The 55,284-nt window shown below is 42.4% G+C and overlaps 4 protein-coding genes across 4 annotated transcripts in view; all 4 read right to left on the reverse strand.

Moving 5' to 3' along the window:
* Nucleotides 1-1,468: 1,468 nt before the first annotated feature.
* Nucleotides 1,469-11,364, reverse strand: LOC107112343 (vomeronasal type-2 receptor 26-like). Its single transcript, XM_015413465.1, has 5 exons — nt 11,074-11,364; nt 8,673-9,536; nt 8,211-8,441; nt 4,623-4,752; nt 1,469-2,370 (listed from the first exon to the last, which is right to left on the reverse strand). The coding sequence occupies exons 1-5, from the start codon at nt 11,362-11,364 to the stop codon at nt 1,469-1,471; spliced, it is 2,418 nt and encodes an 805-aa protein (XP_015268951.1).
* Nucleotides 11,365-16,247: 4,883 nt separating this feature from the next.
* LOC107112344 (vomeronasal type-2 receptor 26-like) lies at nt 16,248-31,015 on the reverse strand. The gene is made up of 6 exons (XM_015413466.1): nt 30,804-31,015; nt 28,668-28,959; nt 26,872-27,735; nt 26,483-26,617; nt 18,357-18,483; nt 16,248-17,149 (listed from the first exon to the last, which is right to left on the reverse strand). The coding sequence occupies exons 1-6, from the start codon at nt 31,013-31,015 to the stop codon at nt 16,248-16,250; spliced, it is 2,532 nt and encodes an 843-aa protein (XP_015268952.1).
* Nucleotides 31,016-37,031: 6,016 nt separating this feature from the next.
* Nucleotides 37,032-44,916, reverse strand: LOC107112345 (vomeronasal type-2 receptor 26-like). Its single transcript, XM_015413468.1, has 5 exons — nt 44,626-44,916; nt 42,150-43,013; nt 41,211-41,438; nt 39,475-39,601; nt 37,032-37,933 (listed from the first exon to the last, which is right to left on the reverse strand). The coding sequence occupies exons 1-5, from the start codon at nt 44,914-44,916 to the stop codon at nt 37,032-37,034; spliced, it is 2,412 nt and encodes an 803-aa protein (XP_015268954.1).
* Nucleotides 44,917-50,008: 5,092 nt separating this feature from the next.
* The window catches only part of LOC107112346 (vomeronasal type-2 receptor 26-like), a 15,768-nt gene continuing 10,492 nt past the window's right edge, over nt 50,009-55,284 (reverse strand). The window contains exons 6-8 of the mRNA XM_015413469.1: nt 53,010-53,892; nt 50,742-50,887; nt 50,009-50,304 (exon numbers count right to left, since the gene is read on the reverse strand). Of these exons, the coding sequence (XP_015268955.1) occupies nt 50,009-50,304; nt 50,742-50,887; nt 53,010-53,892 (1,325 nt within the window). The remainder of the gene's footprint in view (nt 50,305-50,741; nt 50,888-53,009; nt 53,893-55,284) is intronic.

Genomic DNA, 55,284 nt, shown 5'->3' on the forward strand with positions numbered 1-55,284 from the left:
CCTACTACAGGGCCCCCCACCCGGCCGGCTAGCCATGGCAGGACAACCCTGTAGCCCCATCCCCCAAACCGCAAGGTTCAAAGAGAGGATCTAAACAGGGCCGTCCTGAAGGCAGTCCGTTTTCCCCGCCCCATGCCGCAAGGCACAAAGACTGTACTCACAGGACCCCTTTAAACCCCAAATGAGGGGTGTCAGCTGGTGCTCACTGAACTGCAATCTGTATACCGCATAGCATCCTGCCTAACGAAAGTGACCAACCTGGCTAACACAGCTCACCCCCATAAAAACCTGCATCACTGCCGCTGTGGAGCCAGGCTTTAAGCCTCCACTGCTCCGCCCCCTCCTAAGTCTCTGCCTCTTCTGGCTGGGAGGCAAAGGCGCTCTCCCTGCCCTAACGGCCGGAACGGCCCCGGGCTGTAAAATCGTGTTTTTTTTAAAAAGGTCAGTCAGTCACTGTAAGAGTATGGACATGAAATGATTGCAGACAGCCCCCTTCCCCATAACTCCAGGGTCTGGCACCATTTTCTGTCAACAGAGAGAACTGCTCCTGCTTTGAGAGGGATCTATTTTGGGCATCTGTATAATTGAACCCCTCAGTCCAATTCACTTGAAACTTGGGGAGTGCATAGAATAGAGGAAAGAGCATCTTATGAGCAATTTTGGTGCCATTATCTGTACAAAAGGCTGCTCCAAATTCTCCAGTAGATCCCTCATTGAAAATCATTATTTTCCTCATTTTCCTCCAGTAGATTCCTCATTCCACAGTAGATTCCTATTTTCCTCCAGTAGATTCCTCATTGAAAATCACTAGGTCCAAATGTATTGGAACCCCCAAAACCATACTAATTTAAATCCTGAACCAGCAGTGTCCTATATGAACTTAAGAAATTAGGGTGAGATACCCCCCTGAGCCCTATATATGGAAGTATTAAAAAAATCTTCGTGTACACCCCTACTGAGTATGGAAGATGATGTACCTCAGATTTCAACATCAAGTTCCTGTCTGGAATCTTTATTAATGTCTTACACAAGTGCAGGGCAGCGAGTGCTTTTGTATGTGATAAATATCCCAGAAATGCCATGACTTTTTTTTCTCATTTGCAACATTTTCTAATACAGCTGGAGAAGTGCTTCATGAACTGAGTCATTCACCCATTTACTTACCAGCATTTATCAATATAAGAATGATTGATGGGAGGGGGGGGGAAAGAATCTGTTGTATGACTAGATAGAGCAATACTGGTGAAAATGCAAAATTGTTAACAAAACTATGCACATGACTGAAGAATAGTCATAAAATGACATGTATGAGTTTTGTTCTCTTATTCATTTTCATATATTACTTATTTATTTGTATTGTATTGTATTGTATTGAACATTTGAGTTCTAGAATGCTGGGTCAAAGTGTGTGATGTTCCTCCCGTAGGTCAACAGACTCTCCATATATATGATAGGAGTCATAAAAACTTTAATTCTTTCTCCTAATTATCTGGTCTCTGCTATTCAGATCAGGTCTCAGAAGAATGATGTAGCATTTAACAGAAAAGATCCAAGCCAGTAACGCAGCACTGGAGGCCAAAATAGAGAAGATCTCAACAGCTACCATATATTTCCCTTTGGTGCTCAGATAGGTTGGGACAAAAGACATCCAAACACTGCAAAAGACCAGCATGCTGAAGGTGATGAACTTGGCTTCATTAAAACTGTTGGGCAGCTTCCTGGCAAAGAAAGCCACAATCAAGCTTATGAGAGACAATAGTCCCAAGTAACCCAGGACAATATAAAACATGACCACAGACCCTTCATTACATTCTGCTACAATCTGGTCAGCCATGGAATGCATGTCTAAATCTGGAAACGGGGGAGTGGTCGCTAGCCACACCATACAGATGCCTGCTTGCACAAGGGAGCAGGAAAGGACAATAGAGTTCGCCAGTGTCTTCCCAACCCACTTCCTCAGGCCAGATCCTGGTTTGGTGGCCATAAAAGCTAGAACCACAGTGATGGTTTTGGCCAGCACACAAGAAACAACCACTGAAAAGACAATACCAAAAGCAGATTGTCGGATGAAACAGGTCACATTGCTTGGTTTTCCAAGAAAAAGCAAAGAACAGAGGAAGCAGAGCAGAAGGGAGACGAGGAGCATGTAGGTGATATCTCGGTTGTTGGCCTTGACTATGGGGGTATCTTTGTTCTTAATAAAAACTCCTAGCACGAAGGCTGTGATCAGGAAACAAGAAACAGCAAGGAAAGCTAAACCGATCCCTAAAGGTTCTTCAAATGACAAGAAGGTTATCACTTTGTTGATGCATCCATCTTTGTCCTTACTTGAATGTTGATCTTCTGGGCATTCAATGCATTCAACCATGTCTAAGGGGGATGAACAGAAGGAGTGATCATCGCTGTACACATCAACCTGCATTATCCCAGGTCAGGCCATTGGTTTTCTCAAAGACAGCACTGTACTCTGACCAGAGGCACTTCTTCATTTAGAGAAGTCATTCATGTCACCTTCTACCTTTCATCTGGAGATTTGAGAGTCTGAATCTGGGACCTTATTCATGCAAGGCAAATGGTGTACCATGGAAGCATTGACACTTCCAACAAACCTTGTGGTTGAGCTGGGGATCTTTATATTTTCATTCTATCAATGTACTACTGTGACCTATTTTCTTGCCAGCCTGTTTGTGAGATCCAAACATGTCTCCCATTTGTTACATGGTTGTCTTTCTCCCATCCATTTATATGTATGACAAGTGGGTTTGAAGCTGACCTTTCATAGAATCATAGAATGTTAGAGTTGGAAGGGACCTTGCAGGTCATCTAGTCCAACCCCCTGTACTCTGCAGGAGCAGAGCCGAAAGACAGCCCTACAACATACCTGAAAGATGGTTGTCCAGCCTCCACTTGAAAACGTCCAGCAAAGGAGCATCCACCACCTCCCGAGGCAGTTTGTTTCACTGTTCAACCACTCTTAGGCTGTGTTCAGATGGGGCGTTTCAGCCGGCATAAACTGTATCGGTTGGAATCGTTGCAGTTTATGCCGGCTGAAATGTGATCACACCTCCTGTCTGCGGAGCCCATCACTGTATGCCCATTCACACACAGTGGGCATCGGCGGTTGTTGTTGTTTTTAACTCAGTTTGCGCATGTGCATAGGCAGCCATCCACAGAATGGCGATCTTCACGCATGCGCAAAACACCCCGTCCCGAAAAGCATGCCCTGAAGAGAGGACTTACCTTTAAAGTTTAAAGAGCAAACTGGCCTCCCTGAGGTCCCGGACTCCTCTAAAACGTTAAACTAAGGACCTTTTCTTTTTTTAAAAAAAAACAAACACCGGGGCGAAGCTTTGCCCAAGCGCATATCGCTGACCTAAAAAAAAAATGGTGGGCGAAAATCAGAAGCCTCGGGCTTCCGAACGGAAGTGGCTCTACAACGGTGGAGACTGATCAGATGGGGTAAAGTGATTACAACTGCTGCACTCAGGATACCACCACTTGGGGACTTAGTTTAAAGCCCTTTGCAACGGTTAGGGACGGAAAGCAGATGTTCGCCGTGTGAACGCCGGTAAGTACACCGATTCCAACTGGCACCTATACCATTGCAAATGCCCCGTCTGAACGCACCCTTACAGTTAGGAAGTTTCTCCTGATATTTAGCTGGTAATGACTCCTTTGTAATTTCCACCCATTAGATCTAGTTTTGCAATCTAGGCATTAGATCTAGTCTTGATTTAGGGGTGACCTGGCATGGTTTTCATGGCATTTCAACTTTTGTTTCTGTATGTAAAGGAATGTGGAGTGGTATAGTATAGCCCAATTTCAGATCTTGGAAGCTAAACAGGATTGGTATTTTGATGGGAGATTACAAATGAATACTCTACAGAGGCCCCGGGCACATAGAGAATTTGCCCCGTGAGAGAGATGGCTTGCCTGCGGATTAAAGCAGCGCGATCATACCATAACATCTGGGAATCGTTGCACTCCCGTCTCTAACCCGCAGCTTCGGTCCAAAGATGTGGATTTAAAAGCTACCAGGAACCATGTACTATTTTCCTCATAATGCGCAGCACGAGCGGGCATCTGATCAGGAAGCGCTGGTAGCCCATTGCAGCCAGCACCCTTCGGCATCCCATGCATGCACACAAACACCTTGCTGCTGTGTTGCCTCACATGGTGTGATCGGCTGCTGGAGGCTTGGGCTCGGAGCCACGGGGGAAGGTGAGATCACGCTACTGTGCATCTTGTTGCTCTGGCTCTAAAAGCCTCCCGTCCCCTGAGGATTATCCCGCTCGTGTGACCAAGGTCATAGTCAATGGCAAACCATCTCTACTACTCATTTGCCTTGCATGTCCATTGCTGGTGTCATCACCATAAATCAGTTGTGACTTGGCAGCATGTACATACATGTATTCAACAAGGAAAGTGGGTTGAGGAGATTGCCTGGGAATCTTGCGACCCCTTAGGATGGAGGTGTAAAAGGAAGACAATGAAAGTATCTACTTTGATGCTGCTGTATTTCCAGTTACATTCTATGCAGATATAGTCCATTAAAAGCCCATTGATTTCTACTGGCATAGACTCCTGGGAGTCTGCATAGGATTGCATCATACCTCACCTACCTTGCTGGCTTGAAATCTTCCCTTCTGGGCAAGGAACACAATCATAGCAACAAAACGTCTCCCCTTCTTTCTTTTTCTTCCATGAACCAGGGTGGCAGTAGTCATTACACACAGAAATGGGCCAACGTTCCTGAAAAACAATAAAAAACTGTAGTGGGAGAAGCAAGACATTATTTACTGCTCATGTGATCAGGGAAAAGGTAATAGTAACAAACATTGAATTTTAACAATCAGGCAGCATTTCTTTATTGGTGGCTCAAAGTGTTTTTGCAACTTCTAACCTCCAGGTGGGCCTGGGAATTGTCCTGAAATTACAGATGATTTCCAGACTACAAAACACATGAACCCAAGAAGCTGCTTTATTGACTGAGCCCCTTGTTCCATTGACGTCTGTATTGTCTACTCAGACTAGCAGTTGCTCTTTGGGGTTTTAGCTTTAGGTCTCTCACTTCACCTTCTGCCAGATCAGTTGAGATGCATGCCAAGCAGATACTCTACCACTGAGCCACAACCTGTCCCCAAAAGAGATTGGTTCTCCATAAGAAAATGGCTACCTTGGAGGGTGGGCTCTATGGCATCACAGCCCTGTTGTGGTCAGACCTCCCCAGGATCCACAACCAAATCTCCAGGAAATCCCCAGCTTTGGCAACACCACTGCTTTGGTGGAATGAAACTTGGGGACTACCAAAAACTGCCTGAATACTCAACCCAGATCCTAATCCCAGGGGGGGGGAGGTGTGATTCTTTTAAAACCTAGTAAATTGTGATGAAGGCATGGGAGAGACCACCTTATTGGATTTATATGTAAAATATACAATTGTTTTCAAATGATTTAGGAAACAGGGGTAGTCAATGGTACATCTCACTTTAGCAGGGTGTCCCAGAAGTATGAGGTAACTGGGGCAATTTGCTCACACCCAAAGGTCAATTTGCTCACCACCCAGCCCCGATGCCTTGTTCACCAGAATTCTTCATGTTTTGTCTACAGTGATTATTAAAAAATAGGGATGGTTTGTTACAGTGTAAGAACAGTAAACCTCAACATACCAGTGTGATGTAATAGGAAGTGTTCATAACCACAACAAAATTAAGTATTAACACCAGAGGCCATTTCGGGGGGGATCGTGGGGGATCGCAGTTCCCCCGGGTGAGGTGTGGGGGGGCACACAACGAAGCCACACCCCCTGCTTCTGGCTGACCCGCTTCTGGCCCTCATTCAGCAAGGAGGAGGCAGGAGAAGAGGGAGGGTAACTTGCTTCCTCACCGCCTCTCCCCACCCCTGCCTGACTGGGGCCAGGGAGGGCCTTGGTGGGGCTTCCTCGGACTCCCGCCGGCCTTGCAGGTCCACCGCCAAGCCCCTGATGTCAGAGGGTGTGGCATATGCTAATGAGTTATGCTAATGAGTTCCCCTAGCTCTTTTTCTACGAAATGACCCCTGATTAACACAGAACTGAGCATAGCACAGAATGAATGCCAATGAGAGGCAGGGGGTGGAGGACCTTTCCTGTGAGGAAAGGCTGGAGACCCTGGGATTGTCCAGTTTAGAGAAGGGACAACTGAAGGGGAACATGAAAGAGGTTTATAAAATTATGCATGGGGTAAAGAGACTGGAGAGACAGAACTCCCCCCTTCCCAAAATACAGGAACATGAGGGCATCCAATAATACCGATGGGCAGTAGATTCAGGATGGACAAAAGGAAAGTCTTCTTTACGCAATGAGTCATTAAAATTTGGAGTTCACTGCCACAGGATGTAATGATGGCCACAGGCACTGATAGCTTTCAAAGGGGATTATACAGATTCATGGAGAACAGGTCTGTCATGGCTACTAGCCATGATGACTCGAGGGAGCATCCATGTTCAGATGCAGTAAACCTCTGACTCCCAGTGCCAGGAGGCAATACCAAAATGGGGGGGGGGGACAATAACCATAGAACAATAACTATTTAACTCTTTAACAAGTTTCTTGTTTAATATGCCAATTTACTAAGTACATAAATATCAAATAATAAAAATAACACCTCCGTGTCCATTGAACAAAATAATTTCTACAGTGCTAGTCTACTGGTTAACAAATACCTTTAAATCACTGAGTTCTTACAGATATATAGAAGACCTAATAAATACTAATAAACAGCACAATAAAGCTAAGAAATACCCTTTAAAAATATAATGCTGTACACTTTTTGAATACTTTTATTCATATAAGCTTTCTGAGAAATGAATTATAAAGACAAAACTTGACTCAGATTATGTTGAGAGGGTTCCCCCCCCCCATACAAAGGCAGTCCCCAGTCTGACAGGGGACTGGCTGGAGGATTCGTTTCATAGAACTTCCTCAAAGACATATTTGCTTGTTAGTAGTTAAGTAAAAAAAAAAAAGGCTTCAATCTCTTATCCCTATAATCACCGGAATTTGCCTTACAATCTTTCCAGAATTAAAAACATCTTCACTCCCTCACACCGGGCAAAAAGCGTTCAGTCTTATCTCCCTACAGATAAGACCGTAAGGCTTTTTGTCAGGCATGAGAGAGTGAAGACATTATGAATTCTGGAAAGATTGCATTGCTTAGTGGCAGAGCTTTCAGCCTTTCCTTAAACCTCAGGATTCCTGTCTTTGGCCTCAGCCACATGGGCAGGAAAATGCGGGGGGGGGAGGTGTGGCTGTTTGCCCTGGAGCAAACTAACGCGCAACTGCGCAATCAGGCTTCGGGCTGAGGTCCCGTGGAGCTCCCGTGGTGTTTTGTTTTTAAAACTTAAATGTGTGCATGCTCTGTTGTGTGCTTGTGCACATCCGTGGAGACTTGGGGAAAAAAACCCTTTTTGCGAGGGGACATGGGCGAGCGCCGGAACTACCACCGGAAACGTGATCAGACGTCCGCCCTTGCCCCGTGGTTTCTGGAAACTAGTACCTCCGAGGTACTAGTTTTTTACCCCACATCTTCGGTGGGAAGCCTCGGGAGCGCCACGGGAGCTCTACGCTCCCCAGATGTGGCGGTGAGATCACGCCCAGAAAATCTGCCTATCTTCCGTCTCTCTAGCATGCCTAATGCTCTGTGTGACCAGGGCCATAATTACGAAGCTGATCACAAATGAAAGGATGAGGACATAAAGGGTGCATTCAGTTGGCTCTATAGATCCGCGTGAGGCACGGGTGCCTCATGGATTTAAATGTAATGTCCAGACATTAACATCTGGGAAACGTCCGTCTTCCATGAGCATCCTGTTTTGCCGTGCCTTGGAGCCGTACTAAAAAGATACCACGTTAAATCTAGAGTTTTCAGTTCTGATGGGCCACTCGCAGACTTTCCCCCATCTGATTGTTCCAGCATGCAATTAAAAATGGCACCCGTTTGGAATGGTCTTTTGGTGGATGCCGTCTAGACAATCCACAGTGGAAGCAGCGCATGGTAAGGCGATTCCCCCCGGGGATGTCTGGTCGTGCAAGGATGGATTAAAAACACTGGGATCAAATTTGAGCCGACGTAATGGTGAGATTAGCTGTTTGTCTGAACACACCCAAAGAGGATAATAGCGTTCCTGAGCCTGAGAATGGAAAGTCCCTGAGAAGACCCTATGGTCTGTACCTGGTTGAAACTCGTCTGCCACACAATTCTGTCCTCGTGAAGGATGAATCCTTGTCCTTCTGGAGCTTTGGAATTCACACTTCCAACTTTCACTCTAACAAAAGTCTTGTTCCGGAATGTGACCACGTTCATGATATCAAAGCCATCTCCCATTCCCCTGTTGTCTTTAAACGACACAGATTCACCTGCTGAGTTGTTAAATGAAATGCCTTGAAGAAATGGGTGCAGCTGCTTGAAAGAAAAAGGAAGAAAGAAGATATTGTAGTCATAAGGCTGAGATTACAAACATCTTTGGGAAATGGAACAGTTGTGCAATGCAGCTATTTTGTAGTGTAAGAAGAATAAAAATATAAGGCTAATCTTTCTTCAGCACCACCCAAATTTTGTCACTGAATCATATGTACATCTGTCCACTAATAATATGTGTTTCTGTATTTTGTGCCAGGGTGTTCATGACCTTACCTTCCAAGCCTGGAGATGGTGAAATTCAAGTCTTTTGCTCCATAATATTTCTCTATACTTGGACATAGAGGTGTGCATGGCATGCAAAGCATGTGCTGTGGCATGGACAGCATTGTAGATGCTGTAGCTGTGGCCAGTCATACTCATTTCAAAAACATGCCCTGGAAGGCTGTCCAAGCGCTCCTCTCCAGTACATGATGCATCATCCTTCTCCGGATCCCATAGATTTAGTAATGAACAAGCAAATGCTTGTTCCCAAAACTCCTTGAAAAAACCATCTTTGTATTCCCAATATGGTTTAATTTTGTTTAAGAAGTCATGGAACCCCAAAGGCTCTTTCAAGTGAATTCTGAAGGAAAGCGCCCCTTGGAAGAACTGGATATCCGAGGCTCGCTGTAGGCCTGTTAAGGCAAAATCCACTTGGGCTGTCATAATCCATACCTTTCTCAATGACATATTTTCTTTGTAGCCATAATCTGCTAGAAATATGGCATAGTTCAAAGTTATGACTGTCCTTGATTCTCCATAGAAGATAAATGTATGGGCTTTGGTATCACCAAAAGGCAAATATATATTTGACGCCACATTAGTAAGGTCGTATAAGTTATCCCAATTCACTTGGTTTGGGATTCTCTCTGTGAAGGCCCAACATATTCTATGCTGGGAAAATAAGGGCTGAAGGGATTGCAAGAAACGGTCTCCGCTGTCGTCATCCACAGCAAAGAGCCCGACCCAGGTCCATCCGAAATGCTGAAGTAATTTGACAATTCCTGTGCATTGCTGGGCTTCATTTGGGACCATGTGGTAAAAGGAAGGGGACTGTCTTGTACTTCTCTCCTCTTGGGCAAATGAGCCATAGGTGAGCTATGAGGAAATGCACATATATTTGAAGAAATTTAGAGAGAAGAATGTCTGTATGTTCTTGTGCGCATTTATGCTGTGACTATTCGCTGCAGGAAGTTTCAGAATTGCTTGGAGGTAAACTCAAAATCCAAGTCAACTCTCCTGTCACTGTGGTTTGTTCCTTCAATGTTTTCAACCTCCCACTCAACAGGAAATGTCCATGCAGCTGCTTCTATGACCTTTATTTCATGTTGCTTCATATTCTATGGATCATGGACAGGCAGTGCCTCAGTAAATAAATTACATTTCAATCATCTGAGCAGCTCTTCATCATAACAGAGGAATATGATTGCATAGGGAAGGCTAGTTTTTCCTCTCACTTTAATTCCCATGCAGATTGAGCAGGAAAACTGCATATTTTGTCAAATTGCTGAAGTATACATGCACACCATGAGGGAATGAACTGTCAACATTAGATATAATGTACCACCACACATTTCTATATGTGATCATGAAAATCGTGGGACAATATCCATGATCCTAATTATGTCATCAATTGTCTAGAGTATAAAATGTGAATCAATCAACACCAGGTTATGCTTATTATACCAACAATTGTTTTTGGTGTGTATGTATATCTGAAGAAGGCTCACTGGGCCAAAACACGTCTGGTCCTGTGTATGGTGATTGTGATCTTATTTGGATGTCATCAACATGTTGATTTTTATTTGTATTATTTAATGTATTTCAGGACTACTTAGTGATTGCAATCTAGAAGCAAACTTCATGGCCTATGTTTGTAATTTGTGTTTTAAGTGCACTGTGCAATAAATTGATATATTTTGTTTACTTCATTTTTAACACTGTTCCTGCATAACCTTCATGGTGCCTAAATCAATTTTTGGGTTGAGTTTGTATTCCTTTGGGATGGGGGTGTAAGTTTTCCTCTCCCAACATAACTTCAGTTCCCATGAGGTAATGTCTGAAGATGGATGTATGAGGATTCTTTTTTCTTTTTTCCAAAATTCAAAGGCTAACCTGTCCTTGGCAGCATTAGATACCAAGCCAGGCACCACAAAGTGCATCAGGAGACACCTCACAAAATCATTATTGTTGAAATATTAATTTTCAGGACCTTTTATAATGAAGCAATGGCAGTGGATTGTGGGGGACTATATGAGAATTCTCAAACTCTCGTGCCTGAGACACAAATGGTTCAAACACAAGGATATGTTTTGCTGAATGTTTGACTTTACAAACCAAAATGAGTAACCAAAGAACCACATCAAAGAGTGCTCTCATTGAATTGTCTCAGGGTATGGCAATAGAGTGCAATCTAATGCTCATGACCACAACATTTCTAACAAGACCTTACAAAAGATTCAGTACTGGCTGTTCCTCCTGGACCAGTGAAGTAACTCTTCCATGTCTTTCCTCCCTTTCTTATACATCACACTATATTTTTTCCCTGTCTACATACCTCTCCCTCCTTCAAAACCTCAAAATGACTCCCAGACAAGGAAGTGTAATTTTAAAATACTCCATGCACAAATCTTACCTGTGGTATCTTGTAAAGACCCAAGATGTCTGCCATATGGAAGGAGATGTCTGAGCTAAGTCCCCCAATGACAGCCATCATGTTTTTCTGAATGCCACATTCATAGTTGGGAAAATATCTGTGAGACTTAAACAGGAGATCCAGCAATGTACGATAGGTCATTCGGATGCTGTAGTAGCTGTCACAGATGTGGAACCCAAGAGTGACATTCGGCAAGATCTTGGGGTTCTGGTTGACCTCATCTACAGCAAACACCAAAGCCAGGACATGCTGGTAGAACTTTGTCAGCATACTGTAAACATAATTTCATGCTCCTTAATGGTAACATTCTACAATGGTTTGCTACAACTCTGCCTGTGTTTTTATTACCTCTGTGTAAGGTAATTAGTATTGCTATTCTTTTCTAAGCTAATATATTGTTCTTCAGCCCAAATAACATTTTGCATACACAAGAAGATCAATATTGTGTAACACAATAACCTACAATATGTCATCAAGGGTTTAAAATGTACCTAAGCAGCTACAGCACAATGTGCTATGCATGGTGACTTAGGGTTCATGCATGGGCAATGGGCAAGATGCAGACATTTCCTTCTCAGAGGTTATGCTTCCATGAGCCTTAGGACATAGAATCATTAACACAGAAGAACATAAGAAGAGCCCTTCTGGAAGAGAACAGTGGTCCACATATCCTACCTTACACAGCTGCTGGTTCAGTTGCTCTGAAGACCTGAAAACAGGGCACAGAGACCAAGGCGTTCTACTGCTCTTGAATCCTAACAGTAGCATTTCAAATCTTACTGTCTTTGACTGTGGAGGTTCCCTTTAGTCACCATGGCCATTATCTGCAAATCTGTGTCATCCTTTTGAAGCTATCTTTGCTTGTGATCATCACTATGTCCACTGGTACTGAATTCCAGCCGTTAATTACTGGTTGAGTGAAATTCTCCATCCTGTTCTTACTGTCTTTGAATGTGGAGGTTCCCTTTAGTCACCATGGCCATTCTCTGCAAATCTGTGTCATCCTTTTGAAGCTATCTTTGCTTGTGATCATCACTATGTCCACTGGTACTGAATTCCAGCAGTTAATTACTGGTTGAGTGAAATTCTCCATCCTTTTCTCATATCTTCAGGGGTCATTTCCTGCAGGAGCGCACAGGAGCGGAGCTCCGGCAGTAAAGAGCCCAGGGGGCGGGCACATGCAACAAGCCCCACCCCTTGCTCCCAGCAGTCCTCAGTCAGAGCAAGAAGCAGCCAGGTAAATTGCAGACCCCCATCCAAAACAGTCTAGTGGCACCTTTAAGACCAAGTTTTATTCAGGTACAAGCTCTCCCTCCTCTGCCAGGAGAGATCTGTAGGTCCCCCCCCCAATAGCTAGCAATCCAAAACAGTCCAGTGGAGCCTGAGCAGTGGGTGTTGCCTTCTGACACATGTCCGGTGATGTCAGGGGGTGTGGTATATGCAAATAAGTTATGCTAATGAGTGATACTAATGAGCTCCTGCACCTCTTTTTCTACTAAATGACCCCTGTATCTAATGTATTGCCCATCAACTTCATTGGGTGCTCATAATTTGGAGTATTATGGGAGAAATGGGGGGGGGCTGGTTTCTGTACCCCATGCCTAATCTTATAAACTTTTGAGGACTCCAGCATTACACCATAACATTATTATTATTTTCTTTTTTTTCTTTAAAGTATGCATATCTGCTAAAACAGGGATGTGATAAAGAGTATTCAATTGGCTTAAAGCCCAATGTACAGGAAATTTCTTTTTGGGAAAAGATTTTCCCATACCATTATGTTTTGCAATGTGTAATATAGTTTGTATTTTAAAAGAGTTTCCCATTCCCTTTAATTTATACAGTCTTCTACACTCTTTTAAATTGGCATTCTCTCATACCTGCATACATCTAATTGATTCCAGATTTGGTGCAATAAATGCATGACCACTAAAATCCTGCAGACACCTGAGTCTAAGCCTATTGAAATATCTCTCTCTCTCTCTCTCTCTCTCATGCCTGCTTCTTCCCAGCCTTAAAAATACTAAGAGTTCTTATTCTAGGAAAAGGAACACCATATATACTGTCAGCATAGCAAACACAATTGCTGGGGTTTACTTTCTGGTCAAGTTCATATAGAAGCTGTGGTGGCTCAAGTGGTTAAGATTCTGAACTGCAGGCTGTGGAAGATTGGTAGTTCAGCAGTTCGAGACTCGAATACGCTGCATGACGGAGTGAGCTCCCATGTCTAGTTCCAGTTCCTGCCAACCTAGCAGTTCGAAAGCAAGAAATTGAAAGTAGATAAATAAGTAGCACTTCAGTGGGAAGGTAACAGCGTTCTGTGTGCCTTGGTGTTTAGTCATGCCGGCCACATGACCACGGAAATGTCTTCGGACAGCGCTGGCTCTTCAGCTTTGAAACGGAGATGAGCACCCCAACCCTGGCTTTCAAGCGAGGGAACCTTTACCTTTACAAGTTCATATGATTCAAGTGAGGCACAGGAATCCTTACTCTGGAAAGTAAAACAAGCCATCTGAGGGATTCTCTTGGAAAAGAAATGTGTGAAGAGGGTAAACAATCTGAGAAACCATCCCACCAACAAGGACATCCCCAGACTGATGGAAGTCATGTGGAACTGGGAGGGGATCACTCATGAGACACTTCCAAGTATGGACTTTACATGCCATGGGAGGGAACAGAATAAGCAAGATCACCAGCTTCACCATCCTATCAGCAGTCGAGACACAGACTCTCTTGTGCCCCTTTTGCCCGGAGCGTTGGCTCCCCAGATCAGCCTGATTTCTACCAGCAATACTGGAGCAAAAGCACATGCTTTTAAAGAGAGGGCATGTATCAATCTCAAGGATAATTCAAACCAAGTATGAAAGACAGAACTAACAGCTCCCTCTGTCTGTCTCTTCTGCCCATTTAAACAACACAGGGATGAGAGCATTTATCTTCTCTTTCCAACTTGCTCAATAACACGGATCCTGTCTTGGCTATGAGGAAAAAATTGCAGTAGTGTGGGTAATTGTGGAGGAAGATAATTACATCTGATGAGTCTGAGCTCTAAATGGATACCATGGTGGCAAACATGTTTAGTGACCTGTCTGAAAGACATCAGAAAGAAATACTCTGTTTATTCAAATACAATAACATTTTCCACGTGTACCATAAAAACTATGGGGTCGTCTCACATTCCCATCCGAATTATGCTTATGCCTTGGAATAATGTTTTTTTTAAAAAACAACACCGAACAACCCTGTGTATAACTTCTTTAAGGTGGCATGTCTTTCTTTCAGGGTCATCTTCCTTTTAAGTAGATGTAGCTTCCTAAGCTATTTAGTGGGACCAAGAGCAGGAGAGGACTTCTAGTTCCTTATCATAAATCAGCAACAAGAGGAAAAGCTGGCAGCAAGCAAAGCCAGTGGCTTGATTGGGACCCTGAGGCAGTGTTAGCTTTAGGCAGGGGTCATTTCCTGCAGGAGCGCGCAGGAGCGGAGCTCCGGCAGTAAAGAGCCCAGGGGGTGGGCACATGCAACAAGCCCCACCCCCTGCTCCCAGCAGCCCTCAGTCAGAGCAAGAAGCAGCCAGGTAAGTTGCAGAGCTCCCCCCCGGACCAAAACAGTCCAGTGGCACCTTTAAGGCCAAGGTTTATTCAGGTACAAGCTCTCCCTCCTCTGCGAGGACAGATTTGCACGTTCCCCTCCCCCCAATAACTAGCAATCCAAAACAGTCCAGTGGAGCGGTGGGTGTTGCCTTCTGACACACTTCCAGTGATGTCAGGGTGTGTGGTATATGCAAACGAGTTATGCTAATGAGTTATGCTAATGAGCTCCTGCACCTCTTTTTCTATGAAATGACCCCTGGCTTTAGGTCTGGTGTACTATTAATCATGTCTCCTCAAGTCCAATTGAGACCAATATAGCTTCACCCTGGTAAACATACAGAGGACTGCAGCCTTTGTAGCAGGCACTCCTTTGCATATTAGGTGACATACCCCTAATGTAGCCAATCCTCCAAGAGTTTACAGAGCTCTTCTTACAGGGGCTATTGTAAGCTCTTGGAGGATTGGCTACATTAGGGGTTTGTTGCCTGATATGCAAAGGAGTTCCTGCTACAAAAAGAGCCCTGGAACCAAGGTATCCCACTGTTCTACAGATGCTTCAGGAGTCTCATATTGATCTGCCTCGATCCAGTTCTGTCAAGAGGATGGGAGTCAGTATTTCTCACTAAGATAAATTTCATTTATTTTACATCAAGTTCTTGTTTAGAATCTTTATTAGCACCTCATACGATTGCAGGGCAGCAAATCCTTTTGTGTGTGATAAATGTCCCCCAAATCCCATGATTCTTTCATTCCCAGCAGTCTCTGGTGCAGCTGGAGAAATGTTTCATGAACTGAGTCATTCACCCTGTTACTAGTAACTTTAACCCCCCCACCCCCCAAAAAAAAGATTGATGCGGGCGGGATCTGTAATATGAATAGGTGATGAGCAATGCTGGCAAAAAGGTAAAACCATTGCCTAAACTATGCACACAACTGAAGAATAGTCATAAAAGGACAGATATAAGTTTTCCTTCCCTTATTCATTTGCATGTATTACTTATTTATTCTGTTTTTATAGAGCACTTAAGTTCTAGAATGTTGGTTTAAAGTAATTAAATCAGAAGAGGTTTTGACTAAACATTAGGAAGAACTTCCTGACAGAGCAATCCCTCATTTGAACAGGTTTCCTTGGGAGGTGGTGGGCTCTCCTTCTTTGGAGGTTTTCAAACAGAGACTAGATGGCCATCTGACAGCAATGCTGATTCTGTGAACTTAGGCAGCTCATGAGAGGGAGGGCAGGAAGGTTTGCCTCACTGCTTATTTCTTGCGGCCTTTTCTTACACACCCAGGAAAATGCTGATTACCACTTTGGGGTCAGGAAGTCATTTTTCTCCAGGCTGGTTTGGCCAGGGATCCTAGAGGTTTTTTTGTTATCTTCTGGGCATGGAATAGTGGTCACTGTGGGTATGGAGGGGGAGGTATTTGTGAATTTCCTGCCTAGACCAAAGCAGGGGGTTGGTCTAGATGACCCCATAGGTACCTTCCTACTCTATGATTCTATGATTTGATGTGATATTCCTCCATCAGGCTGTCTCTCCATATATACAATGTGTCAAACATCCTTTAATCCTTTCTTCTAATTATCTGATCTCTGGTATTCAAATCAGGCCTCAGCACAATAATGTAGCATTTAGGGGAAAAAATGCAACCCAGCAATGCAGCACTGGAGGCCAAGATAGAGAATATCTGTACTGCGACCATGGATTTCCCCTTGGTGCTCAGGTAGGCTGGAACAAAAGACATCCAAACACTACAAAAGATGAGCATGCTGAAAGTGATAAACTTGGCCTCATTAAAACTGTCCGGCAACTTCCTGGCAAAGAAAGCCACAGTCAAGCTTATGAGAGACAATAGTCCCAAGTAACCCAGGGCAATATAGAACATGACTGCAGATCCTTCATTACATTCTGCTACAATCTTCTCAGCCATGGAATGCATGTCTAAATCTGGGAAGGGGGGAGATGTTCCCAGCCACACCATACAGATGCCTGCTTGCACAAGGGAGCAGGAAAGGACAATGGAGTTGGCCAGTCTTTTCCCAACCCACTTTCTCAGGCCAGATCCTGGTTTGGTGGCCATAAAAGCTAGCACTACAGTGATGGTTTTGGCCAACACACAAGAAACAGACACTGAAAAGATTATCCCAAAAGCAGATTGTCGGATGAAGCAGGTCACAGTGCTTGGTTTTCCAAGAAACAGCAAAGAACAGAGGAAGCAGAGCAGAAAGGAGATGAGGAGAGTGTAGGTGATATCCTGGTTGTTGGCTTTGACTATGGGGGTGTCTTTGTTCTTAATGAAAACTCCAAACACAAATGCTGTGATGAGGAAACAAGAAACTGCAAGGATAGCTAAGCTGATTCCTAAAGGTTCTTCAAATGACAAGAAGGTTGTCACTTTGCTGATACATCCATCTTTGTTCTTGCTTGAATACTGATCTTCTGGGCATTTGATACAATCAACCATGTCTAAGGAAAACAAAACAAAAAAACAGGAAGAGGGATTGTTACTGTGCACATGAGCCTGCCTTACACTGAGTTAGGGAACTGGTTTTTCCATGTCAGTATTGTGCTCTTTGATTGGAGGCACCTCTCCATGTAGAGAGGTCTTTTATGTCTCTTGTCTGGAAACACTGAGTTTTGAAGCTGGGACCTTCTCCATGCAAGACAGATGCTCTGTCGTTGAGAAACAGTCTCTTCCATCAAAGCTTGTAGTTGAGCTGGGGACCATTATATCTTCATGTTGTCACTCTACGAAATGACCTAATGTTATTGTTTTTTCCAGCATCCCCTGTTTGTGGGGTCTGAACCTGTGCCTTCTATTTGTCCCATGGTCAACTTTCTCCTGTCCATTTATGGTCCTACTGGTATAACAAGTGGCTTTGAAGTTGATCTTAGATTTAGTGGTAATATGGTATTTTATTCACTGCATTTTAACTTTTGGTTCTTTGTGTAAGGGGTTTTTAAATGGTATGGTATAGCCTGATCTTGTCAGATCTCGGAAGCTAACATGGTTGGTACATGGATGGGAGACAACCCAAGAAGACTCTTCAGAGGAGGACAATTACAAGCCACCTCTGCTTCTCACTTCCCTTTCAAAGCTCCTTGCTGGGGTCATCACCTTAAGACAATTGTGACTTGAAGTCCATATACATGTATCTTTGTGTCAAAGGTTTATTCAATTTCTTTCAATTTTTCAACATTTCATCCTTTAAAATGTCTAACTCACGGTCATATCCTTTCCCCCCTTGAAATTATGTTTATTGTTTAATTATATATTTCCAGTTATGCATTACATTATATGGGGGGGGGAACAGTGTTCTGAGTTCTCAGAAGTCTTTGAGCCTCTTAATGATGACTGCTTGGGATTTCCAATGGGGGAACAACCTCATTTTCATTTTCACTGTCGTGCCCTCCTCCATCCTGCCCACCTAAAACCTGTTGTCATCACAGAAAAAGCTTTCAGTAGGTAAGTGGGTTTGGCAGATTGGGTATCTTAAGGTCTCTAGGAACGGAGGAAGAAAACCCCACTCTGTTCCCTGTGACAATGAAAACGTCCATCTTGATGCTATGGCCTTTCCAGTTGCATTCTATGTAGAGCTCATCCATTCAAAGACCACTGCTTTCTACTTAGATCACTGTGAGGGTGCACAAGATTGCACTTTAAACCATGTACCTTGGTGGTTTGAAATCTTCCCTTCTGGGCAAGGAACACAATCATAGCAGCAAAATTTCTCCCCTTCCTTCTTTTTCTTCTGATAACCAGGGAGGCAGTAGTCATTGCACACAGAAACAGGCACACCCTGTTTAAAAATAACAGGACCATATGATGGGTGAAACTAAGACACTATGTTACTGTTCATATGTGCAGTAAAATTGGAATGCTTGCAAACACGGTTTTGATCTTGATTTTAAACATACTCCCTTGGCTGAATTTGACACTGAGCTTCTCATTCCCATTGTGTGACTGAGTGAGCTAGTTTGACAGAGTTTGCTCATTTGAGGGATAGTTATATTCCTCCCACATGCTTACTTCCAAGCTTCTAAGTTTTATATTCTTCAATTATAAGTTTATATTATGTTTTAAGTTTAAATCTCTCTGCAGCTGCTTCTGCTGTTGACTTTCTAGCTGATTAACATTTAACCAAGGAGCAGGTCTGAGTGGGGCATTACCCCTCTTTTTTCTTCTTCTTCTTCCTCTTTTTTTTTTTTTTTTTGGGGGGGGAGATGCTGAGCTATTTTCCATTTGATGTTGCCCTGAAGGGGATTTTTAAGGAGAGAAGTGTGCCAAGTTGCTTTTTAGCTTTAACTTTTTTTAGTTACGGCTTTTTAGCCTCTAAATTTGTAATTATTTTATATTAGGAGTATGGCCCATTGTGGGAAGAAATACGAGTTCTAGAAGGAAGCTCCTGGTGAGTGTCCCTGCTGTGGCTGGTGGGATGGCAGGGGGAAGGGGGGAAATAGAGGGAGGAGAGCCATGTTTATTTCCTTCTGCTTAGCTATAAGGCAGAGCTATCTCAAGTCATTTTGCTGCCCCAAGTGGGTAGTATGGGAGGACAGCCTCATGGTAACAGGTATGGTTCCCTCCACCCCTGACTTACATTGATTTGGGGTTATGCAGTGACAGCTAAGGTAGAAAAGCACCTCCTCCTATGCCATGTCTTCTGGGTTCCAAGGGTCTGGAAAGCAGTTCCATAGCCAGTTACAGGATTGCCAACTCTGGGTTGGGAAATACCTGTAGATTTGAGGGATAGTGCCTGGGGAGGGCAGGGTTTGGGGTGTGGAGGGACCTCAGCAGGGTATAATGCCATAGAGTCCACTGCCCAAAGCAGCCATTTTCTCCAGGAGAACTGACCTTGGAGATCTCCAGGTGCTGCCTGGAGTCTAGCAATACTAAGGGGAGGGCCATACCTGTAGATTTGCGGGGTAGCGCCTGGGGAGGGCAGGGTTTGGGGTGCAGAGAGACTTCAGCAAGGTATAATGTCATAGAGTCCATTGCCCAAAGCTGCCATTGTAATAGTTGGGAAATTTTCTTTAGGGGAAAGAATGTCCTGTGGCTGGGGAACATGGTGATTTCTGGAAGATCTCCAGGCCCCACAGGAAGATTGACAACTCCAATGATTATTTAAAGGAAGATTGGGATATGTATTTTGGCCAACTGTTTAGAATGTTAGAGGCAAAGACCAACCAGGTCACATATGCAAATCACTTCTGTGTTACTGGCTATTAGGGGGAGAGGAGCAGCAAACTGTTTAGAACATTGGAGGCGAGACTCAGGCAACGGAACCATTGGATAGGGGCAGCTTCTGAGTGACAGATCAGAGAGCCAACTGATTTGGGAGTGTATGGAATGTTCAGGAGACTGCCACTACCAAAACAGAATTATTTTATAGAGAATGAATGAATTTTATTGTTACAGCGCATAGCCAGCAATAGAGAGATAAATATATAGAGAGATAAATAGTAGCTTTTTAGCCATAGTTTTAACCTGCAGATTTACAATAATTTTATAACAATTTTATAGCAAATATTATAACAATTTTGCAACATTATTTTATCTTTTCCCCTTTTTATCCTTTTGAGGTTTTCCCTATCTGTCTTTGTTCCCTTTCCAGTGGTCATCCTCAGTCTAAATTGTCTCTGTCTCATATTGAAGTGATTGAGGTTAAAATAATAGTCTTATTACTGGGCCATTTTTGATTTATCTAGCCTTATTTACATTAATCTTCTTAATATTTATTAAATATTACAACCCTCTTTAACACTGAGATGAGGATTAAATGAGGGTATCCTCTTGAAGAGGAAAAGCAACGTGCGACTAAGCAATGCAGGCTAGGTTATTTCTTTTGAGGTAGAAAAAAAATCGCTTTGAAGCTTTGGATAACGCTGACATCTTTGACAAGGGTCTACAGCAAGAGAATGATTTTGAGGTACAGGAGGGAGCAGAATCCAGGGGAGAAATAAAAGGAAGCAGTGAGTGGCTGGTACAGGACTCTCTGCTAGGAGGTGCTGGTGTTAAAACAAGGGCTGAGGACAGACTGGCAGTATGAAGCACGAGGAAGGTGGGGCAAAAAGACCCAGACCAAGTTGTGCCGGGGATTCCAGGTTGCACTGCACCTACTGATGTGGGAGCATACTGGGGAGGAGGCGCAAGGGAGTGTTTGCAGTGTTTGCCCCCACTGTAAGCAGCTTTTTTCCCTCCGGCGACATGTGCCTATAGGCACATAGGCGCAGCAATGCAGCTTTCTGTGGCTTTTAATGTGCACACTTCTGGGAAGCGGGATCAACACGGTCTCCAGGGCTTGCTACCGCTTTCACCTGGTACTTTTTTAACTTGGAAGGGAATAGTCATAGGACGGGTTGAGTACAGCTGGGGAATGCCTGACAGCTGTGGCTGTGTGAACTGGCCCCTTTAATCCTTTTGTGTCGTGCGTATATTGGGCCAAACTGTCAGTCTGAACTCAGCCAAGGGATGATAATCTTTGTTGGCAACTCACTTTTTTTAAAAAAATTGACCTATTACAATCAAATATAGATATGAAAGCCTTCCCATAGAATTTTCTCTTTAATAGGTCAAGTGAGATCAAGGGGTAAATGTAGCTGGTAAGCAATTAACAAAGTTTGTTTTATCCCATAATTTGGTGATAGTGAATGCAATTAGGTTTCCCAGCCTCCAGGTGGGGCCTTGGGATCTCCCACTTTTACAACTGATCTCCAGCTGACAGAGATCAGCTTCCCTGGGGAAAATGGCTGCTTTGAAGGGTGGACGCTATGGCATTGTACCATGCTGAGGCCCCTCTCCTCCCCTAACCCTGCCCTCTTCTGGATCCACCCTCAAAGTCTACAGGTATTTTCCAACACAGACCTGGCAACCCTAAATAGAAATAACTTGATAGGCCCAGAAGGGGCCTTTACTTCCTTTCCTCACAGAGGCACCTGCAGAGTTGATTATTGTCTGATCCCTAAAGAGGTGCTAGGAAGCATCTATAAGTTTAAAGCAGGAGACTAAACTTTCTTCAAATACATTAGAAACAGGAAACCAGCCAGGGACACAGTGGGGCCCTTGGATGACCAAGGGGTAAAAGGAGTACTGAAGGGTGATAGGGAAATGGCTGAGAAGCTAAATGCATTTTTTGTGGAAGATGAGAAGTGCTTGCCCACTCCAGAACCGCTGATTTCAGGAGGGGTGTTGAAAGACCTGAGTCAGATTGAGGTGATGAGAGAGGAGATCCTAAAACTGATAGAGAACATAAAAAGTGATAAATCACCAGGCCCAGATGGCATACATCCAAGAGTTCTGAAAGAACTCAAATGTGAACTTATGGATCTCCTGAAAAAAATATGTAATCTTTCCTTAAAATCTGCCTCCATTCCTGAGGACTGTAAGGTAGCGAATGTCACTCCCATCTTTAAAAAGGGTTCAAGAGGAGATCTGGGAAATTAAAGGCCAGCCAGTCTGATGTCGATACCGGGTAAATTGGTGGAAACCATTATTAAGGAAAGAATTAGTAGGCACATAGATGAACAAAACCTATTGAGGCAGACTCAGCATGGGTTCTGTAAGGGAAGATCTTGTATCACTAACCTGTTAATGTTCTTTGAGGGGGTGAACAAACATGTGGACAAGAGAGGCCCAATAGATACTGTTTACCTTGACTTTCAGAAAGTTTTTGATAAAGTTCCTCATCAAAGGCTCCTAAGTAAGCTCAGAAATCATGGGATAAAAGGATTACTGGCTAATTAATAGAAAACAGAGAGTGAGTACAAATCTGGCAATTTTCACAGTGGGGTACTTCAGGGATCAGTACTTGGTCTGATGCTTTTTAACTTGTTTATTAATGATTTGGAGTTGGGAGTAAGCAGTGAAGTGGCTAAATTTGCGGATGATACGAAGTTGTTCAGGGTGGTGAAAACCAGTGAGGATTGTGAGGCACTCCAAAGGGATCTGTCAAAGATGGGCAAGTGGGCGTCAACATGGCAAATGGGGTTCAATGTGGCCAAGTGCAAGGTGATGCACATTGGAGCCAAAAATCCTAAATATAAATACACATTGATGGGGTCTGAACTGGCAGAGACAGATCAAGAGAGAGATCTTGGAGTTGTAGTAGATAACTCACTGAAAATGTCGAGACAGTGTGTGACTGCAATAAAGAAGGCAAATGCTATGCTGGGGATTATTAGGAAGGGTATTGAAAACAGATCAGCCAATATAATAATGCCCCTATATAAATCAATGGTGAGACCTCATTTGGAATACTGTGTGCAATTCTGGTCACCACACCTTAAAAAGGATATTATAGCTTTGGAAAAAGTGCAGAAAAGAGCAACTCGAATGATAAAAGGGTTGGAACACTTTCCCTATGAGGAAAGGTTAAAGCGCTTAGGGCTCTTTAGCTTGGAGAAAAGACGACTGAGGGGTGACATGATCGAGGTTTATAAGATTATGCATGGGAAAGAGCAGGTAAAGAAAGAGGTACTTTTCTCCCTTTCTCACAATACAAGAACCCGTGGGCACTCCATGAAATTGCTGAGCGGTCGGGTTAGAACGGATAAAAGGAAGTACTTCTTCACCCAAAGAGTGATTAACACTTGGAATTCACTGCCACAGGAAGTGGTGGCAGCTACAAGCATGGACGGCTTCAAAAGGGAATTAGATAAGCATATGGAGCAGAGGTCCATCAGTGGCTATTAGCCAGAAGGTATAGATAGGAACTCTGGGGCAAGTGATGCTCTGTTTTCTTGGTGCTTGGGCGGGGGGGGTCAACAGTGGGAGGGCTTCTAATGTCCTGGCCCCACTGCTGGACCTCCTGATGGCACCTGGTATTTTTGGCCACTGCGTGACAGAGTGTTGGACTGGATGGGCTTTTGGTCTGATCCAACACTGATGTCTCTTATGTTCTTATGACTTTTTAGGGAGAGATTGTCTTCCATTTTCTCTAATTTTGACTGAGGATAAACAAGCTGTTAAACTACCTTCTTTAGTTTCCCATCCTGAACAGATTAAACAGGGATTAAGAGTAAATAAATACCACCATCTTTAGCTCAAGAGATTAAATCTCTAATTTACTCCCAGAAGTGTCATGCTTTATGATGAGAATGTGTCTTAGCTAATGATGTTTCAAGCATTTATGATATCTTAAATCAGAACATAGATCTATGTAAGATACATGCTGTTGCCAGAGTAGCATTGGCAATCAAGTGGAAAGCTGAAGAATGCCCAACCTATGAGAACTGGAAGGACAAATTGGCTGAATATGTGATAATGGCAAGCCTAACAAACTATATAAATAAAAAATAAATTATGGAATTTTAGGAGAAATGGAAAGCCTATTGTGCTTACTTTGATAAGGGTTGAAAGGGGGGAAGTGAATATCAGTTGCTTGGTCTGATTAGCAGTGATATAATACTGTTTATTGTTTGATGTTTTCATCAAAAGTTATACATTGGTTTGTTTTCCAGTGACTGCGAGCTTGCACGGTCAAGACTGAAGCAGCCTCCGTGTCTGAGCTCCTAAAAACGCCAAAACAAGATTAATTAAGGACTCCAAAGATAATAGTTGTTTGCTGAGAGGAATGGGAAAGCCAATAGGAGGCAAAGGAGGGGGGGAACCCAAAGAACCTTAAGAAGCAGAGAGAACTATGCAAACTTCGGAGGAGGAGTCTCCCCCCCCTTGATGGAAGCTGACTCAGATGAAGCAGCAGGAGCCCAAATGGGCAAAAGAAAATGTGAGGACTCTATAACATAAAAAGACATTCAAGCTATGTTCTCAGAGATGAAAAAAGAACTGAAGGAAATTATCACCCCAATTCATCAAAAGCTCGACTCCATGAACCAGAATATAACCGACTTGAAAGATAAAACAGACAAAGCATTGTCTGTGGCAGCTGTAAATTCAAAAGCAATAGAAAAATTAAGGACTTTTGAAAGATGGAGCAGTAGTAAAATTATACTCTTGGGCATCGAAGCCCCTGAAAGGAAAATTAAACTTAGGGGAATTTCCCCAAATTTTGTAATGGATAAAGATCTCACGATTGTTTTAAATGAATGGCTCCAAACCCTGTTGCAACTTCTGGCTCCACTGATTAGTCAAGCATACCATTTGAATCCACCGCAATCTGGCTCTCCTGCTTTGATCCCTGACATAAGGTTGAACTAATTGACATTAAAGCAAAGAAGATCATGTTAGAAGCTGCCAGGATGAATAGTGGACTTCAACTATATCAAGTATATCAAGACTTACCATATGAGATTTTAACAGCACGCCGGGACCTGAAACCAATTGCACAATGCGTAGCAGAAAGACACATTCACTATCGCTGGCTCCCGTTGGGGCACCTTTCAATAAACCATAAAGGCAGAGCCTTCACTGTTCATGATGTCAAATATGGGGAAGATATGTTAAGAACTCTAGAAAAAGAGGCTATATAATAAAACTTAATAGAGATCTGGTCCATGGGGCCGCGAAGAGTCGGACTCGACTGTGCGACTGAACAACAATAGAGATGAGCCCTAAGGACTATACAAGAACTTTCAAGAGCTTCTGATAACATTTGGAGGCCCCTAAGAGAGAGAAGTAGGATTAAACATTTATATGATCAGAGCAGGGTGGGTGAGGCATTCAGGAGGAATTCCCCCACAACCTCTCACAGGGTGGGGTCTTAGGCAAAGATCCCCTTCGGATCCTTCCGAAGCACCAAAGTGAGGTGATAACCTCCAAGAACTCCACTATGAAGAAATAGATATTGTTTTAAATTATTGCAATTAAAGATTATAAAACTTAGAAGAAAGAATACTAGGAGAAACAGTTTGCGGTTCATGGTAAATGCCTAAGAAATAATAAAGTAATTATTAGTTATCTGTTTACTAAATTATGTATTATTTGTCTAGGAGTTCGAGGAGATGATAGAAATTGTTTAACAAGCATTCACTGGTAGTGAATAAGAAAACAAATTTGTTTACCTATACATATATTAAGTAGACACTGGCAGTGCCATAGTGTATAATTGGAAGAAACACAATTGTTGTAATCTTTATTGTAATCGTATAATAGTAATATGGTTGGGGGGGAAACTAATTTCCATATTTTTTTTTGAAATTTCTATATCTGATACATATATGTCTAGCATGTTATTAATATCTAAAGTACCTACATTACAATCTACATAGCTACTCATTTTATATGAAATATATTATAATTATCTAAACAATCTTTGATGTTTGTGAATGTTTCAAAATGTTCTTTTTTATATGAGCAATCCCCTTTCCCCATTTTTTCTGTACCCTATTTCCTTTTCTTTCTTTCTTTTGCTTTAAAAATAAAAAAGAACATAGAACTATTTAAACCTGTTTATCAGTTAATCTATTTCAATCAACGAAAAGAATGACTGGTTTGATTTTGAACAATCAACTCACCTGAGGAAATCCTAGGGTATTTAGTCTGAGGGGATCAGAATATACTTTAGCCAATCTCATGTTGGCTGGAAAAGATTGGAAACAATTGGTAATACCATTGTTAAAGAAGGATGAGTTTATGAGCAATTTCTTTTCTATTCTGAGATAAGGATCCAAATATTACTAAATCCAGATACATAGATGAGAAAGAGAGATAGAGAGAGAGATATGAATAAAAGGATGAGGATATGAAGAGAAAGAGTATAGCTTTCCTTGAATCACTCAGAGTGGCCCCTGAGAAGAGCCCACAATCTGCACCTGGTTAAAACTTGTTTGCCACACAATTCTGTCCTCAAGGAGGATGAATGCTTGTCTTTCCAGAGCTTTGGAATTCACACTTCCAACTCTCACTGTAGCAAAAGTCTTGTTTGGGAACATGACCAAGTTCATGATATCAAATCCATCTCCCATTTCCCTATTATCCTCAAAAGTCACAAGTTCACCTGCTGAGTTGTTAAACGAAATGCCTTGAAGAAATGGGTGTAGCTGGTTGAAAGAAAAAAGAAAGCAACAATGTTATAGTCTTTATGTTGAGATTATAAATATTCCTAGTCACTTTAGGAAATTTCATGTTGAACAGTTGGACAATGCAGCAGCTTCACAATGTGAGAAGAATAAAAATCCATGGTTAATCTTTTTTTTTCAGCCTGACTCTCTTTTTTCCATTGGATTCTGTGTGTATGTCCGCTCACTAATCATTCATGTTCCCTTATTTTGTGCCAAGGTGTCCATGACCATACCTGCCAAGGATGGAGATGGTGGAATTCAAGGTTTTTGCCCCATAATATTTCTCTGTGATTGGACATAGATGTGCACATGGTATGTAAAGCATATGCCATGGCATAGATAGCATTGTAGATGCTGTAGCTGTGGCCCGTCATGCGCATTTCAAAACTATGCCCTGGAAGGCTGTCCAGCCACTCCTCCCCAGTACATAATGTATCTTCCACCTCTGCCTCATGGGAATCTAGTAATGAGCAACCAAATGCCTGTTCCCAAAATTCCTTGAGAAACCCATCTTTTTGTTCCCAATATGGTTTAATTTTCTTTAGAAAGTTTTGGAAACCTAAAGGTTCATTTGAGTGAATTCTGAAGGAAAGTGCACCTTGGAAGACCCGGAAATCCCAGTTCCGCTGAATGCCTGTTAATGCAAAATCAACTTGGGCTGTTATAATCCACACCTTTCTAAATGATGTATTTTCCTTAGAGCTATGGTCTGCTAGAAACAGAAAACCATTCAGTGATATGATTGTCCTTGATTCTCCATAGAAGATAAATGTACTGGCTTTGGTATCTCTGAAAGGCAGATATATAGTTGACATAAAATTATGAAGTTCATGCAAGGTATCCCAATTGATTTGGTTTGGGATTCTTTTTGTGAATGCCAGACAGATTCCATGCTTGGAAAATAATGGCTCCAGGGCTTGAAAGAAATGTTCTCCGCTGTCATCATCCACAGCAAAGAGACCAACCCATGTCCACCCAAAATACTGAAGTAATTGGATAATTCCTGTGTATTGCTGTGCTTCATTTGGGCCCATGCGGTAAAAGGAAGGGAACTGTGTCGTAGTAATCTCCTCTTGGGCAAATGACCCATAGGCAACCTGAAAAGAAATGCACAGGTATTTGAATACATTTGTAGAGAAGAATGTCTATCTGTTCCTGTGCCTGTTTATGCTGTGAATATTTGCCAAAGGAAGTTTCAGATTATCCCAGAATCAAATTCAAAGTCCAAATCAACTATCCTATCACTGAGGTTTGTTCCTTTTCAGCATTCCGTCCCACAGAATATATCCTAGCAGCTGCTTCTACAGCCTTTCTTCCATGCTGTTTCATATGCTCCAAGGATTTTGGACAGGCACTGCTTCGATCAATAAGTTACATTTCCAGCTTGTAGATACGGTTCATCATAAATAAGGATTGTGGTAGCATAGGAAATACTAGGTTTTCCTCCCCCAGCATAAATACAATTCCCATGAAGTAATGTCAGAATATGCATGTGTGAGTTTTTCCAAAATCAAATAGCTAACCTGCCTTTGATGTTAATAAACCACAAGTCAGGCACCATAAAGAGCCTTGGGAGACACCTCACACAGTCACTAATGGTGAAATGTTAATGTTTCATGACTTTAAATACTGAGGCAATGGCCGTGGTTTGTGTAGATGCACAGTATGAAAATTCGCATACCCTATTTCCCCAGGACAAAGACATTTCAAAGGCAAAGGAAAGATTTGCTGAAAGTTTGACTGGCTCTAATGTAGGGCTGTGCTTCAAGCAAAAGTGGTTATCTGAGCATCCACATCAAAGGCTGTTCTCTCTGAATTTCCTCAAGGTGTGGTAATATAATGCAGTTGGTGGCAAATGATCAAGATAACAAGATTTCAAACAAGACCTTACTCAAGACTTAGTTCTATCTCCTTTTTTCTTTCATGCACCAGGCAAGATTTCTTTTGTCTGTTTATCCTCCTTCTGAACCTCAAAATAACAACCAGAAAGGAAAGTGTAATTTGAAAGCACTCCACACATAAATCTTACCTGTGGTATCTTGTAAAGACTTAAGATGTCTGCCATATGGAAGGAGATGTCAAAACTAAGTCCCCCAATGATAGCCATTACATTTTTCTGGATACCACATTCATAGTTGGGAAAATATTTGCTCAATTGGAAGAGGAGATGAAGCATGGCATGATAGGTCATTTGGATATTGTAGTAGCTGTCACAAATGTGGAACCCAAGAGTGACATTGGGCAGGATCTTGGGGTTCTGGTTGATTTCATCTACAGCAAACACCAAAGCCAGGACATGCTGGTAGAACTTTGTCAGCATGCTGTAAACAGAATAGCATCTTCTTTAGTAGGAAAATTCTTTGATGGTTTAAAACAATCTTCTTTTTGAGTTACTCCAGTGTAAGTTAATTAGAATTGCTATTGCTGTCTTGTGAGCAAGGAAACTTATTCTTCTTCAAATCCAGTAACATTTGTTGGACACTAGAACATCAATACTGTGTAACAGCCAGTTCTCCGACAATATGTTATCAAGCATTTAAAATGTACCTTAGCAGCTACAGCACTTAAAATAAGACAGAATGCAGTGCACAATGACTTGAGGTTCATGTGTTTGCAATGAACAAGATGCAGCCATTCCTTTCTCAGAGATTGTTTTCTCGTGAACCTCAGGAATGGAGCAGCAAAACCTTTAGCAGATGAGGACATAAGAAAAGTCCTGCTGGATTACACCAAGGGTGCATACATACTGTCTCACACAGCAGCCATCCAGTTGCCCTGGAGGGCCAAAAACAGGGCACAGAGTCCAAGGCCTTCTGCTAATCTTTCTAGCACTGGTATTCCAAGTGTTACTGCCTCTGAATGTGAAGGTTCCCTTCAGTCACCATGGCTAGTACTTATTGATTGACCTGTCCTTCATTAATCTGACTAATCCCTTTAAAACCATCAGTGCAGGTGACCATCACTATGTCCACTACCACTGAATTCCACAAGTCAATTACTTGTTGAGTGAAGAATTCCTTCCCTTTTTCATCCTTAATCTATTGCCCATCAACTTCATTGGGTCCTCCTTACTGCAAGTATTAATGGTTATGAGTATTATGAGAGCAAGAAATAGAAAATCTACTTCCTCTACTTTATGCATAATCTTATGAACTACAGAGGGCTCCAGCATCACACAGTAACTCTATTGTCCTTTTGACAGAGTATCTATAGTGGCTACTTACGGGAATATGGTAAAAAGTTTTAGATTTCTTTTTTTAAAAGAGCCCTATTTACAGCTTTCCCCGTACTTTTATATTTGAATATATATAATGCATTCTGAAGGGGTTCCTTGTTCCTTTTATTTTATTTAGTATTTTACAATCTTATAAGTTTGCACTCTATAGTAATTGCATGCAAGGAGATCAAATCAGTCAATCCTAAAGGAAATCAACCCTGACTGTTCCCTGGAAGGCCAGATACTGAAGCTGAAGCTCAAATACTTTGGCCACCAATTGAGAAGGGAGCACTCATTGGCGTGCCTGATTCTGGGAATTATTGAAGGTAAAAGAAGAAGGGGCGGCAAAGGATGAGATGGTTAAACTTTGTTATCAATACAACGAACACAAAATTGAGCAAACTCTGGTGGATGACAGAAGACAGGAGGGCCTGGTGTCTAAGCTGTGGAGTCTAGTGAGCAAAAATTCTGCTTTGTGAGGAACTGGCATTAGCATTGTGAAAGAGCAATTTGGCTACTGCATAAATTAGTTTGCTCTGGTGCCATCCTTCCTGAGCTAAGACAAAAATCTGTGATCTGGAGGCTAAAAAACTGTGAACTAGCTCACACTAACTCATCTTAGAGGGAACATTGCCTGGCGTGATGTGGTCCATGGGGTCGCAAAGAGTCAGACAACAACAACAATTCACTCTGAATTTGGTGAGGATAACAAGTGGGTGGTACAAGCCTATAGTTACGGAAGTCTAAACCCATTTTAGTTTCTCTCTCTTTCTTTCCTTCCCCCACTTCAACCCAGCCTTCAAAATATGAAAAACTCTCACTCTGGGAGAAGAAACTCCCATATACTATCAACATAGCAAACACTTCAACAATCCTGTCAAGAACAGTTGCTAGGATCTTTGATCTGGCCAGGCTTATATGATGCAAGTAAGGCATGGAAATGCTTACTCTGGAAAGTTAGAGCCGTCTGAAGGATGCCCTTTGAAAAGAATTGTGTGAAGAGGGTAAACCATCTGAGAAACAATCCCACCAACGAGGATGTCCCCGAGCTGATAGAAGTCATGTGGAACTGGAATGGGTTCATTCCTATGATACTTCCAAGTATCTATTTGATATGCCATGGGCAGGAACAGAATCAGCAAGATCACAAGCTTCACCATCCCGGCAGCAAACTTCTCCAGATACAGACTCTCTTGTGCCCACCTTCCCTTGGGTGAAGGCTGCCTGCCACCGTATGTCCCTTAAATGGAAATGCACTGGCCTTATTTCTACCAGCAAACACACATGATTTGAAAGAGAGTTGAGGCTGGACTTACACCAGTCTCAAGGCTGACTGCTCCAAACCAAGTATGAAAGATGGGACTGACAGCTCCCTCTGCCTTCCTCTTGCACTCATTTTTAATAGCACATGGGTGAGGGCATTTGTCACCTATTTCAGACTTGTTTACCAGTACTGATGCTACCTCGGTTATGAGGAAAGATTGCAGTGGTGTGGCAAATTGCAGAGGGAGATAATCACCATCTGCAGAGTTTGAGCGCTGAGGGGAAACTTTGGTAGCAGACACATAAGGTGGTACGGTTTGAAAACAACGTAAAGAAATATTATATGTACTCAAATGCAAGACTAGGCTTATTTATTTTCAGATATGCCATACAGAGATTGATGATGATAGATAGATAAATCGATCCATAGTCACAGATTTTTAAATTTAAGTATACCGCTTTTGGTTTTATCCCATATTTCTTATTCAAATGTTTTTAGAAGAGAGAAGAAGAGATTGGATTTATACCCCGCCCTTCAATTGGAGTCTCAGGGCCGCTTACAAACTCCTTTCCCTTCCCCTTCCCACAACAGACACCCTGTGAGGCGGGTGGGGCTGAGAGAACTCTGACACAAACTGCTCTTTTTCAAGGACAGCTGTGCCGGAGCTTGTGACTGACCCAAGGTCACACCAGCAGGTGCATGTGGAGGAGTGGGGGATCAAACCCGGTTCTCCCAGATTAGAGTCCGCGCACTTAACCACTACACCAAACTGGCTTTTATGTAAAATGATTGAGTGCACTGGTCGGTAAGAGTAAATTTGATTTTAAGTTTAGATTTGATAGATAGATCTGTATGGTTACTATCTATATATGATGAATAATTATGCTGCAGTTCTTCAGAGGCTAACGTGATATTCATGAAGGTGAACAGGTTCTCAGCCACTGCACTCCAGCATAGATCACCTAAATCCTTATATGTGAATTCTATCCCATTCACTTTAGTGGATAACAAGGATGCAGACATCTCTTGCCATAGGATAATCTCTCTCCCCCCCCTTTTACCATTAGTTTCTGCTCCTGTGTGGCCCCGGTCACACGGGCAGGAAACTGCGGGGGGGAAGCGTGGCTATTTGCCCCGGGGCAAACTAACACGCAGTAAAGCGATCAAACCTCCTGTGGAGGTTCTGTGGAGGTACCGTGGAGCTTCCGTGGTTACGGAGAGGCGTCGATCACAACACACGCCTGCGCGCAACGAAGAAGTGTGCGGCGCGGCGAACTGGTTTTCTTTTTTTGTGTACACTACGAATGTGCATGCTCGGTTGGGTGCGTGTGCGCAACCACTGAGACTTGGGGGAAAAAAAACACCTTCTTCGCAAGGGGACATGGGCGGGCGCTGGATGCCACCGGAAACGTGATCAGACGCCCGCCCTTGCCCCGCAGTTTCCGGAAACTAGTACCTCCGAGGTACTAGTTTTTTGCTGCGCGTTTTCGGGAGGAAGCCTCCGTTGTGCCACGGAAGCGCTACGCTCCCCAGATGTGCTGGTGAGATCGCGCCCGGAAACTCCGCCTGTCTTCCGTATCTCTTGCGTGGCTAATGCTGCGTGTGACCGCAGCCTAAGTTTAACAGCCATTTGTTATGGAGACATTAGTAGGTGAGCTTTGCTTCCTGATTCCTGCAGATCAAACTGCAACTTGTCTTTGCACATGAGCTGGGCAGCCACTCCCCCCCCCCCCAGCAATCATTGGGAACTTTTACCCACAAGGAACCGGAATGAGACGTAGTGAGGGACTAGGAGGATTTATTTGTAGATCCTCTGTAAAACATAGGCCTCCCCCCCCCGGGGGGGGGGGGGGACAAGCTAGCTAACAACAACAAAAAATTAAAAGAACAAGAAAAGGCATTCCTAAGAAATGAAAATGGCATAATCAGATTACCTCCCAAAAACATAAAAAACAAAAAGAAGTAGTAAAACACAGTCAGTAAAAACAACATCCATAACACAACATAACACACAATGGATAAAAAAATCTAAACAAAACCATCACACAGATACCAGTCGAAAACTAATAAAATCTTCAGCATACAATTGGGATCAGGAGATCAGTTTAAATTAAACACATGTGTAAAGTGTCTTCAGGTCCCAGTTGATTTATGGCAACCCCATGTGGTTTTCAAGGCAAGGACGAACAAGGGTAGTGGTCTGTTATTGCCTGCCTCTGCCTAGCAACCCTGGACTTCTCTGGTGTCCTCCCATCCAAACAGAAGCCAGGTCTGACCCTGTTCAGCTTCCCATATTTGCCAAGGTAAGTCTAACCTGGGCCATCCAAGTGAGAGCTTAAATTACATAGGGACAGCTATAAGAAGACTCTGGGCTATGAGGATGTCTTTGCCTGAAAGCTTGCAAGTCTGGTATTGGGTGAACTTCTTTGGGAAAGGAGTTCCAAATACTTGATAACAGCACACAAGAGGACCTGTTCCCTAAAGCACACCTTGGTTCTGACCAGTGTTCCCTCTAAGCTGAGTTAGTGTGAGCTAGTTTAGCCTTCGGCTCACACATTTTTTCTCTTAGCTCAGGAAGGATGGCTCCAGAGCAAACTAATTTATGCAATAGCCAAATCACTCACTCACAACTTTAATGCCAGTAGCTGACAAAGCTGAATTTTTGCTCATAAGTCTCCACAGCTTAGCAGGAGCATTGGATTTAGTTGCTAGTTGGATGGTAGGTAGAGTTGCCAGGTCTGGGTTGGAAAATACCAGGAGACCTTGGGGGTGGAGCCAGGAGAAGGTGTTGTTTAGGGAGGGGAGGGGCCTCAGCATGGTACAATGCCATAGAGTTCACCCTTCAGAGCAGACATTTTTCTCCAGGGGAGCTGATCTCTGTCAGCTGGAGATCAGTTGTAAAAGCAGAAGATCTCCAGGCCCCACCTGGAGGCTGGCAACCCTAAAGGTAGAAGATCCCAAATGGCAGTGCCTGTATTTGTACAGCTATGGCTTCTTCAGACAATCAGCCTAGATGTTCTCCAGCTCAGCAGAACCCTGGGGAATCCCCCTTTTCCTGTTTGTCATTTTGAATTATTGAGGGATTATTGCAGACGCCTCTCCTGATTTCTGTCTTTCTTTCAGCAAAACAATGTATGTGAATTAGGAGGCTAGCTGGATGTGTATCTGTCATAGTATCTCTTACAATGTGGAACCCACATCAATTATTGCTGCAATATTACAGTTTCCCTTCACCAAGAACCTTCCAAATTTGGCCTCTGAAGAAGTTAACACCCCCCCTCCAATCCTATGACACAGCTGAGGCCATGACATTTTGGCTGAATCTCCTATGTTTTATTCTATATATTTCATTTGTACCCATTTTCTACCCAGAGGGAAATCCCCAAGCCGCCTAGATTGTTCTCCTCCTTTTTGTTTCGTAATTAGTCCCTTTTATAAAAAAATTAACTAGTGCTCTCTCAAGTGAAGTTTCTCTCCTTCAAAAACAGCAGGGGCATTTACTCTTTCTCCACGCACACACTGACACCTGATTCTTAGTTTCCCCTTTTTTTACAGGTTGTCCTGTGAAGTTTAGCTGTAGAAAACCTATGGTTGCCAGGTCAGGTGTGGAAAATACCTGGAGACTTTGGGGGTGGATCTAGGAGATGCCAGGGTTTGAGGAGGGGAGAGACCTCAGCATGGTACAATGCCATAGAGTTCACCCTTCAAAGCAGCCATTTTATCCAGAGGAGCTGATCTCTGTCAGCCAGAAATCAGTTATAAAAGCAGAAGATCTCCAGGCCCCACCTGGAGGCTGGCAACCCTACGAAGATCAGCGTGGGTCTTGCAATCCTCCCACCATTCCTGTAAGATTTCAGGGTTCACCTTTATGAGACTATGCAATGAACTACATACATCAAACTCTGAGGTAAGGAGGATCAGAAAATCAGGAGTGTTCCCTCTACCAAAGATTGCTTCTAACAGCCTCTTTATACTTTGTGTTCCTATAGGAAGGACTCAAGCAAATCCCTTCAGGATATGGCTGGATATGTAGAGCCCCTGTTCAGAAGGACTCTCAAATTTACGACCCACATTTCTTCATTAACCCGAAGACTCATTATTTCTGCCTGTCAAGGACATTTCTTCATGAACATCATGAAACAAATTCTTTTATTCTTGCTTTCTTTGCTTAATATGCTGATTAAATAACATGCTCTATTTGTTACTATCTTCACTTTTCCCAAGAGGCCTTCTCAGACGTTCAGCTCACTTTTGGTGTAGTGTTTTTTTGGTGTAGTGGTGTAGTAGCCAGTTTGGTGTAGTGGTTAAGTGCACGGACTCTAATCTGGGAGAACCGGGTTTGATTCCCCACTCCTCCACATGCACCTGGTTGGATGACCTTGGGCAAGCCGTAGTTCTGATAAGAGCTGTTCTTGAAAAAGAGCAGTTTCTGTCAGAGCTCTCTCAGCCCCACCTACCTCACAGGGTGTCTGTTGTGGGGAGGGGAAGGGAAAGGAGTTTGTAAGCCACTCTGAGACACCTTTGGGTAGTGAAGGGTGGGGTATAAATCCAATCTCTTCTTCTTCTTTTCTACATCAGAAATTGTTAATCCTGGAAAGATTCTCAGCCACGCCTACTACCTCTCTACATATCACACACCATATCCAGTCACACTTTCTATTGTCATTTGCCTGCTAATGTCATTCAGCATCTGAAATCACTCCACTTTCTAATACATAGGACAGATGGGCTCACATTCTAGCTGTATCTGAAGAAGTGAGCAGTGACTCATGAAAGCTCCTCCCCTGCCACAAATGTTGTTTGTCTTTAAGGTGCTCCTGGACTCTTGCGCTTTTCTACTGCTACAGACAGACTAACATGCATTGATGTTAAAACTGAAATTTTTCCACAGTAGAAACAAATGCAGACAAGGTATTTAAAAAACAAACAAACGAATGCCATTTTCTCTCAGTGGAAAGAACTGCACCTGCTTTGAGAGGGGTCTTTTGGGGGCATCTGTATAATTGAACCCCTTTGCTCCAATTCACTTGAAATTTGGGAGTATTTAGATTACATGAGTGACTATCTTGGAGCAAATTGGTGTCATGATATTTATAAAAAGCTGCTCCAGACACTTCAATAGATTCCACTTTAAAAATAAAGGTCCAAAAGCATTGTAAAACCCAGAAAAAACATACTGATTTAAATCCTGAACCAGCAATGTCATGTATGAACATAAAAAATTGTCAAGCCAAGTCTACTATCTTTGATGGAAGTGACACACATTCTGACGAATGGGATATTCACTACCAGAACAATTTGGAGAATTTGCACAGCTACTATCTATGGCCCAACATACTAAGATGTAGCAAATGCAAAGCATATAAGAAAGCAACACCTGGTCTCATATATATATATTCTTTATGCATGTATTTCTGGATGTGTGTCATTGTAAAATAAAGAATATTGAGCACTGAGGAAGGCCCAAAGGGGCCAAAACGCATATGGTCCCTAGGTCAAAGGTTTTACCCATCAATTGGATCTGTATAATAATCAGCTTTGAATTATATCGCTTTGAGTCTGATATTTAGACTATTTCTTTTAACCTTATGTATGTTTTATTCATGTGTACACCTTAATAAGCATTTGTATATTTTAATAATAATTTATTTGTTAGTTTGATCCTCTTAGTTTGCAGCTACATTTTGGGTTGAGTTCCCCTCTTGTTTCAGTTTTTGTCATGATTGAAGAATATTCATAAAAAGACCGCAGTGAGTTTTGTTCCCTTATTCATTTATACATATTACTTATTTGTTCAGTCTTGTAGACAATACTTAAGAAATTAAATGTTGTTTTAAAGTGTATGAAATTGTTGTAGTAGGTCAACTGACTGTCTGAACGTACAATAACAAGCATAAATCATTTTAAATCATTTAATTCTTTCTCCTAATTATCTGGTCTCTGCTATTCAGATCAGGTCTCAGAAGAATGATGTAGCACTTAATAGAAAAGATCCAAGCCAGTAATGCAGCACTGGAGGCCAAGATAGAGAAGATCTCCACAACTACCATATATTTCCCTTTGGTGCTCAGATAGGTTGGAACAAAGGACATCCAAACACTGCAAAAGATCAGCATGCTGAAAGTGATGAATTTGGCTTCATTAAAATTGTTCGGCAACTTCCTGGCAAAGAAAGCAACAGCCAAGCTTATGAGAGACAATAGTCCCAAGTAACCCAGGACAATATAAAACATGACCACAGACCCTTCATTACATGCTGCCACAGTCTTCTTAGCCACAGAATGCATGTCTAAATCTGGGAAGGGGGGAGAGGTTCCCAGCCACACTGTACAGATGCCTGCTTGCACAAGGGAGCAGGAAAGGACAATGGAGTTGGCCAGTCTTTTCCCAACCCACTTCCTCAGGCGTGATCCTGGTTTGGTGGCCATAAAAGCTAGAACCACAGTGATGGTTTTGGCCAACACACAAGAAAGAGCCACCGAAAAGACGATCCCAAAAGCAGATTGTCGGATAAAGCAGGTCACAGTGCTTGGTTTTCCAAGAAAGAGCAAAGAACAGAGGAAGCAGAGAAGAAGGGAGAAGAGGAGAACATAGGTGATGTCTCGGTTGTTGGCCTTGACTATGGGGGTATCTTTGTTCTTAATGAAAACTCCTAGCACGAAGGATGTGATCAGGAAACAAGAAACAGCGAGCAAAGCTAAACCAACCCCTAAAGGTTCTTCAAATGCCAAGAAGGTTATCACTTTGTTGATACATCCATCTTTGTCTTTGCTTGAATACTGATCTTCTGGACATTTGATACAATTAACCATATCTGTAAGGAAAGAAAGAAAAAAAACAGAAAGAGGGATCATCCCTGGATATATGAACCTGACTTACACTTAGTCAGGCCATTGCTTTGGATGTTGACTGTTATGTACTAAGATGGCCACAGCTGCACTAGCCAGGCCACGTGGTCAAGCAGGCCTTCGATCCCTAAAACAATAGCTACGGCGGATCCTAGTGCACACCAATAAGGTTGCCCGGATCCTGATGTAGACCTATTATAGACGAGTTCTTGTAAATACAGCCTATCACAGGAATTGGGTGTGTGTTGGGTATGTATGTGGACACGCATATAATCTCACCTCAGACTGGCTGATCATATATGTCCCTGTTGCAATGAGGGAATTTGCCTGGTTAGCTGTAAGGACTGGAGAGCTGCTAGTGGAAGGTGAATAGATGTAATTTGTTATAGGATTTAACATGTCTTACTTGCACACGCTATTTGATATTTCATTTTATACATCTCATTTATGTTTGTGGTTTTATGAATTTTGACAACTTTAGTTTGACTACTGTATTAGAGTGCTGGATTTTTCTGTGAACAAATTTGTTTGTTTGAGCCAGGCCATAGGTTTATGAAAGTCAGCATTGCACTCTTTGATTGAAGACACCTCTCCAAATAGAGACATCTTTCATGTCACCTGCTGACTTTCATCAGGAGACACTGAAGTTTCAGTCTGGGACTATCTCCATGCAAGGCAGATGCTCTACCACTGAGCCACCGACTCTTTCATTAAAGCTTGTGGTTGAGCTGGGGACCTTTACCTCTTCATTCTGTCACTCTACTAAATCACACAATGTATTTGCCAGCATCACCTTTTTGTGAAGACTGAACCTATCATTCCGAATTGTTACAGGGTTCCCTTTCTCCTGCCCATTTACGTTTCAGCTTATATGACAGATGTTTTTTGAAGCCAATCTTTGTTTTAAGAGTAGTCTGGCATTCTTCCCATGCCATTTAAACGCCTTCTTCTATGTGTAGAGGGATGTGGAATGGTATAGTGTAGCCCAATCTTGTCAGACCTTGGAAGCTAGGCAGGGTTATTTCTTTGATGGGATACAACCAAGGAAGACTGAAGGCAAAGGCAAACTATCTATGCTACTCAATCAACTTGAATGCCCATTGCTGGGGTCAATGCCAGATGTCAGTTGTGCCAAAAGTTTATAAAGGTTCTTTTAGATTTCCAATATTAAATCCTTAAAGCTTTTCAGGCAATCTAATGCATATTTATGTTTATTTTAAATATTTTGCCCTCCTTTATCCTGCCCACCTATCACCCCTTGCCATCACAGGCTCAGCTTTATTGATTGATTGATCAAATTTCTACCCCGCCCTTCCAGCCAAGGCTGGCTCAGGGCAACTTACAAAAAACAACATAACATTTGCAAAATACATAAAATATAAGTTAGACAACAATAGTTTCTACTGCATTTCCAGTTACATTCTACGCAGGCATATTCCAAGACCCCTGATTTCTACTGGTCTAGACTCCTGGGAGTCTGCATAGGATTTCATCGTATACCACCTACCTTGTTGGCTTGAAATCTTCCCTTCTGGGCAAGGAACACAGTCATAGCAACAGAATTTCTCCCCTTCTTTCTTTTTCTTTTGGGTACCAGGGTGGCAGTAGCCGTTACACACAGAAATGGGCCGTCCCTATTTAAAAGCAAGAAGTATGGTGGGAGAAACTAAACATTAACAACTGTTTATGTGAGCAGTAAAAAAGGTAATAATAACAAACATTGGATTATAATAATTCTAACAATCAGGTAGTATTTCTTCATTGGTGGCTGAAAGTACTTTTTGCAACCTCTACTTTGTAGGGTGCTATCCTACAGGTGGGCCTGGGTGTTGTCACAGAATTACAACTGATCCCCAGCCTACAAAATGCATGAACACATGAAGCTTCCTAACTGACATATGGACATATGGGAGCAGTGGCACAGTGGGAATATCCCACTGCCTTAACACCCGAACTGTGTCAGTTCGAGCCCCGCACTGGGGGGAGCAGCCAGCCGGCGATACATAGAAATTCCAGGGATTGAACCTGTGACCCTTGCCCCAATCCTGTCATCTTGCTCACCAGAATACTTCATATTTTCTATAAAGATATCATTTAATAGTGGTGATGGCATATTTCAGGGTAAGGAAAGTGAATCTCAGCATACTGATGTGACATAATAGGAGGTGTTCTTAACTACAACAAGATTTAATATGACACATAACTGTGTGTAATATATAATGAATGCCAATGAGATGCACAGGGTTGAAGACCTTTCCTATGAGGAAAACCTGAAGTGTCGGGGTCATTTTAGTGGATAAAAGATACATCTGAAGGGGAACAAGAAAGAGGTTGTTAAAATTATCCATGGGGTAGAGAGACTGGAAAAATAGATGAACAAAAGGAAATCACTTTGAGCCCACTTGTGGGGAATAAATCGAAAGCATTATCATTATCATTATCATTGACCCTTGTTCCATTGGAGTCAGTACTGTCTCCTCAGACTGGCAGCTGCTCATCAGGTTTTTGTGTTTAGATTTTCATGTCACCTCCTGCCAGATACATAGAGATGCCAGGGATTGAACCTGTGACCCTTGCCCCTGTGATCCTGCCATCTTGCTCACCAGAATACTTCATATTTTCTATAAAGATATCATTTAATAGTGGTGATGGCATATTTCAGGGTAAGGAAAGTGAATCTCAGCATACTGGTGTGACATAATAGGAGGTGTTCTTAACTACAACAGGATGTAATATGACACACAACTATGTGTAACACAGAATAAATGTCAATGAGATGCACAGGGTTGAAGACCTTTCCTATGAGGAAAACCTGACGAGTTGGGGTCATTTCAGTGGACAAAAAAAAAATCTGAAGGGGAACAAGAAAGAGGTTGTTAAAATTATCCTTGGGGTAGAAAGACTGGAAAAATAGATGAACAAAAGGAAGTTCTTGTTTACTCAAAGAGTGATTAAATGAGGAGAATGCTGCCACTAGATGTTGTGATGGCCACAGGCATTCATGTCCATATGCATTGGAACAAACTAAATCCATAGTTTCATGTTCTTTGTATTTGCAAAGATTCCAATATCACACCTCCCTGAGATTAAGTCCCGGCTCTTTAGTAATATAAAAGTAAAATGAATTCCTCTCTTGATTATGAAGCTGATCAAAAGCGAAAAGATGAGGATATAAAGAAAAGGAAACCAGCTTTCCCGAGCCAGAGAACGGAGAGGCCTCTGAAAAGGCCCCAAAAGCTGCACCTGGTTGAAATGCGTTTGCCACACAATTCTCTCCTCATGAAGGACGAATACTGGTTCCTTGGCAGCATTGGAATTCACACTTCCTACTTTCACTCTAACAAAAGTCTTGTTTGGGAATGTGACCAAGTTCATGATATTAAATCCATGTCTCATTCCCCTGTTTTTCTTTAAAGACACAGGTTCACCAACTGAGTTGTTAAATGAAATGCCTTGAAGAAATCTGTGAAGCTGTTAGAAAGAACGAAAGAACAGAAAGCTGTAGTCTTAATGCTGGGATTACAAACATTTATAGGACATTTCATGTAGAACTGCTGAACAATGCAGCCATTTCATAGGGTAAGAAGAATAAAATCTATGGCTAATCCTTTTTCAGCACCACACAGGACGAGTTCAGACTGGCAGTTTGTCCCAATATAGGCACGAGCCAGAAACGTTTCACAAATGGATTAAATGGGCCGTTCACAGAGGCACATCTGTCAGGTGTTCCCCCAGCCGTATTCAACCCGTCTTATAATGCTTCCCTCCCGAGTTTAAAAGATACCAGGTGAAAGTGGTATCAAACCCTGGAAAACACGATTATCCCGCATCCATCCCGCTTCCCAGAAGTGTGAACATGAAAAGCCACAATCCGGTAGGGATGCGCTTATGCGCATAAGTGCGCATAACCAAACTACCAGAAAAACCCGCTTACAGCCGCACCTCCGGGCCAACAGTGTGAATGCTCCTTTGTGCCTCCTCCCTAGTATGCTCCCACATCAGTCAGTGCACTGTGATCGGGGAAACCTAGAGTCTGTTCTGGGTCATTCTTGCCATGACTCCCTCCCACTTCAAAGTGTCAGTCTGAAACCAGCCACAACATTCTCTCACTGAATCCTATGCACACCCATTCACTCATAATGCATGTTGCCCCATTTGGCACCAATGCATTCAAGATCTTACCTGCCAAGGATAGAAACGAGGAAATTGAAGTCTTTTGCTCTGAAATATTTTTCTGTATTTGGACATAGAGGTGTGCATGGCATGTAAAGCATGTGCTGTGGCATAAACAGCATTGTAGATGCTGTAACTATGGCCAGTCATACTCATTTCAAAAATATGCCCTGGAAGCCTGTCCAGGCGCTCCTCCCCGGTACACATTGCATCATCATTCTCTGTATCCTGGGGGTCTAGTAATGAACATCCAAATGCTTGTTCCCAAAACTCCTTGAGAAAACCATCTTTGGGTTCCCAATATGGTTTAACTTTCTTCAGAAAGTTGTGGAATTCAAAGGGTTCATTTGAGTGAACTCTGAATGAAAGTGCCCCTTGGAAGAACTGGAAATCCCAGGCTCGCTGAAGGCCTGTTAATGCAAAATCAATTTGGGCTGTCATAATCCACACTTTTCTCAATGACATCTTTTCTGTATAGTTATGACCTGCTAGAAATAGAATACCATTCAAGGATATCATTGTCCTTGATTCTCCATAGAAGATAAATGCACTAGCTTTGCTCTCTCTGAAAGGCAAGTATATATTTGACACCACAGTATAAAGATCATATAGGTTATGCCAATTCACTTGGTTTGGGATTCTCTCTGTGAAGGCCCAACAGATTCCATGCTGGGAAAATAATGGCTCAAGAGTTTGCAAGAAACTATCTCCACTGTCGTCATCCACAGCAAAGAGCCCAACCCAGGTCCATCCGAAATGCTGAAGTAATTTCATAATTCCTGTGCATTGATGGACTTCATTTGGAACCAAGTGGTAAAACAAAGGGGACTGTCTTGTATAACTCTCCTCTTGGGAAAATGAGCCATAGGCGAGCTAAAAGGGAAATCCACAGATATTTCAAGAAATTCATCGAAAGTGCTGCCTATGTGTTCTTGTGCTTGTTTATGCTATGAATATTTGCTGAATGGAGTTTCATAATTTCCCAGAATTAACCCACAGTCCAAACCACCTCTCCTATCACTGAGGTTTGTTCCTTCAATTTACTTCATCCTCCCACCAGACAGAAAATTTCCACACAGCTGCTTCTATAGCCTTTCTTCCATGTTGCTTTATATGCTATCGGATCATGGACAGGTCATGCCTCAATAAATAAGTTCCTTTTTGAACATTTGCTGTAAATAATCTGAAAAACTCTTAATCCTAACAGAAGAATGTAGTTTCCCGTCTCCCTTTAGATACCATGAAGATTGAGGAAGAAAATGTTGTATTTTGTCAGATCCTTAGTTGATATATACATGCACACCATGAGGGAATGGGCTGCCAATATTAATTTATCACTGTACCTTTTTCGTTTTGAGCATGAAAATCATGGGAAGATATCCATGATCCTAATGGTGTCACCATTTGTTCACACAGTATAAAATGTTAATCAATACACAGCTTTATGCCTCATATACCAATAATTGTTCTTGTTGTATAAGGGTATCTATGTATTAGGGACGACGGATGAAGGCCAATGGGCCGAGCCCTGTTTGGTGATGGTTTCTGTGATTGTGGTCTTATTTGTATGCCACCAACTTGTGGAACTTTATTTGTATTGTTTAATGTACACTGTTGAGTACTTAGTCCAGTGGTTTCAGCCTAGAGGTTAACTTCAAGTTCTGTGTTTTTAATGTGTAGTTTAAGTGCCCTGTATAATAACTTGATATATTTTGTTTAATTCATTTTTAACATTATTTGTGATCAACTTTCATGGTGCTGAATTCGATTTTTGGATTCGGTTTGTATACCTCTCCCTTTTTTGGTGTATAGGTTCTCTTTTCCCAACAATTCCCATGAACCAATGTCTGAAGATGGATTTCTGAGTAGCTCATCTGCCCTTGGCAGCTATAAATTCATTTAATTTTTGGATTTTTATTCTGCCCTCCCCGAATGGGCTCAGGGCAGATCACAACAAACAGAAGTCAACAAACCCCAAGCCAGGCACCATTAAATGCATTGGAAGACACCTCACAGAGTCACTAATGCTGAAATGCTAATTTTTCAAGAAATTATATAATGAGTCAATGACAGAGGATTGTGTGGGTCTGTATGAGAACTCACATGTCCTCTTTGCCTGGGATACAAATGGTTCAAACACAAGAAAAGGTTTTGCTGAATCTTTGACTGAATCGAATGTGCTAATATGCTGCAGACCAAAGTGGGTAACCAAGCATCCACAACAAAGACTGTTCTCGCTGAATTTTATCAAGGTGTGGCAATAGAGTGAAGTTTCTAGCAAATACTCATGAGCACAAAATTTCTGACAAGACTTTACAAAAGACTTTGTACTTCCCACTGACCCAGTGAAGCAGCTCTTCCATATCTTTTTTCTTCTTCCTTTTATACATCAGGCTATAATAGATACCTCCCCCTCCTTCAAAACCTCAAAATGACTCCCAGACAAGGAAGTATAATTTTAAAATACTCCATGCACAAATCTTACCTGTGGTATCTTGTAAAGACCCAAGATGTCTGCCATATGGAAGGAGATGTCAGAGCTAAGTCCCCCAATGACTGCCATTACATTCTTCTGAATACCACATTCATAGTTGGGAAAATATCTGCTCGACTGAAAGAGGAGATGCAGAGTGGCACGATAGGTCCTTTGGACACTGTAGTAGCTGTCACAGATGTGGAAACCAAGAGTGGCATTGGGTAAGATCCTGGGGTTCTGGTTGATCTCATCTACAGCAAACACCAAAGCCAGGACATGCTGGTAGTACTTTGTCAGCATGCTGTGAACAGAATTGTATGCTCATTAAGGGGGGGAAATTCTACAATGGTTTGCAACCTTTCTGCCTGTGGTTTGATTTCCTTGGTGTTAGGTAACTACTATTGTTATTTTCTTGTATAAGATAATAAACATATTCTTCATCAGCTCAAATAGCTTTTGGCATATACAAGAAGGTCAATATGTCATCAAGAGTTTAAAATGTACCTAAGCAGCTACAGCACAATGTGTAATCTAGGGTTAATATCTGTGCAATGGGCACGATGCAGCCATTTCCTTCTAAGATGTTTTGCTTTCATAGAACTCAGGGGATAGATTTTTTCACACAGAAGAACATCAGCAGAGCTCTTCTGGATGAGACCAGTGGTCCACATTCCCTGACTTACACAGCTGCTGTTCTGTTGCCCTGATGATCCCAAAACATGGCACAGAGACCAAGGCCGCCTGCTGATCCTGAATCCTAGCAGTGGTATTCCAAGTCCTACTACCTTTGATTTTGGTGATTCATTGAAATTTCTCTCTCTCCCTCTCTCCCTCTCTCCCTCTCTCTCTCTCCCTCCCTCCCTCTCATTTGATTTTGGTGATTCATTGAAATTTCTCTCTCTCTCCTCTCTCTCTCTCTCTCTCTCTCTCTCTCTCACACACACACACACACACACACACATCCCTGTTTTATTCCAGCCTTCAAAATACTAAGAACTCTCATTCTGGGAGAAGAATCCGGCCCCACCCGGCAGAACGCAACAGCTGTACTGCTGGGGGCTTCCTTCACCCCTACTGAAGGAAGGAGACCTCAGGGATGCTGAGTCACAGCATCCGGGCAGCCAGGGGGAGTTGGGGAGTTAAAGGCCAAATCCGCTCCCTTCCCACCTCAGTTGCTGCATTTCTTCTGGCCCACCCTCCCACCCTGTTCGCTGTCCAGGCTTGCTGGTTGCCTGTTTGCAGGGGGGGCCGGGTAGGAAATTTTTCACCTCTGGCTGATTGGTCCGGGTTGGGGATGTTTCTCACCTACTCTGCACAGTCCATCAGCGGGTTGGGGAATCGGCACCAGGGTGGGGCCTGGATGTAGGCTGGTCACTTTATTTGGCAGGGTGGGGGCAGGTGATTGTAATGCAGCTGGGGGAGCACCAATTAACAGTCCCAGTGGGGGCTTGGTGTTTGGCCAGATTAGCATTTGGGTCTAGAGATCCTGGGCTGGAAGGCAGACAACCTTGGGGCTGTGGGGATTGAGCCTCCATTTACGCTATTCCACTTGGTGGGGGGATATCCTTGGCATTGCCGGTTTGTTGTGCCAGATGGATACGAGCAAAAATGTGAGGCCCAATCCAAGGCATGGTGGCTCCCTGTCAAGGTGACCACTGGCCTGGTACATGTTGCAAGACAATGGCCCTTGCTGTTAAGTTAAGTTAATAAAGTGGTCCGTTAGTTTATCAAAAACTTTTGTGTCTGTCTCTTTATTCCAAATATGGGGACAAATATCATAGAAACTGTCAACACAGCAAACACTTTGACCATCCTTTCACTGTCCAGAACAATTGCTAGGGTTAATGATCTGATCAGACTCATATAATTCAAGTGAGGAATGGAAATCCTTACTCTGGATAGGAAAACAAGCCATCTGAGGGATTCTCTTGGAAAAGAAATGTGTGAAGAGGGTAAACAATCTGAGAAACCATCCCACCAACAAGGACATCTCCAGACTGATAGAAGTCATGTGGAACTGGGAGGGGATCACTCATGAGACACTTCCAAACATCGACTTTACACACCATGGAAGGGAGCAGAATCAGCAAGAATGCCAGCTTCGCCATCCTCTCAGCAGACCTCTCTTGTGCTCAGTTTGCTTTAAGTGTTGGCTGCCCAGATCAGCCTGTTTTCTACCGGCAAGATAATAGTCAACACACATGCCTTGAAAGAGAGTTGAAGTTGCTCATGTACCAATCTCATGGCTAATGGATTCAAACCAAGGATGAAAGGCAGAACTAACAGCTCCTTCTGACTCTTTCTTGTGCCCATTTTTAACAGTGCAGGGATGAGGGTATTTATCTCCCCTTTTACAGTTGCTCACTAACACTGAGGCTTCCTTAGTTTAGGAGGGGGGGATGCAGCTGTGTGAGTAATTGCAAAGGGAGATAATTACATGGGAAGAGTCTGAGCTCTAAATGAAATCCTTGGTGGGAAACATATTTATTGGTTTGGTTTGGAAGCAATTGGAAAGATATATGGTGTTTACTCAAATACAAGCCTAGGGTTATTTTTCAGGTATGCCATAAAAAAGGGGGGGTTGTCTTACATTCCCATGCATGTTACACTTATGTCAAGTTATTTTTTTAAAGAAACAGCAACAACCCTTGAAGGTGGCTTGTCTTTCATTCAGGGTCATCTTCCTTTTAAGTAGAAGCTTAACAGCTTTTAAGTAGAAGCTTAACAGCTTCTTCGACAATTCGGTGGGCCCAAGTGTGGGAGATGTCATCTAGTTTTTTATCATAAATCAGCAACAAGATGAAAACCTGGCCCCAAGAAAGTCAGTGGCTTTACTGGGATTTAAATTTTCACCCTATGCAATATTAACCAATCGAGACTCATATAGCCTCCCCCTGTTAAACATGCTCAGGACTGCAGCCCTATTTAGCTAAAACCAACAAATTCCACCTATCTAGAGATGTTCAAGTAGTAGTAAGTAAATTTATTGCATATGACTGTAGGCCGTTACAATATAAAATATACACGATATAAATTTAAGGTTCAAAAGTACTGTTCTAAAACAAAGCCTTCAGAATAAGACTGTATAACATTTCAACAATAAAACAATCCAAGTTTTAAAATAATAGAAGCTTTGCTACCAGTTTTGTAGCTCTACGTTAGACAGCTAGAAACCACTTTGGATCTAACTGTTCTGGCTGCAAGTGCAAAAAGTGCTATCTTGTGATTAACCAAGGGATACATGTCCGACGAGAGGAAAACCAACTTTTCATTGTCAGGTAAGTTGCAAAGTTGGCTTAAAATTCCAGATAGGGATCTGCTTCTTAGGTCTGAATATAAAGGAAAGACCATAATGTAATGAAATAGATCTTCCACTGCGGTACCTCATACACATACACATTGTACCGGTGGTTTGTTGGTATACCTTCCAAGCAGCACTTCAGTGGGCATGGATTGAAAGTGAAGAGTGGCAAATGCTGCTCTTAAACTGTGGACTGCAATGTCTGGCAGATAGGAGGTTCTTAAGTGATCTTTTTAAATCCTGTGATGCCATGGTGCAGATTTTGACTGGAATATTAATCTTTTGTCTAAAAGAGCATCCTCATTAGATACCCATTGGCGCAAGTCCTGGGTATTTACAAAAGATCTGGATAAGTCATCAGGCGCAGAGTATCGTGAAATGATGTTAGTATAAAATTCAATGCGAGTTTTATCACTGCTTAGTAAATCTAAGTAGCTAATTTTGCTAAATGTTTCATTTGGAAGCGGTTGAAATGTTGGCATCGATTTCAGGATCGCTACGTGCGCTTGGACCCATAATGATGGAATACCTGTTTCTGCCCTCATTAGTGCCGCAGGTGAACCCTTGGGCTGTGCCAATAACTGCCTCGGGAAAAGATTTTGTACTGTCTCCAGGCTGGTCAATATTTGTTCCTTCCAGCCCCAAAGTTCTATTCCATACAACATATGTGATACTACTTTGGTGATAAAGAGCTTAACAGCTGGATCTATTAAAAAGCCCCCTTTAATATGATAAAATCTCAAAATTACTCCCAATTACCTTTTTTGCTGTTGATTTTATGGAGGCTATATGGACATTCCAATCCAATGTTTCGCTAAATGTTAGACACAAGTACTTTTATATCTTATATTGTTCTATTGGGACACCTTGGATATTCCATACATTTTTGGGGGTCTTTTACAGAATAGCACCACCTTGGTTTTGGAGTAGTTAATAGATAGCCTCTCCTCCTTGCAATAATCTCCCAAGCTGTCTAAGAGTCTCTTTAGACCAATTCTCGTTAGAGAGAATAGAACCATGTTATCTGCATAAAGCAGTAATGATAATTTTTGTTGACCCAACTTAGGTGGTACAAAGTCCGGACTGCTTAGTTTGGAGACAATGTCATTTATATATAAGCTAAAGTGTAGGAGCTAGTACACAGCCCTGCTTTACTCCCTTTCCTGTAGGAATTCCTCTGGTTAAAGAGCCAGAGGTGCCTACTCGTATCCTTGCATGGGTATCTTGGTGGAGTTCTCCCAGTAAGTTCAGCAACCTCCTATATATGTTGGTCTTCGACAACTTAGCCCAGAGTATCTCTCTATCAATCGACTCGAAGGACGATTCTAGATCGACAAACACTGTATACAGAGCTTTGGTAGGGCCCAACATTGCTGTTTTGGCCAGTTGGTAAAGGCTACAGCAATGATTTATTGTCCCTAGATCTTTCCTAAAACCTGCTTGATGAGGATGTATAAAACTATTGTCGAGGATCCAGTCCTCTAATTTCCTCAGCAGGTACTTCCCATATAATTTGGACTCTGTGTCTAAGAGGCTTATAGGACAATAGTTTTGGGGTTTTGACCTGTCCCCCTTTTTGTGAATAGGGACCACAATGCTAAGTTTCCACCCTAAAGGAAATGTGCCTGAATTGTTGATTTGGGTAAATAACTTAGTCATTACCAGGATCCACCATCCAGGGAAGGACTTAATAACATCTGTTGGAATCAAGTCCTCCCCTGGGGATTTCCCAGGGACTAGGGTAGAAATAAGACTTTCAAAACTGTTACTGGGGGCCATTCAGGTAAAAGTTCCCAGTCAAGAGAGGTGGCTCTTATGTTAGCTCCATCAGGTGTTGGGTTCAGAGGAGATTCATAGATTCTAGAAAAGTACTTCAGACAGACAGTCCCATTTATCTGGCCCTCCAAGATTGGGGAAGAGTTCCTTAAATTAGGTGAAACTAATTCCCAAAACTGAGTTTCATTTTTATCAGAGGTAACATGAGATAATTCGTTCCATAACTGTCTAGCATGCTTGTACTTCTTCCTTTTAATTAGATTCTGATATTGCATTCTTAAACTATTTAGTTGTTGGAGGTGACAAAACATCCTGCTATGTCTGGTTTTCCTCATTTTTCAGTTTATATATATCTTTTAGATTTCTACATTCCAAATCATACCATTTATTTGAGGGACACAGATGAATTTTAGGAGATTCATCCTTAATAAGAAGTGGCTTAATTAGTTGTACAATCTCTTCATATAATTGGATAATGTTGGCATCTGTTTGGAGGAGGACTTGTCTTTTGTCCTTTATTTCTGTGTCCTCTAAGGCTTCAGCTAGTTTTGTTTGTAGATGCTCTGACCATTTGTGTCTTCTTTGACCAGGAAACAAATCTGATGTAACTTCTGAGGAGGGGGCCAGAAATATGGGAACTTTGAAGTTTAGTACTAATTCCAAAGGATTGTGATCACTAAATGCACTTTCTCCAACTTTAAAAAATCTACCTGTTCTAGCAGTACTGGGGAAATAGCTATATAATCTACTGTACTGGCAAATTTAGAAGATGGGTATGTAAAAGGACCTGTGGATATGTCCAATTGAGAGCCATGCAGTTTGTACAGTAGCTCTAGAAACTTTAAGCTCGGTTTACTGATTACTGGGCCTATTGCTCTACGGTTAAGTAGGGATGCTTGGGCAGCAATTTCACTGTTGATGTCCGTGGGTGACTCATAGCTTCCTGGTCTGATCCGGGCATTGAAATCCCCCTCTAAGATCATATTGGTACGGGGGTGCTGGGACACCAGATCTTCTAATGTTTTAAATAACTGATCCCATAGCCTACCTTCTGTATGAGCTTTGGAGCATTTAGGTTGAAGATATACATCAATACACAAAACAGGATCTGTAAATAAACTCTTAATTAATAGGATTTGGATATAGTTTGGGTTTGCTGAATCTAAAGTGTGAATTTCAACCCTCAAATCAACATTGATTAGTAGAGCCAACCCTCCACTACCCCTCCCTCTAGAGCATAGCTTAAGTGCTGGTATAGCATATGCCTTGGAGGGATAGGGAGGTAGAATCCTGAATCCAGGTTTCTTGTAAAATGTCAAAAGGGTTAAGGCAATAAGAAATTCAGAATCATAAAGTTTGTCATGCCACCCTCCCAGATTCCATGAAAAGATTTTTGTCACTTTTCTTCTGTGATTTTTTCCCTAGATCTCCTCCCAAATCATGGAAAACACAACCATTCATATTATGCTCCTCTTGTGCAAGCTGTTGATCAGTTCCTGCGGCCTTGCTGGGGTACTGTCCATAACTGTCTCTGTGTTTTCCCTCTAGTTGTCTAATTGGGGGAATTTCAACTGCAGCATTTGGATTTGGTGCCTCATAGTTGAATTCTGTGGCAAAAGGAAAACATTGGGGTATCACGTTTTCCTTTGTTTTCAGAAGTTCGGTTTTTACCCAGTCCAATCTTGATATAATGTCTATTTGTTCCTCTTCAGGAATCTTTGAAAATGATTTAATTAAATCTCCTTCAATTGAGTTTTCCAGGTAAGAGCAACCTCTATTGTCAATGTCCATAGATGTTGCAGTTAAGTTTCTTTTAAACTGCGTTTCTACAGTTGGAGATGGTGGTTGTGGATATAAGCCTTTTTGTCAATCACTGTAGGTCTTGTATACCTTTCTTTGGAAAACAAGGAAGTAATAGCAAAAACCCTACTTGGTAAAATTCCTTCTGATGACAAATACCCACTGTGTTTCAAGATCAACGTGGGCATTTTGGGATTCTTGAAGTACAGCAGTAATCTCTGTACTTGGCTTGTGCTGGGTAGTACTTCTAGTGAAGTTAAGTCAGCTGCAGTACTGTACTCTGGAAAAAGGGCTCTCAAATGAGAGGCAGCCTGTTTTACAGACTTCCATTGTAGTGGCTCACTGTGATACAGGCCTTATGAGCTTGGATGATCAGGTTGTAGGGTCTCTTACTACAGGTTGGCTTTTGTACTATGATGTCATCTTTTGGGATTGTGCCTGTGAGTAAGACATCATCTGCACTCTCAGGAACACCAGGGAGTATCACTGGGCTCGATAACTTAGCTTTTGGTAATCCGTTCAAGATTGCTTCTTATCTCACATAAAGCCTCAAATATACATTTCACTGTCTCTGCAGTTAGCATATAAAAATCTTTCTCTAAATTGTCAGGCATCCCTGCTCCCATAGTTGTTGTAACATTTGAGTATCAGGTTCTCCGAAATAGTAGCTTGATCAAGAGGCGCATATCTATTTGAGGTTTATGAACTGGAGTTTCTTTAATTGCCTTAGCTGCAAAATAATCCTTTATCTTCTTCTGTTTGCTTGCTGGAGGAGAAGTTGTATCTTCTGAGTCCCAAGCTCTCTTACTTCCTTTTGTTGAGCCCATCCCCCTTGTAGGTAGGCTGTAGGAGTATGTTTCTCTAATTAAAGTAAACGCTCAGAATGACTGTTATATTTGTTGAAAGCAACCTATTACAATTGTAGCAGAAGGCAAAAGGCTAGGGTGCCTGAAGAATTAGAGTCTATTCAAGTGCTATTTTTAATAGCACAAGCTGCCATTTTCAGTAAAAATTTCAACTTCCCAGGCTTCCCAGGATTATCTTAGCAATGAACTTAATGCATCAGGAGAAGCCCATAGGAGTGAGATTAAGGTTCAAGGCTCCGGTACAGTCAGCCCAGATAATGTAGTCATCAATAACAAGCGGAAGTAAATTACGTAGAGATAAAAAGTAAAATAAAATAAAATAGAAATAAGGGAAAGATAAGAAAATAACTTGTGGAGCATTGCTTATCAGTGCTGCAGCCTTGGCGCCATCTTGGAATCTCACATTGATCTGCACAGACTCAGTTCTAGCAAAAGGATCGGAATCAGTATTTCTCACTAAGGAACTTTTCATTTATTTTGCTTTCATTTACTCTGTATTATGCCTTTCTTGCTTGGACTCAAGATGTTCTACAGGATACAAGTTCAAAGTGTGTGAAATCCTTGTAGTAGGTCAACTGACTCTTCATATGTACAATAAAAGTCTTAAATCATTTTAAATCATTTAATTCTTTCTCCTAATTATCTGGTCTCTGCTATTCAGATCAGGTCTCAGAAGAATGATGTAGCACTTAATAGAGAAGATCCAAGCCAGTAATGCAGCACTGGAGGCCAAGATAGAGAAAACCTCTACAGCAACCATGTATTTCCCTTTGGTGCTCAGATAGGTTGGAAGAAAGGACATCCAAACACTGCAAAAGATCAGCATGCTGAAAGTGATGAATTTGGCTTCATTAAAACTGTTGGGCAGCTTCCTGGCAAAGAAAGCCACAGTCAAGCTTATGAGAGACAAAAGTCCCAAGTAACCCAGGACAACATAAAACATGACCACAGACCCTTCATTACATGCTACTACAATCTTCTCAGCCATGGACTGCATGTCTAAATCTGGAAATGGAGGCGAGGTTCCCAGCCACACTATACAGATACCTACTTGAACAAGGGAGCAGGAAAGGACAATGGAGTTGGCCAGTCTTTTCCCAACCCACTTCCTCAGGCCAGATCCTGGTTTGGTGGCCATAAAAGCTAGAACCACAGTGATGGTTTTGGCCAACACACAAGAAAGAGCCACCGAAAAGACGATCCCAAAAGCAGATTGTCGGATGAAGCAGGTCACAGTGCTTGGTTTTCCAAGAAAAAGCAAAGCACAGAGGAAGCAGAGCAGAAGGGAGACGAGGAGAGCATAGGTGAGATCTCGGTTATTGGCTTTGACTATGGGGGTATCTTTGTTCTTCATAAAAACTGCTAGCACGAAGGCTGTGATCAGGAAACAAGAAACTGCAAGCAAAACTAAAGTGATTCCTAAAGGTTCTTCAAATGCCAAGAATGACAAGAAAGTTATCACTTTGTTGACGCATCCATCTTTGTCCTTGCTTGAATACTGATCTTCTGGGCATTTGATACAATCAACCATATCTGAGGGGAAAGGGGGAAAAATTGAATGTGGGTTGATCCCTAGACACTTGAACCTGCCTTATACAGAATCAGGCCATTGAGTTGTGAAAGTCAGCATTGCACTCTTTGAGTTAAGGCACCTCTCCAAATACAGACTTCTTTCATGTCACCTGCTCACTTTAATCAGGAGACATTAAAGCTTCAGTCTGGGACTATCTCCATGCAAGGCAGATTTCTACCACTGAGCCACCAACCCTTTCATTAAAGCTTATGGGTTTAATTCCCCATGCCTCCATTTGCAGCTGCTGGATGACCTTTGGCAAGCCATAGTTCTGTCAGAGCTGTTATCTCAAGGACAGGTCTGGAAAGAGCTCTCAGCCCCGCCTACCTCACAAGGTGTCTGTTGTGGGGAGGGAAAGGGAAAGGAGTTTGTAAGTTGCTCTGAGACTCCAAGTGAAGGGCAGGGTATAAATCCAATCTCTTCTATTCTTCTTCTTCTTCTTCTCTTCTTTATATCTTCACTAGAAATTAGGCCCGTTGTGGAAATAAATACAACGGGATCTAGAAAGAGGCTCTGGGAGAGTGCTCTGGCTTTGGGCAAACAGTGTCAGTCTGCTTTTAAAACATGAACCTGGGACCTGCACACCACCAGAATACAGCAGGTTCCATATGCAACTGACATTCCAACTGCCTTGCGGGGGCGGGGGGGGGTTGAAGTGTGGAATGGAGTGAAGTCCAATCAGCTTCCATATGCAAAAGACCAGATTGTCGCAGCAGTTGTGGTGTGGGCGGGACCCGGGCTTTGCCTTCTGATTGGTGGCGATATATGCTGAGGAGCAGTGCCATCAGCCATACACTAAGGGAGTGCATTTTAGAATTAGAACTTTGGCACCCACTATCTCTCCTTATATATAATTGAATAGTGGGTGCCAAAGTTCTAATTCTAAAATGCACTCCCTTAGTGTATGGCTGATGGCACTGCTCCTCAGCATATATCGCCACCAATCAGAAGGCAAAGCCCGGGTCCCGCCCACACCACAACTGCTGCGACAACCTGGTCTTTTGCATATGGAAGCTGATTGGACTTCAGGCCATTCCCCCCCCCAAACCCCCCCCCCCCCCCGCAAGGCAGTTGGGATTTTCAGTTGCATAACATACCTCATAGGGGAGAGGAGAATGGGTAACAATGGTTACCACTCTCCAGGTGAGGGCTACAGATAACTCAAACATACAAATGCTCTTCAGGTAGCAGAGATCAGTCCCTCTGGAGAAAACAGTGGACTCTGTCATTAAACCCTGCTGAGGTCGCCACAGGAAACTGACACTGTTTGCCCAAAGCCAAAGCACTCTCCCAGAGCCTCTTCCTAGATCCCGTTGTATTTATTTCCGCAACGGGCATTATTTCTAGTAACA

This window comes from Gekko japonicus, unplaced genomic scaffold (assembly GCF_001447785.1).
Source record: "Gekko japonicus isolate JY-2015 unplaced genomic scaffold, Gekko_japonicus_V1.1 scaffold146, whole genome shotgun sequence".
Lineage (NCBI taxonomy): Eukaryota > Metazoa > Chordata > Lepidosauria > Squamata > Gekkonidae > Gekko > Gekko japonicus.

Coding starts and splice junctions, on each gene's coding strand:
- LOC107112343 (XM_015413465.1), bottom strand. CDS start 11,364: ATGCTGACAAAGTTCTACCAGCATGTCCTGGCTTTGGTGTTTGCTGTA. Junction 8,442..8,672: donor ACCATCTCCAGGCTTGGAAG/GTAAGGTCATGA, acceptor TTTTCTTTCAAG/CAGCTGCACCCATTTCTTCA. Junction 2,371..4,622: donor GAAGATTTCAAGCCAGCAAG/GTAGGTGAGGTA, acceptor CATCCCCCTTAG/ACATGGTTGAATGCATTGAA.
- LOC107112344 (XM_015413466.1), bottom strand. CDS start 31,015: ATGGTGAAGCTTGTGATCTTGCTGATTCTGTTCCTGCCCATGGCATAT. Junction 26,618..26,871: donor ACCATCTCCATCCTTGGCAG/GTATGGTCATGG, acceptor TCTTTCAACCAG/CTACACCCATTTCTTCAAGG. Junction 17,150..18,356: donor GAAGATTTCAAACCACCAAG/GTACATGGTTTA, acceptor TGTTTTCCTTAG/ACATGGTTGATTGTATCAAA.
- LOC107112345 (XM_015413468.1), bottom strand. CDS start 44,916: ATGCTGACAAAGTACTACCAGCATGTCCTGGCTTTGGTGTTTGCTGTA. Junction 41,439..42,149: donor CTCGTTTCTATCCTTGGCAG/GTAAGATCTTGA, acceptor TCTTTCTAACAG/CTTCACAGATTTCTTCAAGG. Junction 39,602..41,210: donor GGCAAACGCATTTCAACCAG/GTGCAGCTTTTG, acceptor GCTTTTAAATAG/GGACGGCCCATTTCTGTGTG.